The following is a 72089-nucleotide window of genomic DNA, read 5'->3' as shown; positions in this document are numbered from 1 at the left end:
TTGACCTATCAGTATCTGCCAGTGTAGAAAGTTGTTTTCTCTCTTGTATGTAAGTACTGGAAGGCTGAAATGAGGTATCCCTGAAGCATTCTCTTCTCCAGGATGAACAAACCCAGCTCCATCAGCCTGTCTTCTTAGGAGAGGTGCTCCAGCCCTCTTATTATCTTGTGATCTTGTTCTGAATCCAGTCCAACTGCTCAGCATCTTTTTTTGTGTCAGGAGATACTGCACTGTTGCTAGAAACTTTGTTTCCTGACTAATGTGTCTGCTGATAATGTTATGACAGCTTTTGAAATAGGATGGCATTTGCAAATATCCATGTCTCTTAATCCAAAAGCTTTATGGAAGGCTGTATCTCCAGCAAATATTCCCCCCCAGGTAATATGGCTGCAAATGACTGCTGATTTGGGAAACACACCCCTGATAAAAAGCAGCAGGTAGATGGGGCACTTACAAATCTTTCTCGCTGGCAATTTGCAAGGGTTCATTTTGTAGTCCGAATGCTTAGCCAGCTGCTAAGCACCAAATCTGGCACTCCAGCTGCATCCTTCTCACAGTCACAAACATCCTAGTGGCTCCTGGGACAAGGTATTCCAGCCATCCCAACAAGCAATGTGCATCCTGCACCAGCAACTTGTACCATCTGAAAGGTGACACCACCCTTGAGGTGGTGCCCTGGAGAGGGGACAACCTGGCTGCTCCTGTGACAAGGATGTCTCTGAACCAATGCTGTGGTTAACAGAGTGGTGAAACAAAACGTGCAGAGCCTGAAAAACAGTGTGAAAACAGGAAGGGCTGCTCTTCAGCTGTTACAGCAGCTGTCAAGTGTTGTATACAGGATAGAGCTCCATGGACAAGAATCCTGTTGAGATAAGCTGAAGGGGTTTATCTTCTGACTGGTATTCTCTTGCAGGACTTTGAACTCCTTAGCAGGCCCTCATTGGCTTTATAAACACACAGCCATGCACGTATACACAGAATTACACACTAGTAAAATGTTGAGCCATGTATGTTCACATGTGAGGCAGGCTGGAATGGAAACTAGAGTTCTCTGACTGCTTCCATGACACAGCAAAGAGGTGTCTGAAATCACACAGAATCACAGAATTGCACAGTTGTGGTGTTTGGGAGGAACCTACAAGATCATTGAGTTCAACCCTACAGCAGGTCACACGGGTAGGTGCCTAGATGGATTTTGAATACCTCCAGAGGAGACTCCACAACGAGTGCTCTGTCACTCTGAAGAAGATCTTCCTTGTGTTAACATGGAACTTCCTATTTTCTAATTTCTCCCTGTTGGTCCTTGATCTATTGCTGCACACCATCAAAATATTCCAGTGACCTCTTCCGTAACTTCAAGGATTCATGTCATGTAAGTTGCTTGCCTTGATGGGTGGCAGAATGTGGGGCAGGCTTTGTGGAAAGATGGAGCTGAGCTGCAAAGTCCATGCTTGATGATGCATGATACAGAGGGCTGTGAGACACTGGAGCAGGCTGTTCAGAGAGCTGTAGATGCCCCATCCCTGGATGTATTCAAGGCCAGGCTGAATGGGGCCCTGGGCTGATACCCGTGGCAGGGGTTGCAGCATGATGATCTTTAAGGTCCCTTCCAACCCGAACCATTGTATGAATCTATGATTAGTTCTTCATAATGAGTCAAGACAGATGTACATTTTGTGTTTTGCAGATATACACTAATAATTTGCTACTTATTTGCAATGCTGGCTGCAGATACGTTGGCTATTTTCCCAGGGTTTCTTCCAAAACAACAACAAAGAGAAACCTCAGCCAACTAAATACTGGCACATCCTTAAAATGGCCCTTCAGATTCTCTTGTTTCTTTGGTAATGCCTTTGCATATAGGATCATGTGCTGCACCTACAATCCTATATGTAAAGTGGGGCTGAATTTGTTTCTCTTTCCAGGAAATCAGAACTGCCTTAGGAGTGTCAGATCTAATGTTAAGTTAATACTGTTTTCTCCCTGTGATGAAACACCTTGTTGCCACTCATTGTCCAGTCAATGATGAAAAAATTAAGAAAATAAAGGGGAAAGAGAAAAGGCTGAGAAAGGTATGTAATTCCTATGTCAGTTTAGATCACTGCACTGTAAAAAATAACTCTACCTGCTATAGGAATGAACAGTTCTTCATTAAACGAGGAGGTTTGTGTGTGTTTCAGATGGGCCTCAACCGGCTCCAGTTTCCTGGGTTGATTTAAGAGCTTTCTTTTTAGCAGGTTGGTAGCAGGTTAGACATGTTCTATCCACTCAGAATTAGAGCTGTCTGGGGAAGATTGAGTGGAATAACTGATTTTTTATGAGACACAATAGTTGGGGTGTAATGGAAAAGGAGAGTCTGAAAGAAGAAGGGCCTGGGAATTGAGGAAATACAAAAGGGAGGAGTCCCCTGGGGGCAGATTCATATCCACTGAAGTGGAGGAAATATATAGGCTTTTCTGTCCTTCTGGCCTCTCATAATAGCAAGATGAAGAGGAGAGTAAGAAGTATGACGATAAGAATAAAGCTCAGGATGCTCAGGGCCCCATCTAACCTGGCCATGAACCTCCAGGGATGGGGTATTGCAGCTTCTCTGGGCAGTCTGTGCCAGTGCCTCACTGCCCTCTGAGTAATGAATTTCCTCCTAACATCATACCCAGGCATGTTCAACCCATGGCCCATGGGCTGCATGAGGCCCAGCACAGCTCACAGTGCAGCCCGCCACAGGCCATAAAGCTATCATGGCAGTGGTTCTTCTCTGCTGAGTGGCCCAGCCCCTCTATAAGTTAATTATACGATATATTTAATGAAGGTTGCTTGGAAAGTTATGCCTCCTAGATTATGTTGAGTGATGGCATAAGAGGCAGATGTTGGTGGTATGGCGGTAGAGGCTGAACCTTCCCACCAGTATTCCATTACATATTGTTGCTATGTGACAGATAGCAGCAGAAGGGCGATCTGACAAAATGGTGTCTGACATGGAAATGTGTATGAAGCAAAGGTGTGTCATTGAATTCCTCCATGCAGAAAAATGTCACCCACTGACATTCATTGATGCTTGCGGAATGTTTGTGGAAACCAAACAGTGCATGTGAATACAGCGAGGTGGTGGGTGGTTTCTGTCAGTATTGGCAACAGCAACAGTGGGTTACCTCTGCTGGAACAAATTTTTACAAGTGTGGTATGAAAACTTTTGTTCATTGCTGGCAAAAGTGCATAGCTCATGGTGGTGACTATGTGGAGAAATAGTGTTAATAGTGTTTTGTAGTTGAGAATTTGCTTTATCAAACAGTGTTATCATGCCCCAGTCCTGGATGGGACAATACTCCAGATGGGGCCTCATGAGGGCAGAGCAGAGAAGGACAGACCCCTCACTCTCCTTGCTGGCTACCCTTTTTTTGATGCAGTTCAGGATACTGTTGGCCTTCTGGGCTGCGAATGCAACATCTTGAGAGGCACCAAAAAACTAGGGACTGTATGTGCTTTTTGCATTGCACTAACACACATACACTCAGTACAAGGTAGAAATAAGTCCTCCAGCCCCATCCATATGCAATCCATATGGAGAGTGGTCGTTCCCTTCAGCCTTGGGGTGGCATTGTGGTGGTAGCTTAACAAGAGGTGTGGTTGGATGGCATTCCCTGATGCAGATATGTACAATGCGTTTGCTTTGGCACAGAGTAGCGCTGGCCACTGCCAGTCAAACAGAAGCAGCTAATAAACAAGCTGCGTCTTTACACAGGTCCCGCAAACTCACCTAATACCATCATCAGAGCTGGTCTACGGACAATTTACTAGTAATGCCTCAATCCTGACTTACAGCAAGGCTGGCTATTCTAGTCTTTTATGGTGTTGGTCTTGGTGTTTCCAAGATGCTAGGAAGTCTTACAAACTATTCTTTTCAAGCAGGTACACTTATGCTGCCTACAAAATGTCTTTGTTGATTTACGGCACCTTCCAATATCTCACATCACAAAGATCCACTACCTTCCAAAAAGGGGAAACTTGCTACAAAAAGGAACACATTATCACTATCTGGAAGTTTCCTGAGACTTCATAAATTAATTTTTTCTTTTATCCCTAGTTATACTTCTCTTTCTTCTTGTAATATTACTGTCCCTTCTTTATATCTGACTATGTGTCAGCAATTATCCCATTTATTTTTAGTCATTGCTTAGTGAACTGATGCATACTTTGCTCTTTCCACCTTTCCTTGTAATTAGATGTCTCCATTCCAGTAAGCAATGTATATTGCTATGTCAATAGCTTTCGGTTATTGAAGTGCTCAGAACTGAAAATAATAGTTTAGGTGTGGCATCTGTAGAGAAAGAAAAGCAGGGCTTGCTGCTGTATAATGCGTAAGGTGCTTCTGTGCATGAAGAAGAGTGTTTTACTGCCTTGCCAAAGTCATATGCAATTTGCCCTCTATTATGACCCATAGTCATCTTCCAGTGTTACAGCTCTCTCTTTCCCATTAAGCACCTGTGGTTTGGGTTACTTTCCTCCCTCCCTCTCTCCCTGGATCTCATCAGTTACATTTTTTGCCAAGCTGAATGTTTCATTTGGGTTATTTCTTCCCATTGTTTCAATTTCTCCTGTTCTCAGTTTGTAATTTCTCTTCCTTGGCTGCCTGTGAAAGCAGGTCCTCACATCCTCTCTACTCATTCCTCCAAACTGTTCCAAATCTTCAGTGAAGATATTAATGAAACCAGCGTAAAGAATGGAACAATAGCAGCTTCCCTGCAACTCCTCTTCTGATACTTTCCTTACTGGGCACACATCAGTGCCCATGGCCTGTAGTTAGCTTTCACATTCTATCACGTCCACATCTATGCCCTCTTGGATTTGTTTGCCACTGTAAGAATGCACAAGATGCTATACAACATGCCAGCCATATAGGACTGACAGAATGACACCTAGTGCATTTTCATTCTCCATCATCACCATGTTGGCAAGTGTGTTAGGAAAGCAAGCTTGCATGCCCTGGTGGGTTTAATTATTTCCCATCACACCTAACCCACAGTGCTGCTCTGTATTCTTCTCCTGGCAGCTCGCTTTCTTTAGTTGTACTCCTCAGCTTTGCTGCACAGCATTTCTCTCCAAAGCCCTTCACAACATCTCACACACTGATATACACCCTCAACCTATGGTGTACACAGCCCTTTCAGTTTCCCCTCCAAGCTCACTGCAGTTTACAGAACCAGAGTCTCAGCTGCTATAAATTGTCATAGCGCCACAGAAGTCAATTGAGCTGTGTGATTTGTTCACCAGCTGGGCATCTGGCTTGGATTTCATGAAAGGCTATTTGCTTGGACTGCAAATATGGCACTGAACATCCCTAGGGCCAAGTGAGCTTGGGGAAGAAAGGAGAAAATAGAATAAGCAATTGCAGAATAAGCCAGCTCTAGCGGCCAAAGGATCTGGAGGAGGGCCAGGTAAGACAGAAAAAACTGTTAGCAGGGACCTCTCGACTCTGAGCATGACACCACTTTGCTTCTTGTGCTGGTCTCTGCTCCTTATTCTGATAGGCCACCCAGCCCTCCTTTACATGAGCTCTTTTTCTTAGCATTGTGTCACTGCTCGTTTGCTTGTACTACAGCAGTTCATATGCTCAGATAGCAGACTCTTACTGTGCAAGGTACTGCACATGTACTAAAAGACCTAAAGCTTACCCTTGAAATCTGAATATGGCCTGCATCAGGTAGATGCAGACAGGCAACAGACTATTACTGTCAAAAAATAGGAGGATCGCTGTCCCTGGAGATGTTCAGGAACCGTGTATGTGATGTAGCACTGAGGGACATGGGTAGTGGGCATGGTGAGGACGGATCAACTATTGGACATGATCTTAATGTTCTTTTCCAAACTTAATGATTCCCTGATTCTATGAGTAATTCAGGTGCTGTTTGTGAAATCCCACAACTACTATCCTAGAGATCCAGATCTCCCAGAGGGCCCCAGCTGGCCCATGTAACTCCCTGCTTCCCATGACTTAGCACAAGACTAAGTGTCCTTGCTGAGCCCTTGCTTATGGTGGTCAGAACAGAGCTAGGTGCTCTCCTGCTGTCTGCTCTTGACTCTGACCAGAAACTACAGCTCTCTCCCTGGGAAGGAGCTCTTGCTGTTCACCTCTAAGAAATAGTTTATTCTTGAGAAGGAGAAAACCTGAGGCTTCTAGCAATCATTAGGAAAGCGCTGAGGCATATAAGCTGTAGGATTGTTGGTCATTTGGGCAGTCCCCAAGAGGCATTCATGTAGATGGGAGGGTGAGAAATGTGCCTTACACAACATATGTAAATGGCAACCAATTTTTCTTTTTTTTTCTCTCTCCTGAGTGCAAAAGGCCTATAAAACAATTAGAGCTTAAAATTGGACTCCTGGCAGAGAATGAGAGAGGGAGTTTATGCCTTGTTAAGTGTAATCAGTCTGGTGATAAGGGGACAATTTGAGCTGTGTGAGATATAATTACATCATAAACTCCACATTACAAACAGGGCAAGCAGAGGTGAAAAGGTAAAGAGGAAATAAACAATGATGCCCTTTGGGGAACGTGACAGAGGAGACATTTCTGGACTCCATTTCCCTAAGTGAGAAACTTTTCCAGAGGGAATGGGAGCTGCATACATGCAGGAAGGACACACTTCAGGGCTAGCGCCTGTCCTGGTCCTCCCAGCAGCCTGGAAGGGGTGCTTTGCTGTTGCTACACCTGAGGTTTTACATCTACCAGCTGGAGAGGAATTTTACTTTGCGCCAGTTAAATATTAAGCATATTTCAGAAAACAGACAAACGTTTCTTTGTGACCTGAAGCTGCAGGAGAGCATCTGCTACTGTAATGCCAGTTGAACTATGATGACAGCCAACTATGAAGAGAAAGGAGGCACAGAGAGTTCGGATTGTAGTGAAGCTCAGCACCTTGCTGTGGAGGACAAGGCTTCCTGTAGGAATGTGGACATGCTGGTCTGAAATTTATCACACACAGGTCCTAAATCGCAGACATGACCCTCAAGATGTCCCACTGTGGGGAAATCTGGCAGGTGATGATAAAACACCAGCTTGACCATCTTCCAGGCTACCTGCAGTAGTGGTAGGAAGGGGTCTCTTCTATATGTAGCCTGTCAGGCATGGGGGCCTCGGGAGCCATGCACAAAGCTGGCTTACCTTGGAAACCAACTCTGGTCAGACCTATATGGGGATATATCCCAGAAAGATAGTTCTGAACAAGGGTGATTGCTTGGGGTCTCATCAGGAAAAAATAGGAAGGGAAACATGTAAGGTATGTCAACATTTGCCACTTTATGTTAATATTTTTAGATACGATGTTTTGAAATGAAGATGAAGGAATGAGAGAGAAGCAGCACAATGTGGTGGACATCAGTTTATTTGTTTGAAAACAGAATTTGGAAATTCAGGATTTCTCAGTTTAAGGATTTGAATTACTGGCAAATGATGAAAATAATTCTGGGAAGTTCTTGTTTTACTGTTTTATCTCTCAACAAATAGATGGGAATTTTTTAACCGGTTGTGTCAGAAACTTTGGTTCCCATTTCTGTTTTTTGCTGCTAATGACTCGTGTCACAGAAGAGAGAACTGTGCCTAGTTCTGAGATCAGGCACAGTTTTAGTCTTTTCTTGTCATTATGTACTGTGTAGTGACAGATAAATCACTTAACCTTTCCATGACATACTTCCCCATCTGTAAAATGATGATGATAATCGTATTTGCTTACTTTACAAAAGTGTTAGGAGAATGAATTATCACTGTTTTTATAACCATTTATATCTCTCTCTGGGGCAAAGACTGCTTTTTCTTCCTTGCTCATGAAACAGCATAGTCCTGCTCTTTAATGGAAGTCCCTAGGTGTTATTATGATATAGAAAGATAAAAATTAAATATAACTTTTGACAATGTAGCAAACAAAGTGGGTTAGATTAAAAGAGATGGAACATTTCTTTTTTCAGTGCTAAAGAAATGATCAATTAAGTATAGTGATATTCTCCTGAAATATAACCGTATCTGAAAGTGGGTGGTGTAACCCTCCTCTGGCAACCATTCTTTTGCAAAGGACAGAGAAAAAATGATTAATGTTTATACAGTTCCATGAACAGATAATAATTATTACTTAGATTAGAATGCTCGTAGTCTTTGAACAAGAGCAAGTTGCGTTAAGAGCTTTGCAACGCTGAAGCTGGAAATGGTCCTCACCCTAAAGAGCTTGAGGTTAAGAGAGCAGGAACTTGAAGTTAAAAGTAACAGCCTGTGTCAAAGGAAGTTGAGACATGCACATCCAAGGATACACAACAGGTCACTGCCAGAGATGGAGATTCCCAAGCTGATATTATTCAAGTCACTCATGCTGCTATCTCCACTAAGTATTATTCATGCTCTCATACTGCAGGTTACCATCATTCACCTAGACTAGGTATTTTTCTCAGAAAGGGGCACAGAGTGGCTATTCTGGAAACTCACTGAAATGCAGGCCAATGAGAAGGAAGGGAATGAGAGAAGTCTGAAGTGGTTTGCAGAAAGGGGACTGACATGGCAATAGTGGGTAATGCTCAATGCTGTGACTTCCACAAATCTCAGGACCAAGTCAGTCATGAGTGAGATGCTCAGTACTCAATGACATTACATGTAAAAGGATTAATAAACCCCTGTTGCTTGTCACCCCTCCTTACCTTAGAGAGGATAGTTTTTGTCATTTTCTTGAAGCAGTAGCATCACAGTTTCTAAGAGGCACCTTTCTGAATTTGGCTTTCCAGGTTGTTTAAAGAAAATTCACACCCTGGAGGATGAGCCCCTGCCTTTCCTGCCAAAGCCACCAAAAGGAAAACGTTGGAGATGGGCTTATTGGGAGAAACACTAACCAGACAGGACGTCATGGAGTGCTGGACAAACGGTATCTGAATGTGATCAGCTCAGGGCTGTGAAACACAGTGAGACCTGTAAAACAATGCTCTGTATTTACTTGAAAGAAAGCCAGACCCTATCAGACAGCCTCACAGCAATATGCTGTGTCCCATTGATGTCTCACATCTAGAGAAAGAAAAGCAGAGAGCAGTCTCAGAGAGGGATAGCCAGCCCCATTGCAGTTGCCTGCCATGGGATGCAAGGTCTGTGAAGGGGAGCAGGTAGCACTACCTCACAGGTGCTCTCAACACCATTGTCTTATCCTGCTGTGCCTTGTTCCTAGCCTCAAAGTTGGAGCAGGGACAGGATCTTCCCATCACCCAGGACTGTGCATCCTTCTGGGTGATCCATTACCAGTTGAGGATATGGCCTTGACAAGGATGAGAGCATTACAAATCCTGTCTATGTCTTTTTCATTACCAGGAGGGTGTGAGGTTGCAGTGAAGCATGAGGCTGAAAGAGAGAAGTGAAGATAGTGAGCATGATTGCAGAGGCTGCCTGCACAGCTGCTGGGACCCATGCCAGGAGAGGAGAAGTGGGTGCTGAGGATCTCCACATACCCTCCAGTCACACCACCCTTGTGCAAAGTACAACTATCCACAGAAAACTTAGAGAGAAACATTTTTGGTTGTATGCTTTCAGAAGCAAATAAACAAACAAAAAGACAAGCTGAAAACCCAGTGGAGGTCTGCTGTATTTTTGTCACTGCTAGTCCTTGCCCAGCTTGGCAGCCTACACTTCTTGGTTTGGCACCAAATGGTCAGCAGAGCGTGCAGAGCACAGAATGCCAGGAGCACCACACACAGAGCTTTACGTGCAGAGGTGATGCTGCACACCTTTTGTTTCTCACAGTCAGCAGCTGAAGGAGCTTGATAAACCTGAGCACCACAAGGAAGCCAAATGAGATATAGTGAGATCCCCGCTACCTCACATGTATCGGGGCTGGAGACCCCTGCTATGAGTTCTCCCCATGCTGCCCTTTCCAGGGGAAAAGGCAAAGAAATTGTTTAATAAACAAAGAACTCTGACAGCAGCTGGAGAAGAGCCCAAAAAGTTGAAATCCATCATCAGCATGAGAAGGGAACAAAGAGAGAAACAATGGCACACAGTCCTGACACAGCTACTTCTTGGCAGGAGAGAAGTGTCTGCACAATTCAGATAACTTCCAGAGAAAGTAAGTGCTATCGGAGCTCAGCGGAGAGGAGCGAGGGGCTTGGAGACAAAGGCCCCAGTCCTTCTGCTGACCCTCAGGGAAAAACTATGCTTTCAATGCACAGACTTACGTGCCTGACCTGCTTGCCTCCTCACACTCTCCTAACATCACCAACAGTGCATGGAGAGAGCTTTATCTTTCCACCCTGCTACCTTAGATGAAACCAGTTGCTGCAAGAAGCAGTGCCTCTAGGAGCAGAACCGAGGCTGACAGCTATGCTATTGCTTCACTCTCTGAGCTGCTATCCGATGGGTAGAAATCACAAGACCAGCACGATCAATCCTGGTGGGGCATGTAGCCCTATAGTTGACTTTTTCCAAAGTATTTAGCTATGTTATCTGAACACAGCTGGTGCTCACTAGATATGAGTGCCCAAGTATTTTTCACTGTAGTCCAAGCAAAAATTGATGTATTGCTTTGGCTGTGAGTGTTAAAAGGAGTCTGCCTTTGGGCTGAAAAAAAGAACCTTAGGAAATCCTTAAAAAAACTCCCAGCAGTGTCAGAAAAATGACAAGAGACTGAAGCAAGGGCTTTATAATGGAGTGACTCTTCCAATCAATTGGCGTGAGTTAATTAATTAATTGCTGCAGTTGTGATGACATTCCCTCTGGCTGAGTAATCAGGAAATCAGCCACCTGAGGCTCTTAGGGAGTTAATTGCCTTAAACTTTGATAAAGCAGAATGATAATACCATTTTAAAAATGCTATCAGTGCACATTTCTTCTCTTCTGGGATCTTGCAAACCAATTCTTCATTTTGCAGAGCAAATCCTTTTGAGTTTTACTTGGAACAATTGAGTAATGGAGACAGATGAGGTGGAGAAACAGGGAGCAAACTGTGAAGCGTAAGTTCTATACAATCTGAAACAGAAGGTGTGCTTATGAAATTGAAATACTCCAAAGCACTCTGCAAACTTTCAGTGCCCATCCAGACCCCCATGCTTGAAGTACTTTTTGTCTGGCAGAGAGTGGAGTTTCCCTAGTCTGCCTGAACCTCTGAGTAGCTCATCTCTTTGAAGCTACTTATGGAAACTCTTCTACTTTTATTAAACCTGATTTTATCTTGAAGTGGTGACAGAAATGAGAGAACTACTCCGGGAAGAAAAGAAAGCCCATTCTCTCCCCTTTCTCAACTGTTTCTCAGGCTGAAGTTGATGTTCTCTGTGCTTTAGACCTCATCCCACCCCCCAACTGAGTTCTTCACAAAACCTTTGGTGGGAGAGTCAGTGCCATTGGTGGAAATGGGTATTTTTGGATAGAGCTCCTCCTGGCTTCCCTTTAAGGAGGAAAAGCAGAAGCCTTTGAAAGATGTCAAACTGTCCTGAAGCAAAGCTAGTCCTCTCCCAGCAGTGGCAAAATCACTGTCAGATGAGCAAAGACTGAATTTGTTTTGTGTCTGGCTGCCTGCTTCTCAGGCTGTCTGTCTCTGTGCTTTCTGTGCACGTTGTCCTTGTTTTTGTGTGGTTGCAACGCTGCAGTCTTCTCTAGGTGTGCATCTTTACTTCTGCCTGGGGCTCAATCTGTACAAAGCTCAGACTTTCTACCGACTGGTGGAGAGAAAGACAATGCCTACTTGGAAGTCAGCACCCCGAAGACTCCTCAGCCAGAGCTTGGTGGAAATCTTCACCTTTTCTTGATGTTTCTATTTGGCAACAATCCACACACACACATTAAAAAAAAAAAAAAAAAAAAAAAATTGGAAGAAAGAAACCAATTGAATAAAACTCAACTTTATCCTTTTAAAGTTCATCACATGAGAGACAGGGTTCATATAGTAGAAATGGGCATATTGAGGACCAATGATATCCATTCCAATCATTTTTGTCAGCTGTTTTACAATGATTGTTAGTTGGTTGGTTTTTTTTTTTCTGTCAGAGAGAGAAAAGCTTTTAGAGTCTTGCTATTATTCCATAATTCAGGGTTTGTTAAAAATGAAATCTAGCTCTTTAGATAATAGAGAAAAGCTTAAAATCATTAGTCCTGCAGCCTCAGAAAAGAGAACAAAATCAAAAGAGTTTTGTGTTTTAAGTGGCAGTTTTAAATGTTGCAAAATTTTTATAGGGGCAAATTTACAATTTTCGTAGAATTTTTTGAGCTGGAAGGGATCCTTGAAGGCCATTGGATCCAACTCCCCTGCAATGAACAGGGACACCTACAACTCGATCAGGGTGCTCAGAGTCCCTCCGTCCTGACCTTGGATGCCTCCAGGCACCACCACTCTTTGGGCAACCTGTGTCAGTGCCTCACCGTCCTTATTGTAAAAACCATCTTCCTTACATCCAGTCTAAATCTCACTCCTTTCAATTTGAAACAATTTCACCATTTTCTTGTTACTTGAGCCTGGCAAAGCTGTTTTTTCCTTCTTCTACCAACCTAAAGGTTTTCTGGCTTCTGGGGGCCATTTGGCGAGGTGACTACAGGTTTGGTTTGTCGGATCTCCACACTGCAGTCCGAAATGGACTCCCAGTGAGGGACGTCACCGTCCTCAGATACAAATAGCCGTTCATCCCTTCTATCTTATCTCTCAGCCACTTTGTGGGAGCGCATATACATATTATTAAATATAAATACAAACCCCAGGCACACATTTTTATCCTTAAGTAATAAAATCTAATGGAAGAATTTACAGTCATGGGTTATAAAGCAATAATAGTTGTAAAATCATTTAGCAGGGTTCAAATACAGGTGAAAGGAGAAGTTCAGAAGTTCAGCATTTAAATATGTTTCCTGGCAGATTCCTATGACAAACAGAAAATCCCCTACTGACATGGTACCAGTAATGAAAGCCCAGTACTATTCTCAGCTCTCAACTTGTATTTTTGAGACCATGGTTTGTTCAGATCTATTACTTTTAATGTACCCTTTCTAAAGATCACATTATTTAGCAGTATAGTGGTACGACTGTTGAAAAGGTCAGTGCAAAGGAAATGAATCCAAATGTCTGCTTGTTCTGCCTCTGCAGCCCTGTGTGAAGAGAATCTACTTTCTATGTCAAACACGACACTCATGGACAATGCTAATAGACACCACTAAAAGTGTGGTGCAAGTAGGACTGGGCTGTTTTTACTGGCACCTAATGCCCCTCCAAGCTTACGTGTATATTGCTTATGTTGCAGTTTATGTCACTTCTAGCAAGTAGTAATTTCTAGAAACTACAGCTACAGGCCATTCTAAGTTGGGCAATGACTTCACTATATGTCTTCATTGTGCCAAAGCAGAAAATAACCTGCTCTGTCCTTGAGCGTTTGAGCCTGTGTTCCTGTGCCTCTTTTGCTTATGGGTTTAAGGATCAGAAGAATGAAAGCAAACAGAATCTAGGTCTCAGAAACAACACAAAGCATATGTCACAGGACTGGCCCAAAAGTCCAGGTCCTTTCTGCTGAGTGGTGCTGGCCCAAAGCACTGAGACATATACCATATACGAACCCACAGCTGTTGTCTGTTCTGTCTCTGAGCTGCATTACTTATCATCCTGCTTGAACCTTGCCCTAATGATGACAACAGGTGATAAGTTGTAAGGTTGCTCACTGGATAAGAAGATAACTTTGCCCTGTGCTTCATTTCGTAATTATTTTTTAAAGAAGAAATGATTAGAAGGTGTGAGAGGTGCTAATAAACAGAGCGTACTTTCTCTCAATAAAATGGACTCAATTTCTTCAGGGAGCATTTCTAGCATTCTGCTAGCAGAATGGAGATAGCAATGATATGTTCAACTCAAGAACTTCAGCATTGCTTGGTCCTTGACACTTTTTAACTTCATTAACCTTGGCAATCTCAACTACTTACAGAAAATGAAGGCTGTGCTCCCAGACAGGCCCCAGTTAATGGCGTATCTGAAGAAATATTGCCACTGGGAGAAGAGAATTCATCTGCTGATCTCTGCTTTGTCTCCCTGAGACCTTCAGGTAGCCTCATTCCCTTGAGAGGATGATTCTGCTCTCTAAGCACTGCTGCATGAGGCAACTGAGCCAAAAAATTTCCTCCAGCTTTACCAGGAGCTGAGCGGAAGCATCGCGTATAGGATGGCTCATGCACTGGAGGCAAACATTTAGAGAACAAATTTAGTACTATCTCAAGCAATATAGCAATTGGTTGCAGCATTTTATCTGCATCCTTGCTATCCTTCAGAACATCGTGGACAGGTGAATGGTTGATAGCACACAAGATCAGGCCTCACCAGCTCAGCAATAGCTCTTATTGCTATGGATGTTGGGACCTGCAGATGGAGACTGGACAAACTGGTCAGGCTAGCAATGCTCTTGTAATGGCTTGTGGGGCTTTGATTCCCGGTGTAGCAAGTGCTAGCAACAGAAAATAGCACACTGGCAAGCAGAAAACAAGAAGTGTTATGGATGTGAACACAGATATCAAAACCTCTCATTTGCAAGGCTCTTCGTGTTGGATTTCCAAGGAAACAGTTTGCATGGGTCAGTTTAGCCTATGAAAATGATCTCCCTCTGCACTCTCCAGGGAAGGTTTAGAGAGCCTAAAATGGAGTCCATGCCTTTGCAAGGTCTGTTGAGGGGCGTGAAGATTTACCTAGTATGTGCGGTTAAGTGCCAGCCACAGCACCTCTAGGAGTCCCAGTGTCTTGATAAAAAGCAACCAGATAAATGCATACAAGGAGCATCACACGTAAAAAAATAAAATGCTTAGAATGCACTGTACAGTTCTGCTTCCTAGGAAATTAAAAAAAAAAAAATTTCTTTCATCTTTATGCTTTTACACAGACACAGAAATAGAAAGTGAGTCAGCTGACTATTATCTTCACTCTGGAAAGGGGCTGAACGAGTGTTTGAATGGTAGAAGAGTGGTTCTCACTGAGGCACTTCAGGGTTAAACCTTATGGGCCACCTCATTTTTCCATATTTAGCTTCATGCTCCTTTTCAGCTCTGCCAACACCCCTGCCTGGTTTATGACCTCTCTCAAATAGTGTCTTGGGACTCTGGAGCTGTTAGGAGCCATTGTATAATTGTAAATGACTTAAGTTGGTAGGGAGCCTAATTGCTGCTAAATGACTCGATTGTCTTGTACAGATAGCAAGGAGATCTCTTTGCTCCCATCACAAGTGCACAGTACAGGACTGGGGTCATATAGCAGGTGGCTGATAAAGAAAATGCAAAGGCAGCTGGTCTGCCTGGTCGGTTGGACACCTATTTCCAGTCTGGGCTGAGAGAGATCTGGTCCCATGTAGGAAAGCCTGTGCAATGAGCAGTTTGCTGTTGAAGAGTTCTGTTTCCCTCATTTGATCACCTAATTGGCAGGGTGGGCTGGCGCTGTCAGATGCAGGAGCAGTGGGGCAGCAAGTCATCCAGCTCTGGCCTTTGTATCTACTGTTTTCACTTCTGGGAACTAGCAAAAAAAAAAAGAGAAAAAGGGAAAAAAGATTGTAAGTGGTGCTGCCACACACCTGTCTCAGGGAGTCAAAAAGCAAGGGCTTTTAGGATTTACATAATGGAACAGCAGTACTCAGAGTGTGGGGCTGCACCAACCTCCCCCAAACGGCCATCAATCTGCTTTGCCTCACCAGCTGAGATATTTAGGAACAGCATCTTTTAAGAGAGAGGATCAGGATAGGGCCAGGCTGTATTATGAGTTGACACGTGTAATGCATTCTTCTTCCATTCAGAGTCAAATACAAGGCTGAATGGACTGTATATAAACTGGAAATTGAAGATACAGGGCAACACATGGTAAAATATAGAACTCCACCATTCAGTAAACCCTGGATTTATTTTATTTCTCCATGGTATTTTGTGAGCATTGCCACTGTGTTGGGCAGTGCAACCACTGCTTAGAGCATTTCTTTTAAATGTGAATTTTGTTGCAAAGGAGAAAAAAAAAAGTGATGTTAAAAGAAAGATAAAATTTCAGTCTATCTACTGTTAGATATATATAGACTGTACTATCTACAGTCTATTCTAGTAGGATAAATGAGGTAATGCTTAGATTAAACAATATTACCAAAGTAGCATTGATTCTGAGAGATGTTTCTGGGTGTGAGAACTGCATGCTATTGCAGAGCTCAGCAGCAGAAAGGCAGCTGTGATGCCTTCAGTTAATGAACATACTCCTGCCTTTGTCATTCTGGATGCTGGCTTTACATTATCTGACTAATACACAAGGTTGCTTTGAGTTTTAATGAGGTTCCCACCTAATGTATTGCTTCCATCTGAATTTGGCTTTGAGCACCAGGTATTTTTGTAGCCAAAGAACAAAACACTGGGGTTTTGAAATCATTCCTGCTCGGGGGAAAAAAAACCATTAGCGCAGTCTCGTGCAGGAGCCTGTGTTCAGGAAGAGTGGTGGCATTGTGCTCAGTGTGATACTGTGAGATGTGGCAAGATAAATCATTTTAATCACAGAGCCAGCAGAGAATGTTGCGTTCTCCCTTCAGATATCCAGATGACCCAGGTGTAAGAATGAAGGCAATAATCCCTTGAAAGGACTTGTAGCTGCTACAGCAGCAAGATTTAAAGCACCATAGAGTGGAAATATATGGGAAACATCTGTCAATGCATCGGCATTTTAAAACAAGGAGAGGAAAATAATAAAAAACAGCCAACAAAGAAACCCCCAAGTGGACAAAATGGAGTCTGGCTGAGAAAAGGGAAGGACCAGCCAGGAAGAACGTTGCTTTTCTTTTGCTGAGATTTGCCAAGCCATAAACTCGCTTTGTTGTCCTTTAGTTCTGCATTGACACCACAGTACTCCCAGGGGACTCCACCTAAAATGTCATAGTTATATTTACAGCAGGGAAATTGGAGGTTTGCAGGAAGCTTTGTAGAAAGCCCTGAAAGCACTCCAGTGGACTTTGGGTACTTTGATTATTTTCTTTGGTGAGGCAGCTCTCCATGGAGAAAAGCTGAGTTGAGGCAGTGCTGTGTGTAAGAAGGCGCAGAGGGATGAGCGTTGGTGTCGCTCTGCGGAGCCCGGGTGCTTTGGGAATACTGCCATTTTCAGGGATCGTAGAATTATATAATGGCTTGGGTTGGAAGAGAACTTAAAGCCCACTCAGTCCAATTCCCTGCCATAGGCAGGGCTGCCACTCACCAGCTCAGGCAGCCCAGGGCCCCATCCAACCTGGCCTTGAGCACCTCCAGGGATGGAGCACCACGGCTTCTCTGGGCAGCTGTGCCAGTGCCTCACCGCCCTCTGATTAAAGAATTTCTGGTTAACATCTTGTCCTGGTTTCAGCTGGGCTAGAGTTGATTTTTTTCATAGTGTCAGGTATGATGCTTATATTTTGGTTTTAGAGGAAAAACAATGTTGATAACAAACCAATGTTTCTGTTGTTGGTTAGCAGTGCTGTACAGAGCCAAGGATGTTTCAGTTCTCAGCTTCTCATGCTGTCCTGCCAGTGAGGGAGGCTGAGGGGGCACAAGGAGCTGGGAAGGGGCAAAACCAAGACAGCTGACCTAAAATGGCTAAAGAAATACTCAATAACATATGGCATCATTTGAAAAAAATCTGTAAAACTGAGGGGAGTTGGTCATGGGTGGAGGTGGCTGCCATTTCATGTGGACTGGCTGGGTTACTGGTGGTGAGCAACTGTTTTGTGCATCACTAGTTTGTAAATATATGTATGTAAATTCATATGTAATTATTTTTATTTCTCCCTTCTTTTTCTGTCTTTGTAAATTGTCGTTATTTCTATCTATGAGTTGTAATTTTCTTTTCCCAGTTCTTTTCCCCATCCCGCTGAGAGGATATGAGTGAGTAAGGGATTGTGGTGTTTAGCTGTTTACCAGGTTAAACCACTACACATCTAACCTAAATCTCCCCTATTCTAGTTTAAAGTCATTCCCCCTTGCCTTACCACTATTAGACTGTGTAAAAAGTCAATCTCCCTTCCGCATATGAGCTCCCCTAAAGTACTGGAAGGCTAAATGAGGTCTCTGAGCCTTTCCCTCGCCAAGGTAAACAAACCCAACTCCCTCAACCTTTCTTCATAGGAGAGGCGCTCCAGCCCTCTGATCTTCTTTGTGGCACTTCTCTGGACTCACTCGAAGTAGCTCCTCATCTTTATTGAACCAGGGTCCCTAGGCCTGGATGCAGTAGTCCAGATGGGATCTCATGAGTACAGAGAAGAGGGGGACAACCACCTCCCTCTCCCTGCTGCCACCCCTCTTCCAGTGCAGCCCAGAACACAGTTGGCCTTCTGGGCTGCAAACTCACTCTGCTGGCTCATGTCCAGCTTCTTGTCTACCAGGACCCCTAAGTCTTTCTCCACAGGGCTGCTGGATCACCAGGAGTAGAATCCAACATTTAAATAGTTAAAAACACATCTAACTTTGAGTAGCTGGTTGACTTCATTGATGAAATGTGAACTACCAGATTGTAGGAAGGAGCTGGTGGGAGGAAACTCTTGCCAAGCTGCCCATGAAATGCAGTCCTCGACTGAAGTGTGCCTCTGATAAAAGGCTTCCCTTAACAGGAGTATGGCTTCCCTTAAAAGAAGGATGACTTCCCGTGAAAGCGAATGCAAACAAGATAATAGAAAGTTAATAGGTGGGAGTACAGCCAGTTCTCTGTATTGTACATGCAAAGTAGTTTGACATCCCTGAAAAACAAGGTCCTCTGGGGATCAGCCAAGGAAAAAGGCCTTTTGTTTTCTGTTAAGAAGTTACTGTGGTCTGAACACCCCTAGAAAGATTTCTTCTTGAGCTGTATTTAGGCAGCAAAGATCACCATTAACAGCAGAGAAATTGGGAGGCTTTTTTCAAAGTGATTTTTATTGTCACATAGATCTCAAAATAGATAGCATGTGCAAGGGAGAGATTTTATTCACTTCAAGTACATGCAAGAAGTGAGTATGAAAGCATGTATGAATGACACAGGTGTGCCAGCACTGCACTGTCTAGGAAACTACCTGGGGCCATCTGAAAAAAGGAGATGTCTTTGCTTAGATACAGCTTCTAGGAATATAGTTCAATAGTGGCCTCTGTGTTGAAACTGTTTGGTGACTCGCCAGATTATTTCTCTGCATTGGCCCTAACTAGATGTATCTTGACTCTCATCATAGTATCATAGAATCGTTTGAGTTGGAAGGAACCCTTAAAGGCCATCAAATCCAACTCACCTGCAATGAACAGAGACACCTACATCTAGATCAGGGTGCACAGAGACCCTCCAGCCTGACTTGGATGTCTACAATGATGGAACAATCACCATGTGCCATTTTACTGCAAGGCGACATTTAGCATGACTGGTGCCCTGTGATCCACTCTGTATAGAAACATAGGCATGCCAGTGATATTTCTGAGCTGAAGGAATAGGTGCTATCTCTGGGAGAGGTAAGTTATTTGTTGTACTTAGCACCTGCTTTTAAATTTTTTTTGCACTGGGAGCTTGTAATGATCCTAGTGAGTTAAAATCAGATTTTCAGGGGTGGCTCTTCACTGCCAACAAAAGAAAAAAATCATCAAGAGTTTCTTCTTTGCTGCTAAGAAATACTTACCCCTAGGGAATGATGCCAACTGAGGACTGTGAGTGATTCTGGAAGCAGCAGGCAGGCAACTCACTTATTTTATTAGCTATATTTTGCAGCCCAGTATGTTTGTATAGTAGATACATATTTTGCATAAAATCTATGGCTGATGTTGTGCTTTTTATCAGGGAGTGCTATTTTTTACAGCTGCTCTTTTAAGTGTCAGCACTGAGCATTTGTTGATGTCATCAACTGAGCTTTATATTGCTTTTTAAAGCGATATGGCTGTTCCAAAGCTTTGTACTTTGACAGGGATCTCACAGTTACTGGGGAGAGATGCAACCACACTTGAAATAATTTTCACTCTTTGCATGGCCACGTTTATGGCATTTGTAAAACTCTGTGCAATTTTATGGCATTTATAAGGCAGTCCTGTTTTATGGCAGTTGGGAAGAACTTTGTTTTCCATGAAAAAACGGACTACATTTGTTTCAGTGGGAGAGTGTTTCAGTGCCACAGAGGCACGTAAAGCACACCGAAACTTTCTGGGCACAACAGAAAACTCTTTTGAGGACAGCAGCAACTAAATTGTTCTCTGCCTTTGGTGCACAAGTGGTTATTCTTTTTGTGGTAAAAAGTGTTTGCTGCTCTGCATGATATGAATATGAGAAAAATGAGAAATGATATGAGAAAAGAGTGCAGCAAAAGAACCTCTGTAGTTAAGAATTTTAAAGCAGAACCTCAAGAAAAATGTATGTTTATATTCACACATATATATGAAAAGGTGCAATCATATCCAGAGACTGGTAATATTCTTGCATTGACACTGGTAAAACTTACTTCCATGCAAGGAGCCAGAGAAGAGGTTTTGGTACTTTGCTTAGTATCTCCCTCATTAACTTGTCCCTATTTGCAGGATGCTAATGCTCTTTGGTCAGAATTAAACAAGGAGTGCCACTGAATACCTCAGTCATTTTTATTCTTTGCAGCTGTTTAACCTTCAACACCCAAGGACAACTTCCCCCCTCCTCACCTCCCTTCTGAGGGCTTCACCCTTAGCCATAATTGGAGAAAAAATCTGGAGAGGGGCTGAAGGTGAGATTTCTTAGAGCTGCTAATTAGCTGATGCCATCACATTAGAATTACAATCGAGTTCCTTGGAGGACTCCAGAGCCTGTTCTCCCCAACTCTGAGACACATGGGGAATTTATCCTCAGAAAACAGGGACAGATGATTAGCGCCAACACCCTCAGTTCCCTGAACAGTCTGATAGAAAGTGGGTTGGTTTAAGGGCCTTGGCTGGAATTAAAGAGGTTCCTTTCAAGTTTCTTTTTTTTTTTTTCTTTTTTTTTTTTTTTTTATATCCTTCTTTCAAAAATAATAATAATAATAAAAAAGTTCACAAGCCAACTGAATAGAATGTGAAATTCGATGAGGGAAATTTCTTCTCCAGAGCTTCTCAGTTTGGGAGGAAGGGAAAAACAACAGCAGCTCTGCTGACAATAAAATTCAGTTAGGGTTGAACTACCATTGATTGTTTTGATTTCATTTGTGTTTATCTTTTAATTAAGCCTTTTTCATCTTATTATCTTTTTTTCTTACTTTTTTTGGTTCTCTTTCTTTTTGTGTCATTCAGGGGTAGCTGTCTGGTTAGCTGGAATGAAAAGCCATACTTCTTTTTTTGCTTTACTTGCCAGGCTGCATGGTGAAGACAGACTTCTAAGAAGACAACTATCAAGTTGGAAGGAAGTGTTGATCTTCCTGAGGATAGGAAGGCCCTGCAGAGGGATCTGGGCAGGCTGGATCAATGTACTGAGGCCAATTGTGTGAACTTCAACATGACCAAGTCTGGGTCCTGCACTTTGGTCACAGCAACCCCATGCATCACTATAGACATGAGGCAGCTGGAAAGCTATATGGAGGAAAAGGTTCTGGAGGTATTAGTTGACAGCCAGCTGAACGTGAGCCAGCAGTGTGCCCAGGTGGCCAAGAAGACCAATGGCATCCTGGCTTGTATCAGCAGTAGTGCAGCCAGCAGGAGCAGGGAGGTGACCGTATCTCTGTACTCAGCTCTGGTGAGGCTGCACCTTGAGTGCTGTGTTCAGTTCTGGGCCCCTCACTACAAGAAAAAAATTGTGGATCTGGAAGATGGGGCCTGTCTGAATTAGGGATTTAATTTCCCTGTAAATTCTGTGGGAAGAGCTAGGTGCATTTACAGATCCAAATCCTCTGCATAAAGTGGGAAGCCTACTCAAACATATCAACATGGCACATGACCTGTCTCAGAGGCTGAAGCAGGAACTATTGCTGAAGCTATCTGTCAATACCAGTGTTAAAGGTGAGGCAATCGCCACTGCTACAGACCCTAGGCAGAAAGCCATGGCTGCACCTTAGACCTGCTGTTTACAGCTGTTCACCAGGATGTGAGTCCTTCACTTTTGTCTGGAGAAAGATGGGATGCACAGCTCTGATTTGAGGGAGGAATGGTTTTGGGGATGGAAGGGACCTCTATAGAGTAATTGCTTTTCAGTCTGTGTCATGGTGCTGACAGGAGTGCAAAAGTTGTGGAGTCAGGAGGAGAGCAAATGTGAAAGAGCCCAACCAGGACCCAGTGGCCAGGACAGTGCACTGAGAGAAGTGGGACTGGGGCTTGTCTCCTGGTTTGACATCCCTCCTTCTTGGAAAACCAAGGTACAACATTTTTTTTTTCTTCTTGTAAATACTTACACTGAGCAAGAATCGGTTATTGCGTTACAGTATGGTAAAACATTTCCTGGGCTAGTGTTGAGTGCCGCAACAGGTCATACAAGGGCTTAGAAGATGTTGTTTCCCAGAAGAGAAGGAACTAATTTTCATAGCTCTTTCAGTGCTGTTGTTTGCTATAACATAGAGATTTAATTTTATGAAAGCAACATTGCTAAGGTAGCTCAGCTAAGCATACAGAAAATAAAAGATGTGCCACTGTGTACTGTTGTTTTTGTACAGACAGCAGCTTTAGTACTGGAGAGCAGTAAATTGCCTGGAATGATATTAAGTCTTGGAACACTGTGCTAATGCCAGTTTGCACTTGCATAACCCCCAGGGCAACATCAATGGGCCAACGGCTGTGGTTCTGTTCAGTAAGTAGGTATGAGAAATTTTTTTCCATCATGCACCTATATACCAGCCTCTGGTTCTGCCAAAGACAATGGGCATTTTCCTGTTTTCTTGTTGATCTCAACAGGGACTGAGTCAGACTTTCATGGTCACACTTACAAGCTTTCCCAGAGCCATCCCCCTCACGCAGTTACAAAGTGCTGAACAGCAGATATGTTTGGGGTTGGTTCAGTGTGGCTGGTTTTGTGTTCTTTTGCTCCTATTTTCAGTAAAACAAGCAGTTTAACAGTAGAATTTATTCTTTAACCCAGTAAACTTCAAGCAGTTTCAAGAAACATACATGTACATACACACACACATTTACAAACACGCATACACTCACCAGATATACATATTTATATAACATCTTATTACTGCCTTTCAGTAAGTTACTACATAATTGGGTAATAAAATGCCTCCTGCTCTAGTCAGAATCTTTCCATCAGAGTCGATGAGAATTTTCAGCTTTGTTCATAGCGCAAAGAATTCTTATCCGCATTGCTAGCCACTCTCCAGTGATGCTCTGTGCAACACCACAGGCTGAAGCTGAGTAAAGAAAAAAGTAGCTAAATCAAACAGTAAAAGGCGTAGGGAACCCCAAGAGGGTGAAGTGAATACTCTGCTCTGCCCTCTTTTGTGCTTGCATTGTGACAGTCCTTAATTAAGTGATTGCTGGATGTTTTTTCCCTGTGGGATCTGATTTCATTGAATGCATGGGATGGAAGGACTCACTGAATGACAGGTCTTATGCAGGATCTCTTCATTATTAATTGTGAGCTTTCAGGCCTTCTATGCTGCCTGCTCTGGCACTGGAAGGATTTTGAGACCCCTGATCTCTATGCCATGCTCTTCTCAGGGGCATCTGAGCCCCACAACTCAGTTTTCAGGTGAGGAAATGTAGTCTCTCTGATGCAGGAGGGAATCAAGAAAGGCACAGCTGGAAAAGGCTGAGAGCGCTCCTGAGCTTTGCACACTGCCATCAAGTAGCGTCAAATAGAGCTGTAGCATGATCCAGACAAGCAAAGCATGAGGAGGAGCCTTCCACAAGTGATCCCCAAAACTCAACCACCAGCTAAGCATCTCCTGGGAATTCAGTGGCACAAACCTGAACCTCATCACAATTCAGATCAACTCTTTTCCCTGGTTCATTGCTATGCAACTCCCCTATCTTGGCTCCATGAAACTATAGGTGTCCTTGCTGGTGGCACCTCCCTGGCCTCCCATTAGAGCATCCTCAATCAACCAGCATTGCTCTTCTATTTATAGCATTTCTATTTCCCCTCTCCATTTCCCAGTCATCCTTCATCCACAACTTCTTGCCAGCCCCCCTCTCCTGAGGAGTTTTTCCTTATTATTAGGTAGAGAAGGTTTCTCCACCATCTTGCTCCTGTGGTTAAGGTGGTGGGGCACTCAGAAACCAGTGCCAACAATCTCTGCTGGCTGTCATGAGAGTCTGGGCCATGCATTGCCCACAGCAAGCTGAGCTGTCAGAATAAGCGTTGCACAGAGCATCGACTCTGTGCCTTTACGGCATTGAGGGACATGCTTAGTGGGCATAGTTATGAGGGATTGACGGTTGGACCAGATGATGTTAGTGGTTTTTTCCAACCTTAAAGATTTTATGATTCTTCAGGGAATGTAACTGTTATAACCGGAAGGACTGGAAATAAACCTGTGTGAACTGATTCTCTTCAAAGACTGATACTTTGCCCAGTTGACAGTTGTCGGTGGCAATGACAGCAAAAAGAACAGTTGACAGAAAAGACTGCCTCCGTGCCAGATTTCAAGCTCCTGCTCTAAGCATTGTTCCCTTTTGAAAGGGTACCAGAATTTTGTCACAATGAGCAAAACAGCGTGTTTTCCCCAGACTCTTCATCAAGGAAGACTGAATCGCTTGAAGTTAAGACATCGGCCTGAGGCAGACAGGTAACACAGAAAACCGTTAACTTGAAGGTTAAAATTTGGTAGAATTCAAAGCATCTGAGAGTGCGGGAATTGCACGGAGGAGTGCTTGTTAAATGCCATCAATAAAAGATAGCACAAACACCTGCAATGCAGACTGAGACTTAGGACTCCTTGATAGGAACCTACATTTCTTTAAAAAGAGGAGGGGGTAGCCCTGGCAATCATATGGTAGACCCTGAACACTACACACTTATGTACCCATACAGACATAGAATCATTTGAGTTAGAAGGGCCATGTGGTCCAACTCCCCTGCAATGAACAGGGACATTCACAGCTGGATCAGGGTGCTCAGAGCACCTTGACCTTGGAAGATGGGGTATCCACCATTTATGTGGGCAGCCTGTGCACATCCCCCACCATCTGGACTGTAAAAAACTTTTTTCACATATTCAGCGTAAATCTCCCCTCTTTTATTCCTCCTTTTTTTGTGTGTGTGAAAACTGGGGAGAAGCTGGTAACTTCTGGGGAGAAGTAGGGAACTCTGGCAGAGCACAGAGGGTCATTGTTGGTGGTGCAGAGTCCGGTTGGAGGCCTGTAACTAGCGGTGTTCCTCAGGGGTCTGTGCTGGGTCTGGTCTTGTTCAACATCTTCATCAATGACCTTGATGAGGGGATAATGGCCACCCTCAGCAAGTTTGCCGATGATACGAAGTTGGGAGGATTGGCTGACACGCCTGAAGGCTGTGCTGCCATTCAGCAAGACCTGGATAGGCTGGAGAGCTGGGCAGAAAAAAACCAGATGAGGTTTAACAAAAGCAAGTGTAGAGTCTTGCATCTGGGGAGGAATAATTCCATGCACCAGTACAGGTTGGGGGATGAGCTGCTGGAGGGGAGCTCTGCGGAAAGGGACCTGGGTGTCCTGGTGGATGACAGGTTGTCCATGAGCCAGCAGTGTGCCCTTGTGGCCAAAAAGGCCAATGGCTTACTGGGGTGCATTAAAAAGAGCGTGGCCAGCAGGTCAAAGGAGGTGATCCTCCCCCTCTACTCTGCCCTGGTAAGACCTCATCTGGAGTACTGCGTCCAGTTCTGGGCTCCCCAGTACAAAAAAGACAGGGATCTCTTGGAAAGAGTCCAGCGGAGGGCCACGAAGATGGTGAAGGGCCTGGAGCATCTCCCCTATGAGGAAAGGCTGAGCGAACTGGGTCTGTTCAGCCTTGAGAAAAGGAGACTGAGAGGGGACCTGATCTTGGTCTATAAATATCTAAGGTGTGGGGGGCAGAAGGGCGAGGCCGGACTCTTTTCAGTGGTGAGTGGAGACAGGACAAGGGGAAATGGCCAGAAACTGGAGCATAGGAAGTTCCGCACAAACATGCGCAAGAACTTCTTTACAGTGAGGGTGACGGAGCACTGGAACAGGCTGCCCAGGGAGGTGGTGGAGTCTCCTTCTCTGGAGATGTTCAAGACCTGCCTGGATGCCTACCTGTGCTACCTGGTGTAGGGAACCTGCTTTGGCAGGGGGGTTGGACTCGATGATCTCAGGAGGTCCCTTCCAACCCCTACAGTTCTGTGATTCTGTGATTCTGTGAAGGCCTCTCTGAGTAGCTTCCTACACCATCAAGTGTTTCATGGCAGTAAGGAGGTATTTTCCATTGCCTGGTGCGCTTACAAAGACTGTGCACCCACTCCCTCCCCAGGAATCCTGGCAGCATTGCGAAGGACGGCCCTGTGTTCAGGGCAGTAAAAAGAGATTAGCCAAAGGAATAAAGCAAAAGCAGCAGTAGCGTTTGTTCTCTAAATGCATATAGGCAGGAAAAAAAAAAGGAGGGAATAGCAAGGCTTCAGAGAGTGACAAGCAAGGTTGATGTTGCTGCAGGCCCTAAACGATTTCTTAGCTTCAGCAGCTATAAACAAAGCAAAAGGTACCATCCTGGAGTCAAGAGCGTGTTTCCTGCAGAGAAAGAAAGAGAAGTGTTAAATTAGCTCTTTCTATTGTTGAGGAGCAGATGAAATGGCTCTTTCTGCTATTGGAAGTGTTTGAAATGGTTAAAAGCTGACAAGGCCCGTGGGGTTTGTAAATAGCAGCACCTACATTTAATTGAAGATGATGAAGAATTCAGTGAGATTCTGCCCTGTAGACTTGACTTCAGCTGCATGACAAAGATGAGGAATGCAACGGCAAAGAATGTGATTATTAGAGCAATTTGAAGTGCAGGTAAAGGGGCAGCTGCCATGAATTCATGGCACGTGGTTGATGGCTGATACTCTTTAATCCTTTAACAGGCTGCAGATCATTTAGGTGGCCATCATGTATCACATGATGTCACATGATGCTACAAGCTGTCCCATGAAGGCACACACTGTCCCTGAAATGACTGTGAAAACCGCTATTTGGGTAGTTAATTCTTTGCCAGTTTGAGATGCAGATATTTATTTTTTCTAGCTGATAAAAAAAAAAAAAATCTATTTAGGTTTTCTTCTAAAACATTTACTCTAAAACCCCTTAGCTCTGAAGAGATGGAATGAAAGGCTGTTTCCCTTCCTGCCCTTTCCATTCTGACAGGCTTCAGGAGGCCAGGGGTGAGCTTTTATTGCTAGTCCCTTGAAAACAACATTAGTCTGTGTGGGTATTTTGGATAGACGCTGTGAAAGATGGATTTCAACAAAAGTAAGAACGTGTGAAATGGCCTGGAAGTGAGCTAAAAACTGGCCCAGGGACAGAACAGGTTTGCCTGAAGACACAAGCAAAGAGGATGTACCACAAGAAACATTTTGGAAAGAAACAAGATCTCCTGGCTGGAAGAAGGTCCACCTGAATTATTCCACTAACCACTATGATTTGAATTAAGCTCTTATTTGCATCCAGACTTTTTGGTTGACCTGCCTGAGTTGCACATAAGTGTGGTCATTTCGTTCCTGAGTTAAACCGATTTAATTTTTTCAAATATAAAAACACACAAAACTACTGAGAGTCAAAAAGGGAAGAGAAAAATAGGTGAGACCGGAAATCCAAGCTAAGGGGAGGTGTGGGGTGATGGAGGAAGGGCACACTGCAGTTGCTTAGCAAAGTCAGGTCAGAGCACAGAGTAGGAAAAGGATACAGATCTTGCTCAACAAGCATGAAGAACCAGATGTTTAGCTGCTTTAAATCACAGTTTTTTCTGACCCAAGGTCCAGTGCATACCTGTTTGGAATTGCAGAGCAGGCTGCACTCCCTCTGCATGTTCTCTTTCTGACTGTGGTAATCACAGGAAGGAAAAAAGAACAAACTCTCAAAAGTAAACAACTCCTTGCAAACCTTAGCTCTTTTTTCCAGCCACCCCCACAAAACAATAGCAGCAATAGCTTTCTAGAACCCCCTGGGCTCTCTTACTATGGTGTTGGTAAAAGTCTGCCAATTGGGAAACTTCAGCTATGAGGGAAAAGAAAAGAAAAGAAAAGAAAAGAAAAGAAAAGAAAAGAAAAGAAAAGAAAAGAAAAGAAAAGAAAAGAAAAGAAAAGAAAAGAAAAGAAAAGAAAAGAAAAGAAAAGAAAAGAAAAGAAAAGAAAAGAAAAGAAAAGAAAAGAAAAGAAAAGAAAAGAAAAGAAAAGAAAAGAAAAGAAAAGAAAAGAAAAGAAAAGAAAAGAAAAGAAAAGAAAAGAAAAGAAAAAGGCGCAACAAAATCAGCTTTTTATCAAAAGAGCAATCACTGCATGTTTCTCCTTGCTCTGCCCAGTTATGTCAATTTCAGTCTCATATATAGCCAGTTCTCCACATTAAATAGTCTAAATAGGAGTTGGGCAGCCTCATAGTCCAGTTTCTATGTGGTTTTCAAATTTCCTCCTGCACAGCTGTGTCTTCTTCCCCTCCAGAGCCATCTCTCCCTATTAGCTGATATGCGAACAAAGCTGATCCTGATCCCGCCAACTCTCTGCTCTCCCCATTCCCTTCTCCCTGATGCATATTCACCAACTTCTTTGGACTTTGTTCCAGTCTCCACCTTCTTGATTGGTGCTAATTTACGTCGGTTCTCGGACCTTGGTCATCCATCTAATTGTTTTTGATCCAGTTGAGAATCTTGCCCTCAATACCTATGACCCTGAAGGATTTGCATGGAAAGATTAAGGACACAAGATAGCTAGGTGAACTAAGCCAGGGCAGTCTGAAGGCTCAGAGATGTCTACTGTGTGCAAATATCATTGACAGGATTGTCTTCCTTGTGCTGAAGAGGGCTAATTTATCTGATATTGGTGGCTTGGCTCATTGAGACAAGTCAGTGTGAAAATGGAAATCAGGGCCATAAGCATAGGAGAGGAACTGTGAAGGTTATAAGGGGTTTTGTGAGGGATTGCAAAGAGTATATTTGTGAAGTAGGTTGCATAGCCTTGTCATTTGAAGTAAAACCTCTAAATATCTATGGTAAGTAATGATAAGTAATGCTTCATTTTTGTCATGGGCCAGGATTAGATGGGACTCTCCTGTCACTCATTTCTGAGCTGTCCTTAGGTTAACATGACCTGATCCACGAGGTTGAGCAACAGCCTTCCAGGATGCAGGGAGTCTGTAACTCTAATCTGTTACAGAATCATAGAATCTTAAAATGGCTTGGGTTGGAAGGGACCTCAGAGATCATCAAGTTTAAATCCCACTGCCATGGGCAGGGTTACCAGACACTAGATCAAGTGTTAAATCAGGCTGCCCAGAGCCCCATCCAAACTGGCCTTAAACAAGTCATACGTCTGGGAGAGAGACCACATTTTAATGCCTTTGCTCAGCAGTTTCCCCTATTGGTGTACAACGTGTGCTGTGGCTGCAAAACAGAAAATGATGCAACCCTTTAAACAATGCTTCCAATAGTGTTTCCCATGAGTCAGTGGAGACATCAGCAGAAGGAGCACTGGACCCTCGACAAGCAGGAAAAAAGCCATATGTTAGAAAAAGATTACTATTATGCAAATAATAGGGCATATAGACATTTTGTAAATGGGCAGGCCAATCTCATTATTGATCTACAATTAAGCCAAACTGTGGGGTCATAACATCCTATTATGTCTAGTAGATTAAACTCAGTTAGGCCGTCTCTTTGTTATTGTTTCTAATGGAGTTTTAGAGCTTTCTTAATTCAGGTCAAAAATTGAGAGGCTTCTTCATAAGCATTTTAATTAACCAACTGAAGAATTCTCTTGCCCCCAGAGACTCACAGTACCAAATCCAGAGCTCAGCCCTGCTGCCCCTCTCAGACTGTTGTATTTAAGCTCAAATCATGTTCCTGTCCCTTTATTCAAGTCAAAAACACATCCATTAAACCAAACCAACTCCCTTCCCTCCCAAATGATTTAGAAAACAGCAGTATCTTGAAAGTCTGATATTTTGACCTAAACATGTTCTTTGCTCCTCCCCAAGTAAAGACCAGCATGTCCAAGGAAAGCAACTATGGAGGAAAATCCTGTTTGGCCCGACTTTGGGGCTGCATACTCCTCATAGCAGGTATATTTCCTTCTCCAAGGCATCGGTGCAATTGAGTCATGTGGTGTTATCTCAGGGCTGAGTAAAAGTCAAGTTCTTTTGCAGGACCATTCAGTTCAATGCACTGTCCCTCCAGGGAGATGCTCTTGGTTGAACGGCTTGGTTTCTGCAGAACATGCTGCTCCTCTGATCAACACGGATCTCCTTCCCCAGTCCATGGTGGCTCTTGTCAATGTTCACTAGACTGCAGCTTCTTGTGTTGGTACTCATGAAGCTGACTTCATGCCATTTATCATCTCAGCACATTTGCTTGAGGAGAGCACCTGCCTCCTGCAAACTGTCATGGATGATAAAGGCATGCTCCCCAAGTCCCCTGCTCCTCCACATCCTTGTCTATGTAGAGATACTGCTCTGTTCTATCTTGTGGGAGCGTGGTGCACTGTAGGCAGGGAGGACGTTGAAGAACAAGTATGGTTTTGGTAAGGGCAGCAGCTCCAAGTGGTGGGGGATGTAGGAGAGTGTGCTGGGGAGCCAAGTAGTTGTCAGCTGCCCTTGTAGTGGTGAGTAGTATCCTATGGAAGGGATGGTACCTGCAAGCTTCCTCGGCATCAAGCTAGGAGCCTTTCAAGAGTAAAAATGAAGTCTTAGATAAATCAATACTGACTTTTACTTAGATACAATTTTCAGTCAACCTTGTTTCCCTGGTGCTCAGTAATTAAGAAAAAAAAAAATAGAAGAATAGGCTCCCTAAAACCCAGTGAAGTGCTGTCACTCAGGGATCAAGGCAAAATATCCTTTGTTATAGCTATGGAAACACTACTGGAGTCTGTGTGCCAGCCTAGTCTGGTCCTAAAAACGGCAACGGTTGAGGGCAAAAAGCACAGATCAACCTAACAAGGCTGGACATTGTGAAGGGATACCAGCTAAAGAAACACAGCTCTGTGGTTGGAAATGTCCTGTTCCTTCCTGTTCAGGACATTGCCTGCTGTGGTAAAGATGTCTTGACTGAAAGTATGATTTACAAGGAATGTAAATCAATATAAAAAATTTAGTAGTAAAATAGGGTAGGACCACCCTACGAGACAGACCTCACAGCGTATTTATGGAACAGGTTTAGGGATAATACTTATTGCTAAAAAAAATATATTCATTGACCACGCTTGTTGGGATTTATCTGGATCATATCACCATTTTTTGTACTTTCTGATTCTCTCTCTCTCAGATAGCCCCATGTGACAAGATGACCTGATGAAGGATACCTGTCTCCCCTCTCTGGCTTTATATATAGCCACCAGTACTCACTGTAATATCTGACTTGGGAGCTGGAATGAAATCAACTTCTGTCAGATGCTGAAGGCCACCAAAGTTGCCAAATTTTTCATGTTTCCTCCACTTGGCTCGCTGGTTCTGGAACCAGATCTGGATACAGGCAACAAAGGACATAGAAATGAGTAGCTGTTATAGAAGAAATTGCTCACATTCAACTAATTTTCTTATTCATTCAGTGAGGTTCAGAGAACCTTGACCTCTAGCTCAGCATCAACAGAGGCTGAACCTAAAGAAAAACACTGGGTTTGACACAGCACCTCTTGCACTTTGCATAGCATATGGAATCTCTGCATAATTGGAACAGCCACTTTTCTCTCACAGAATCACATCTTCTAAAAATAAATATTATAATATATAAATATATAAAGCAATAAAGACTCTGTTATCAGTAGAGATATAGTAGCAGGGTATTTACTTGTATAATGATACTTGTATGTAATTTACTTGTATAATAATACTAGCCTGTATTTGGCTTGTAATATTTTGGAATTCATGTAAGGATCCCAAGCAAATGATTCAAGAAGATGCCACCTTTTGTATCACTCAGCACTCTCAATATGTTATCTGCCATATCTTTCGCCCATGATGATGAGCAACCAGTTTTCTCAAGGCAGTTTCTTTTATCTGTCATCTGCTTTGAACTGTCTGGCTTCTAGCTGAGGCACAGAAGTATTAGTTGTGTGGCCACAGTAGTAGAAGATCTTGTTGCAATGCTGTGTAAGTCAAATTCCCTTTCCATTGTGGGACCAGCTGGCTTAGTAACTTATTGTTTGAATGTAAGCATTTCTTACTTGTCAAGTGCTTCAAGTGAACACAAGGTGTTAGGGATCAAAACCAGATGCTGTTGGTTGTAAATATATATGCATTTTAAATCCAATAATGAACAGCTCAATTATTCCAGCATCTCTTGCCCAGGAAGTAATGCGAATGCCAGAAGACCTGTGCTATATTGCTGATAGTTAACACTATCTGAGGTTACTGAAAGGACAGCCTTGTTTATCTGGGTTTGCATGTGTTTGAAACTGCTTAGTCTGTATGAACTGCTCCATTCCCTTTTGACCAGGCAGGAGTTATATGGTGATACAGTACCATGAAATGAATTCCTCTTTATCACCGATAAATGATTGAGGGTACGGGGTGTACTGAAGCCAAAAATTCAACCTTTTAAGTGTTCTTTCCAAAGTCTGCACATTGGATAAAGCACTCACTTGAGGGATTTTTTATTATTATTTAATATTGGCACAGCTGTGTTTAGAACACAAACCAACACCATTATGCCCAACTGGCTCTCTAACACCCCTACCCCTAAAATTATTTCTCAGTGTGCACCCTGACTTTCCTTCATTGGGATTTAAACCTATTCCTCCAAGTTTCATCCACCACAGACATCAACCTACTGATACTACTCTTTCTCTGCTTACTATTAACCCTCAATTTTCCAGTGCTTCTGAACTGGCACAGAGACAAAGCACAGCATTCTCATGTGTGCTTGTGAAAATTGCACTGGTGCTAAAGCCAGGGTCTGCTGCTTCCTTAATCTTGCCTGAGACTTCACAGAGGACTCATTTGTCCTCTCAGCAGTAGCATTAACTAGGAGCAGGATGAGGGAGGTTGATCAGAGGGATATTTGAGGAAACAAGGGCTAAAACAGAGTGAGGAGAGAGGGTGGTGTGCCCCATGCTGCAGGAATGACTTCCATCTGTTACTCTGTGCTCGTCCCCATATTATTCTCTTGCAGATCCATGACTAATGAGACAGAACACGTTGTACTAAAGAATCAACTTTTTCCTTATTTACCAGTCCCCTATCTTCTTACTATTTCATAACTCGATTATTAAAGATTTTACAGATTAGGCAGTACAAATTGACCTTTGTGTCAGTAAATGGTTTCTATGAGAGACCTCCTTTGAAATGTCCTCGTTTGCAATTGGATGCCTGCTGCACATTCAGCTTCTTGTGTACTAGCACATGGCATCTTGATCTTAATCCAAGAGCATCGTAAGACCAAGGCAAGGTCCTTGCAGTCACATGCCCTCAATGTTATTAACTCTATCAATCAAATATATAATTTAATAAAAAAGAGATAAGTTTGATGACATCGTTTTCCATAAGCCAATGATGAAAAGCGTTAGATATATCACTCTTATTTTAATTCATCATTAACAGAGGCTGATATCAGCTTTAACATTGTTTTTCCAAAGTCAATGTTTGTCTCACAGGCCAATCATTATCTGGTCATTCTGTCTACACTTTTAAGCACTGACACAATATTAACTCTTTTCCAGGTCCCTGAAATATCTCCTGGGCTCCTGGACTGACTGCATATCAAACTGATGACCCAAGATATTTCTCAAGCAGCTTTTTAAGAGCTACTAGAAGCAAGTCACACAGATTCTGGATTTAAAAATGTCAGACTGCAGCCGCTGTTCAACATTGCCCTGATGGGAAGTGTTCATAACCATCATGTGACACCACCACCTTATCTGACATATTTCCAAGGACAGAGATCTGCCAGTTCTGCATTATCCTTGACAGTCTACTGAGTACAAGATCAATATAATTGTTCACTTCCTTTTTAAAAAAAATTTTTTTTTGCTCTAAATGTATTTTTATTGAGTTTCTGATGATCCTTTACTTTTTTGACTACAGATTTGGCCTGTATCATTTTGCACTGCTTATTCATTTTTATGACTTCCTGTTTCTAATGTTTACCCATCTAGTCTCTTTCATAGAATCACAGAATCACAAGGTTGGAAAGGACCTACAAGATCATCTAGTCCAACCATCCTCGCATTACCACTGCTACCACAAGCCACTAACCAATTTCTCGTAGCTCCTCATCCTCTTGAACACTGCCAGGGACGGCGACTCCACCACCTCTCTGGACAGCCATTCCAGTGCCTGACACTCTCTGAGAGAAAAAGTTTTTTCCTTTTTAGAGGTCTAATCTAAACCTCCTCTGGTACAACTTGCAGCCATTTCCTCAGGTCCTGTTTTTTGCCTGGGAGAAGAGGTCAAATCCGTCGTCATCACAACCTCCCTTCAGGAAGTTGTAGAGTGCAATGAGGTCTCCTCTGAGCCTCCTCTTCTCCAGACTAAATAATCCCAGTTCCCTAAATTGCTCCTCATAAGACCTGCACTCCAGACCCCTCACCAGTTTCGTTGCCCTTCTCTGGACATGTTCCAGGGCCTCAATGTCTTTCTTGTAGTGAGGGGCCCAAAACTGAACACAATAGTTGAGGTGCAGCCTCACCAGAGCTGAGCGGGGGGATGATTACCTCCCTGCTCCTGCTGGCTGCACTATTTCTAATGCAGGCCAGGATGCCGTTGGCCCTCTTGGCCACCTTTTGTTTGTGTTGCAAATAGGCACAAGTACGAGGTTGTTTTTCCATTTGTCCACTTAAATTGTTCTGCAAGAATCACAGATTTGTTTCTCGATTGGCTTCTCACATGGTTATGAAATGTTTCATATGGTTACTGCAGTGATTTCTCACTTTTTTTTTTTTTTGTGAAATTCTCCAAGGTGATTTGATTTATAGCTTATTTTAGCCTTGTCAAAGCTATCATTTCAAAGCACAAAAAACATACGTGAATTTTATGCACTTTTTTGTTTATATATAACAAATACTATCAAAATTAAAATAATCTTGTACTTAAGTCACCGCTAGTTTTTAGTCCCATGGCAAATTTTTATCAGTCAAGAAAGGGATAAATGCAGAACTTCCATGTCAGATCCCCTGTCTGCACAGGGAATTTGCTGGAATTCAGATGGGCTTTTTCTTCTTTCTTCTACATCTCGGGTTGATGTTTGCCATGATAATTCAGTTTATTTCCTTCTTTCTTTTTCTCTACTGACTATAAATTACTTTTCTTTTACATGGAAGATGGTTCTGTTCTCTCATGTGATTTGATTTTCAGGAACACTGACTAGTAGCCCAGCTCATGCTTCATGCCGCTGGAAACATGCCATGTGTGCACAGGCATTTCTAGTGGGCACACTGCAGCTGTGCTGTTCCAATGTTCCCTGTCACCTAACTCTGAAGCAGCATCATCACAGTTAGTCCATAGTCCCAGGCATGTCACAGTCAATAAATTGTACTATGGTGAACTTTGATTGTTAGAGTGGGATATGTACATAGAAATACACTGATGACTTCAGAATTATGACAAGTAAAGAAACTGTAAAAATCATCGCAATCATTCTAAACAGAACACCGATTTCCAAAATCCAGTGATATGTATATTTCAGTGCAGCATGTTTCACATACAGCAGACATATGGGGTCAGTGTTGAGCTCTGTCATCAGGATGACATTACATCTGGGGGAAGCTAGATCAGTTTCCCTGCACTGAAATTATATCCAGGGCACTTATAGTCTGTAATATCAAATTACAAAACACTAAGCAAGCACTTCCATTTGGGCAGTTATTTTTGAAAACCTGTAGAAGAGGGACAATGTGAATTACAATGAATTACATTGCTTATAAAAGGTTGATAAATAATCAATATATTTTTTTTCGTAAATGGTAGTTCTGTTGCTACAGAGTCCAACAGGTTGCTTATAGCCATCTGTAACTCCTATTTGCTATGCATTTAATATACTCAGAGCACCTATTGACCCTTTGATTAATCCCATTTGGTTAATCCCAACTGGGTGACAAATGCTTTTTACCCTATTTGTAAAAGGATAATAATGATACTGGCCTCTCATGTAAAGCGACAGAGAGATCACATATTTCATTAGTGCTGTCACTCAGGCATGAAGTATTTAGAACATATCCTGAGTAAAGAATTGGTGCAATGAGTTTAGCCCTTTGGAGACAGAATGTACCTGAACTCTGGCTTCTGGTAGGTTAATCTTTGCTGCCAACTGATTGCGAATATGGACATCTGGGTAGTGAGTCACTTGGAAAATCTTCTCAAGTTCCTGAAGCTGCTCAGCTGTGAATGTTGTCCGGATTCTCCGTTTCCCTTTCCTCTCAACTGTGCAAAGAAGGAAAGGTATATTGAATTTCATAGGAAATGGCCACAGAACCACAATAAGATTCAGAGATACAGAAATTTCTGCAAATTGCTGTGCATCTGGGATGGCATCTCCAACACCTTCTAGAGATGTACATACGTTAGATGTTTGTCTCCTAACTCAACACTGAATGTGGACTCTAGCTTTCAAGAAGAAAATCAACAGTGTCCACATGCAGTGCTAATTCCTGGTTCACTGCCTGTCAACAGCTACAGAAATGCATATATTTTAAACATAAAACCTTATGCATTTTAACCACATTATCTCTGCAATGAACCTTTGATCTTTGTTGCTCATCTGTCACATGCATGCAGCATTTGTTGCTAATTTGTAATCCTTTATTAACTATTTGTGAGCAAATCCTTACCGTAAAGACAGTGAATAAGTAGATCCTTCATTTTGTCTTGGTGTTGTTCTCACCATTTTTCTTTCAGCTTTTAAGTTTTCCATGCCCATCTTATTCTGGTGTTACTATGATTTCCCCAAGCTCTGAGGTGTAGCACCCTCAGAAGAGAGAATATTCAAGGTCATCTGCAGCTATTTGTTAAATAAAATAGAAGTCTCTATTTTCCTTGGACTTAAAATGAATTTCTCCCCACTTGGGAGGCCATAAATCTTGTTAGGCAGTGAGGGAATAATGAATGAATATGGAAATCTTTGACCATAGATAAACTGTGTCAGGCCTGGCCTGCTTCCTCTCCCTGCACGAAGGCCCTTGTTGTTCTCAGACTATTTCTTTAGGATATTTGTCTAAGTCTTTGCAAAGTTCTACTGCAAATTCTGCAGCTATTTCTTGTTTCCTTATGCTCTTTCGCTCTGCTTGCATGAAGATGTTCATTCTTGCCTTAAAAGTTGTCTCTGAGTTACTGTGGATAGGGACCGACTCTGTGAGACTGAGTCAATCGGTTTTTAGATTACTGTAACCTTTGTAAGCAGAAAAGAACTGTTGGACCTAATGACAGTTACCTTACAACCAACATCTCCATCTTCCCTTCACCCCAGAGCACTAGTAACTTCTTTCCCATGTCACCTTGTCACCGGACATCCCCAGCAATTTCTTGCCCCATAACATTCTTTGCCGATGCCACACCAGTTCAAGCCACTTTACACTACAGCCAGTGTTGGAGTGATGCATGGTTGAAGAACATTAGAATAGCCAGCTTCAGAAACCTGTCACATACTAGATCAAATTGAGAAATTACATATTTAAATGAGTTTTTAAACTGCTCCAGTGTGACCTCACAAATAGGCTTTCCTCTCAGCACTTCTACAGTATTTTAAAAACGCCCTCCCACACGAGGGTATTTTATTTAGATCATGAACTATGTATGCCACTTGGTGTAAGTTAGAATAAAGACTGGATTGGTCTTAAATGATGCTGAAGGATTGATGTCTTGCATGGAGAACGAAAGTAAGCTGTAAAACAACTGACATGCAGAACATGAAGTTCAGCCTCATCCTACATCTGGAATCCTCTCTGATGCACAAATGGAGAATGTTCCAGCTGACATTGAATGAGCAGTGCAAAAAGTGATGCCCCAAGTGTTGAGAGTCACAGTTATTTTCTTCTTCTGACCTTGTAAAACTGCAGCTTGATAGAAGGATAAAAATTGAAATCTGATAGTGCCTATAATGAACTTGCTGCTCAACAACCTGAAGTAATTGGCAATGACAGGATGTTGCTGAAGGGAACCCCCTTTTTGAATAATTGCTTTTGGCTATCCATGGTCTGATGACAACTACCAATGCATACAATGTAACTAGATGCTTGCATTTCTTACTGGAAACAGTTACTCACAGACAGTTAGCTAGCTCCCTCAATAAGAAACACAGTCTTTTCCTCTTCAGCATTAGCGTAAACTATTCCTCGTTGGGGCTAAATCAGTGAAAAAGGTAACCAAACACCTCAGACAATATAAACCAAACACTACCCCAACCAGAATATGACATTTTCCATTCTGTCATGGAAATTTCGTTGTGACTCTGTTGACACAGAATATAAAGAATACAAAATTTTGCCCATTGATTTGGTAGGAAGATGCCTAGGATGCAATATTTGGGAACTCATAAGTAAATACGATCCATTGTGAGTATTTCCTCTTTTTAAAATGTTTCAGATACTTGGATAAGGAGAGCATTCATACAAGAATAACTAAGGAGAGTCATTTATCATAAACACTGTCAACACTCCCATATCTCAGAAACAACCTAATAGTGCTCATGTCCAACAGAGTTAAATCCATATCATTAGATTTTTCACTGGCCTATCAAAGTACTGCTCATTAGACAGCAGACCTAGCCTCAGCCCCAAGGGAAAAACGTCATTCAAATTGAATCTTGCTGACACCACCAGGGAAAAGATTTGAAAGGAGAAGTATTTTTTTGTGTATATGCTGAAGATTGCAGTGGGCATCCTCTTCTAGAAGCTCTGATTACAAAGTTGCATTAACTTGAACCTTCCCAAAAGGTGGCTGTGAGAAAAGGAGGATTTAGTGCCGTATGAATTAAAGAGGGCAATATAAACTATCAGTACTGAGAATATGAATTTCAAGACATTATGTCCTTGGGGATAAGATAATACTAAATTAATCCACAGTGTCTCTTGTGTGAAAGATTTTCACCTCACACCTCTCTGTGGGGATCATCTTCCATATATTGCTGGGAGATACAGCAGACAGGTAAGATTGAGTACCAAGGTGATATTTTGTCAAGTACATTATGTTCTGTCATACAGTAATGAATCTCTCTGCTACATTTTTCTCTTTACAATATACAGTACTTATATTTCTATAGCACAGGGCAATTCACATAGTGGGTCTAGAAAACAAGAGATTTTTGCCCTGACTTTGTAATGGTCTCAGAAATTTAAGGCCTTCCTGCAATGTCCTCCATGTCTCACTGAAAACTGATCTGAGCTCCTGCCTTTTGCTAGAGTGAGGGATTGTTCTCCATACCTGGGCGAAGCTGCAGTCTACCTCCTACATGGGGGAGCAAGTGATCCAAGCTGAAATGTAACCACCTCTTTTTTCGTATGGTTCCAACTGCACATAAGCTTATGGAATACTAGCAGAGTTCATGTCCTGCCAGGCTTTGTATACCATGTCAGTCTATGTAACTTGTAGCAAACAGAAAGCCTTCAGGAGAATCAAACAAATGCAACTACTTCTCAGACAGAACTAGCAAAGAAAAAGACCCATGTGTTTTTAGTCCTTTTTTTTTTTTTAAAGTCTTCTTTCACTGAACTACAATATAATTTGATAACTATACAGAGAAACTTTCTACATTTCAAAATCTAAGATCTCAAATGAGAAAAAATTTCTTTTTTTAATTTTCTTTTCTTTTCTTTTCTTTTAAGTATTCCATTAGAATACAGCAAACAATTATTTAAACCCTTCTGTCTCATATGTTGACCAGATTCTATGGAATCAGAATGGCTGAAGTGGCCCATGATAAGAATTAAGTGATTGTCAAAGGCCATCTGGATCTGATCCCATCACAGTGGGCACCATATAAACAGCAATCAGTAGTCCTTATCTGTAAACAGGTGAAATAAAAAATGAAGGCAAGATTTTAGTCTCCAGACCAGAGAGTATTACTTGAGATAGAAAAGAATGTTTTACATTATCAGACCTTGTCAGCTGTAGGATTCTCCATAGACAATATGTTTGTAACATTGTAGACAAAGATGATGATGTGGATATCTGTCCTGGGCTATCAGCTTAAGAATTTCTGGGTGCTGGCAGTCCAGCTGGTGCAGAGTTTATTGGATTAATCAACCTAGGCTGATGCAAAAAATCATCTGTAACAAGCAAAACAATACTATTTCTACAGGGATGGGATATGGAAGACTCAGTGGTAAAGATCATGGATCTAGAAGGAGCTGCAAAGTCTACCCTACAGAGAATATGAGAATAAGAAGACAAAGGATGTGCATAGGTGATGTGTATGTGAGAAGAAACTTTGTGCGAATTGAACATCTTACATTACCTGAAAGCCTGACAGATTGCCTTGAACCATTCAATATTTTAAATTGTGCTACAGAGGGGACAGGGAATGGATCTGCCAGGTTGTCCATCCTACTGACAGCTAAGATGTGTTCAGGTCTAGTCAGTACAGTTTAAAAGAGAATAGATTCATGAGTTTGGAGTGTCTCCAATCAGCTTTTTTTTTTTTTTTTTTTTTTTTTTTTGCATGAAAATGACCTAGTAGCTTGGTGATAGGCAAAAGAAACACCCTGTCTCTCATCTTTTCCACATTTTTCCTTCTTGAAAAGGCATGTTGAACTGTTTTTCAGACAAGACTGTTATGTAAAGGAAAGATCTACACAGTGCTCAGAAGTGCCACTTCTACTGAAACCTGATTTTTCAAAGTTTGCTCTCATCAGATTAAACAAAATAAAATAACAGGAGGTCAAGTATTAGGACAGTAGAGACTGAAGGACAGGCTTTGATTTCAAGTGGAAATGAAATTAAATTGCTAACAATAGAGACTCCTGTGAACTAATCAGGGCTTTTGCCAATAGACAGCGCATATTTTTTTATAAGTAATCAGTCATTCTATTTCTGATTAAAAAACAAAAAAAAAAAAAACAAAAAAAGAACAAAAAAAGAACAAAAAAAAATCCATGAAAAATATATAAAAAATCTGGGCTTGTATGTTAACATTTTCCCTTGCAAGATGAAACTTTCTATGACTGTAGCTTTGATACTTCTCTTTGCCTTGGGACCTTGGCTTAGAGATCCCATAGCAAACAACAGCATTCAGAATTACTATCTAATAAAGAATGTGGGTGGAAGATATAAGACTAGAAAGTGTTGGAAGTCTAACATTGGCTTTGCAAACATGGCTTTAGAGTCTCTGGGGAAATAAGACTTTGTCTGAGTTTCCTGAGCTATTTTCTATGTAAAATCTGGGATATTCAAGTGTGCTTTTATGCTCTGTGAAAGTCATTTACAGGTTAGCTGACTGCTGAAACCAAGCCTGAAAAAACCAGGCAGCTAGATATGTCAGCATTTGCAGATGCTTACAAATACAGCTGTCTATACATTGCCTTACTGTTGACATTGGAAGGGCCAGATGCTCCACGCTGATAAAACACTATAGCTTCTTTAAATTCAGTAACATGCACGTTTGTCCTCTGCAGATCTGGCTTTATTACTAGGTCAGACTTAGAGAAAGTTGAAACACTGAGCTTTGTTGAAATACTGATTTTTCTTAAAGGCATGCTGTTAAAGGATAAGATCAATTGGTAGAAACTGCAGCAAGGAAAATTTTGATTAGGTAACTGAAAAAATATTTTCACCATGAGGTAGTGTGATCTGGGGACATAGTCCTGGAGGGGGTCTGAAGTTTCTATCCTTAGAGATATTCCAAACCTGACTTGACAAAAGCCTGTGCAATCTGACCTAAGCTGGTCCTGCTTAAAGTTGGGGTTGAACAACGTGGTTTCCACGGGTCATTGTGAAATTTGGTCATCAAATTTCCATCAAATATCCACCCCTATCACTCCTTTCCTAAAAAGCAAGGCAATTTAAGGCTTTATACTGCTCATAGCTGAAGGAGTTTAATTTTCAATTGCCTGTTTACATCACTGTAGCTTAGCTTAGTATATAATGGCTTATTTTCACCACCAACTGTAACACAGCTGCAAGGTATTAAGGGTATGAGCAATAAATACCAAAGATTAGCGCTTGTACCTAAGTTTGCTAAGTAAAAGCTGTGCATCTGTACCAACACTATACTTTGACAAATCCATTCTGGACTGTGGTTTATAGCAGACAAATAGGCTACAGTTTATGTTGCTGTGCCTCACCTGCATACCTGAACCAGCTAAACAAATGCTACCTGGGAAAACCTCTGCAATGGTGCAGTTGCAACTCCCTTTTGCACTTAGCCTGTTAGCAGGCTAAGACTGTATCAAGCCTACTTGATCTCATTACTCGGGGCATTTGCTGGAGAGATAAGGAACAAAAATCTCAAAGAAGGGCTACCAGTCAGTGCCAACACATCTGTGTTTTGAAGTATGTAATCTAGGTAGGTGAAAACTGGTGGGATCAGTTTATCTCGCTGCAATCCTCTGTCATTTCCGGACAGACCTTCCATCACAGTATGTGATAACCAGCTTCAAAGATTTTGTTGCTGCTTTACAAGACGAGAGAAAGCAGTTACATATGCAAGCGGTGACTTCAGCTTCATATCCTCAGAAATATGTTTTTCTCTGTGTAACAAAAATGTCTGTATCCCTTGTTTCTCAGAAAGAAACTCAGGAGCCTTGACAAAGAGCTTCATTATATCTTGTTGAGTTCTGTTTTTCCCCTTCAACTTCTTTGAAAGAAGAATGCTCTCTCTTCTTTTTAGTTTAATCAATTACAGATATTTGAGCCTCCCAGCTTGTTCCTTCCAGTAACTTTTTTGAGCACCGTCCTCCTGTGGTGACATTCCATTCATGGTGGTCAAGCCAACAGCAAAGCAATTGTAACTCTAAAAAAGAGTAACTACAGCATGCTGATGGCATCAGGACAAAACATGCTTGTCTGAGTACTGAGACGTGCCCATGGCAGTCCTTCTCCTAGCTGAAGAGGTGTTTCAAGGCTTTAAAAAAAGCTTGTGCTATATTACATAGGTGGGAACATGGCACTTTGGCTAATCTTTATTAAAGTGGCTTTGTAGCCACTTTAAAGATGGACTGGCACAGCCAGTGAGACTGATCCTAATTGTATGTATACACTATGCTCTGGATAGAGCCTCCTGTCAGTGACATGTAGCATTTAGCACCCCGCTGCTGGCCACTGAGGCGTGGCAGAATTCAAGGTATAGCAGCAGGACTGGAGCATTTAAAGGCTTGACTTCCTCCTGTTCGGTCTGCAATTCCCTGACAAAGAGCTGTGCTCACTCTACTGCACGATGCAGTGCTTAATCACCTGACAGCAAGGCTGAAATGCAGAGAGGTGCAGGCTGTGGGCAGTGCAAACAGGAATGCTAAGAATGCTAGGCCAGCAGTGGCTGCAGGATTTTCTCAGTCTGATTTTCAGAGGAGTTGGCAAGGAGATAGAACAACAGACTCGTTAAGGCTGGAAAAGGCCTCTAAGATCATCTAGTCCAACTGTCCACCTACCACCAATCCACCAATACTGCTCTCAAATGACACACATCAAATCAAGCACATCACATGCTACTCACCATCAGCCTGAGTCCCTTCCAACTTTAACCCATCCCATCCACCAGCAAAGAGATAATGGTTAAGTTTGGCACAGTAATAAAGCAACGGTTCTCACTGTTGCACACAGGTTTCCCACTATTCTCCCCCTATTCTCTGGTCATGGACCTTTGTCAGAGCCCAGCTGTCCCTTGGAGAAAAACAAGCTTATGGCAGCTTGCTCCGACAGCCTGTTTTCTGCTTTATTTCTGCTCTTTGTGATTACTTGTATCTATGCAAACCTCGAGACATCAATCAGGCACACTTGTTTACAACCCTACCTCAGCGTCTGTGCTCCCTCCAAGAAAGAATATTTCCATCATTATTTTAGTACAGTGTTTGCTGTTTCTAATTTCAGCATCAAGCATTTGCTCATACAGTAGGTAAAAGGCTTGCCATCAATATTAAAGAACAGTAATTAAAAGCATCAGATCCTACGGGTGTAAAGAAAAGCTCTCAGACAATTTGGGAGAAGCCAATAAGTACTTGTAAGACCTTTGAAGTAAATTTATCAAGATGTGCCATCAACTTTACAAGTGGTCATGTTACATAGATTTGACTTGCAGGAACAAATTAACCTCTACCTCCTGTGTAATGTGCCCTTTGGATCTGAAATTCCCAGAAAAGAAGGAGCTGCTGGAAGAAAGCATTGAATGCAAATGTTTGCCTTAACTGAAAAAACAAAGCAAAACAAAACCCCCAAAAAACAATGCAAGTAGAGATTATGATTGTCTTCAATGTTTCTCAATGCATATAAGAATTCCATCCCTTAGAGACACAGGACAGCAGGGACTATTCACACTGACAAACAGAAGCCTGGTAAGACTGCCAGTGGCAGCAAAATTATATATAGAGGCATTTATTTTTTTCTTCTGCTTTTCCTTTTCATTTCAAATTGCTTTCTTTAGTTGTTCAGGACAATGGGATGCTTCTGCCCTTTTTCTCAGTCCTGTTGGCATATTCTGGGCAGCAGATATTTATCTGGAATTGTGATTATACAGTGCTTCAGTGTCTTTGGGGAGTTTTATAAATGCATTAAGATAAGTCAGCATGTTGGGGAAAGGACTGTTCTGTGAGTGATAAACCATGCCATTTCACAGAAGTACATGGATTTGACCATATCATCTGCAAATGAACAGAAAAAATGAATTTATGGTTTCAGAGAAAACATAAACACCAAGCTAAAGATGCCTGCCACTGGCATAAATGCAGAAGGGACGTGGCTCATGCTGGAATTTTTTCCCAGTAAGGTCAGGGATAATCCCCATATTTTCCGTTGTCTTTATGATAATTGCCTCCAGAACTTGTCAATATGCTTTGGGATCAAATACATTATCATTAAAATTAATCTGTAAAAGTAATAAAAAGATCTTTGAGTTCTCAATCATCAATGAGCAGAGGGTTTCTGCTATAGAAATACTTGAATGACTTTTACTCACTGTGGCAGGATCCTCTACAGTGAAAAACAGTGATGTAAGCTGCATGAAATAACACAGTCTAGTTGTTCCATGCCCTGAATTCCCCAGTTCCTGCTGAAATTAGGAACCAGCTCCATTTGTGGAAGCCTAATCTACCTTTGCTTGAACTATTGCCCAGAGAAGAAGTCCCAGAAGACTGGGCACTTGCCAGCGTATTAAGGTGATGCAATTATCTGTCTCTGAGGCACTGACTGTTCCCTGGCTGGAGCAGAGCATTGGAATCATTACCCATGCTTAACAACTTATGAAATAATTGCATTTCTGGGAACACTCACCCACCGCATTTGGTTGTGAAAAGTTACAGGAGACACACAAACACAAATATATATAGCCAGACTCAGCCTGAGTGAAATGCACTGCAGAACAATTGCTCGCAAGAACCTGAACCAAGATGGGACCCTGCAGCAGGAGCTATCATAGGTGAAATGTTAAGTCATAAGTGTCTCACACAGGGCAGAGAGGAGGAACTAAAAAGAAAATGGGTGCTCAGTATTTAACTTGGGCGTTGACATGGTTTTGGTGCTATGATGCTGACTGATGGCTGCAAGAATTTGCTCTGCTTGTTCCTAAGTTCACCAGCAGTGATGGTGGCTGCAGATGGCAAAATGACAGCCATCTATAACCACAGCTCCAAAGCAAAGCTTCTCTCAGTCTGGTCTTTTTCTAAATTGGGTTGTGCCAGTGCTGCTTCTGAGATCTGGGTTTTCTGAAAAGGTTCTGCTGAGTTTTTCATGTAGTTTTCCACAGGTGAAAGCATTCAAGTGCTGAATGAAATCTTCCAAATTCAAATAGGGGCTCAGCAAAATTAAATGGCACTGCATGTATATCTCTAACATATGAGGGCTCTTCTTCTTTTTTTTTTTTTTTGCTTAAACAGCCTCTGAGTTCAAAGTGCGAGAAGTACTTTGTGATAAGAGCATAAATCTATTGAGTTTAAATGACACTGCATTTCTAACCCATTTAGTTGCAGAAGCCATCTTGTGGGAAAAGTAAGTTTTTAGGAACACTGCAGTGTTACAGACTTGCTTGGAAATATACTCCAAATCCAAACTCAAGGGTCACTGTTGGAGTGCTCCTGCTATCTCTAAGCATCTGCTCATGAATTGTATATTGTCATAGTCTCCTCCTCATCTTTTCCTCCTACCTGCAGAAGCACCAAACAAAACCCATCTCTCCCTCCTCTGAAGTGATTTTATTGCACGCTTGATTCTGCTCCCTGACATCTGCACAAATGTGTCTGCTCAGTCAAGAGCCATGTGTATTTTCTCACAAATTGTGTAGATATTTTATATAGATAGAGGGGTGAGAGACTTGTCCTCCATCTCAGCAGCCTCTCCTGCTGGTGAGGTTGATGTCGTTCTTCGACACCACCAAGATGTCTTAATGGGCTCTGTACTTGGCACTCATGAGGCCACACTTCAAGTGCAGTGTTCAGTTTTGGGCCCCTCACTGCAAGAAAGACATGGAGGCGCTGGAGTGTGTCCAGAGAATAGCAATGGAGCTGTGAGGGGTCTGGAGCACAAGTCTGACGGGGAATGGCTGAGGGAACTGGGGTTGTTCAGTATGGAGGAGGCTCAGGGGAGACCTCATCGTTCACTACAAAGGCCTGAAAAGAGGTTGGGGTGAGGTGGGAGTTGGTCTCTTCTCCCAGGTAACAGTGATAGAACAAGAGGAAATGGCTTCAGGCTGCTCCAGGTGAAGCTCTGGTTGGGTATTACAAAAAATTTCTTCTGCAAAAGAGTGGTGCTGCAGTGGCACAGGCTGCCCAGGGAGAAGGTGGAGTCATAATCCCTAGAGGTATTCCAGAGCTGTGTGGATGTGGCACTGAAGGACGTGGATGGTAGGCATGGTGGGGATGGGTTGATAGTTGGACTAGGTGATATTGAAGATCTTTTCCACCCTTAATGATTCTATGATTCTATGAGTGCTTTCAGATTCTATGTAACCAGCCTATAGCTACTGTGCCAAAAGCACACCTGGAACACATAGTCAATAGACATGGTAAGAGAAGTTTGTGTGCTATTAGCTGTAGCTGTAAGGACTGCTGCTGCGGATGATGCAAGCCTACCTCTCCTGGAGGCACTGCTGCTGACCACATCTAGAAAAGGAGACTCCAGCTGTAGCAGAGGCTGGAGAAAAGGAGCTGCCAGCTCTTTTCCATCAGCAGAGAGTGGAGGATGGAGAGTGGAACTTATGATGCTGCAAAGGATTTTAAACCCAGGCCTCCAACTCTCTGTTAAGAATGACACAGTGTGTGAACAGGATCCGAAACATCACTGTTTGTGCACTGTGGGGAAAATGCCAATCCGGTGCTTTTGGTTCCTCCCTCTCCTTCAGCCAGTTTCTATCAAAGACTCAGCAACTGCGGGAACCAGTAGCCTAGAAAATGGCACATCATTAAAGCTCTGCTTGGTTTCAAAACCCCACAGCCTCTACGGAACAGAGGGATTTTGTTTAAAATGCCTTTAAAATACAAGTTGTCATTGAAAGGGTCAGCTCAACCCAGCTCGGTTTTATACAGGTAATTACATGCTTTATTCCCACTTTGCTTATCAGGTGGGTACCGACCACTGTGCCAGTCAGTGAAGCTAAATGCTGATCTGGGACACTGCCTACCTTCTCTGCCACCCTGGGAAAGTGCCTTCCCCATGGCTGGGGACTCCCTCCTGCTCAAAGTACTTTCCTTTTCAACACTCATAGGCAGCTCTGTATGCCCGAGACGCGCTTCCCTGACCCCTCCTTGAGGATGCAACACGGGATTTTGCCTTCGTGCCATTGACTGTCTGCAACTTACAAGAAGAAAGTCAGCTAAAATATTCACCTATCTTACAGCGCTTCTCTCTGCATTAAGACAGACTGTCTTGTAGAGAAAGAGGAGGTGACAGCAGTTTCTCACAAGACAAACCAAGTGGGAAAGAAAGATCTTGCTACTGCTACTAAGAGGCTGTTTTCTGAAGTGTAGTATTATTGTCCACATTAACCTTTCCAGAAACTCAACAAACTTAAAGTAGCACTTGTCACATCCTACATGCCCGAGCTATTGCACATGGCTTGTTTGCCTGTGTGTGTGCTGCTGACCTGTTCACCACCTGTGCTATGGGCCCAGGGTGTGTGCAGTGCATCAGGCTGATTCGGCATGTTCGGCAGCCTTGCTCGTCATGTTGTGCAATATCCATTTCCTGCTAGCTCTTGTAGATTGCCACTCAAAGTAGGAGAGCAATAAACCCCCAAAGGAGTTCCTATCATTAAAACTGATAGGATTGACAAACCTGAGCTACAGCTTAGCTCAGAGGGTAAGCCTCTGAGTTTTTGTTAGTTAGACTGAAGAGTCACACACAGAATCACAGAGAATCATAGGGGCTGAAAGGAACCTCTAGAGATCAAGTCCAACTCCCTGCTAAAGCAGGTTTCCTACAGTAGGTCACATAGGAAAATGTCCAGTCGGGTCTTGAATATCCCCAGAGAAGAAGACTCTACAAAATGCCTGGGCAGCCTGTTCCAGTGCTCTGTCACCCTCAAAGTAAGTATGTTCTTGCCTGTATGGAACTTGTTGTGTTCCAGTGCACTCATTGGCACTTGTTCCATCACTGCATACCACTGATATGAGTCTGGCCCCATCAACTTGACTCCCACACATTAGATATTTATAAACAGTGATTATATCCCTCCTCAGTCTTCTCTTCCAAGACCAAACAGTCCCAGAGCTTTCCTCATAAGGGAAGTGCTCCAGACCTCCATCATCTTGATGACCCTCCACTGGGATCTCTCTAGATGTTCCCTGTCTTTCTTGAACTAAGGAGCCCAGGACTGGACACAGCACTCCAGATGTGGCCTCAGCAGGGCAGAGTAGAAGGGGAGGATCACCTCCCTTGAACACTGGCCATGCTCTTTGTAATGCACCTTAATATACCACTGGCCTTCTAGGACACAAGGATACAACGCTGGCTTGTGGCCTATCTGTTACCCACCAACAAACCCAGGTCCTTCTCCTTGGATGTTTTTTCTATCAGGTCATCCCCTAAATTGTACTGATGAATCACACCTGTGACTCAGGCAGGAGCTTAGAGTAGAAATATTTGTGATGTCTGTTGTTATGTATTGACACGTGAGATAACAGCTATCATTCTGAGTACTTTAGGAAAAAGTTTTGGTCTGGAGACACTCACCATGAAGAGGATGGTCCACTGGGAAATCACACAGTTGGTCTTCCTCTTCCTCATGTTTTCTTTTGCCTTCCAGGTTTTCATGTCCTGTGTCCTCACCCAGGAAGGAAGCTGGGCTCTCAGTAGCTCTCCTGCAGTGAGCTGCCTGCACTTTCTTTGCTCTGGCCATGGGGGTAGCACACACGGCAGGGAGAAGCATTTTATCTGAAGGGAAGTCATTCTCTAATTGACTCCTGCTGCTGAAATCTGTGAAGGACACAGTACAACAAAGCTTTGAGAAAGCAAACATAATTAGGTGCACTTCGCTGTATGGGTGAAAGAAAGAAACATGGGTCTGGTCTAAATACCTTACCATTCCAACTAGATCATACCTAAAATGAACTTACTCTATGTTTTACATCATTGTTAGGATCGGGTTGACAGGGGCGTGATTCTGGTAAATTCATCCCCTAGAATCTAATCTTTTCCCTGATTTCTTCCACCTTAACACTTTGGATGATCCCTGCGAAAGATCTTCAAAATATGAGTGTAACAATAAGGAGACACAGCCAAATGATCAAGACAGATCATTCTCTATGCCAAGAACCAAGTCACCAGCTGCCTTATCTGAAGAACCCAGGAATGCAGTAAATGTGGAGCTGCTCTAGAAATCTGTCAGCAAGGTTGCCGCAGAATTTTCTGGATGCCAAATGCTCTTACAGCTCGGATTGTTTCTTTAATACCTGTAGGTATATCTATTGTATAGGAAGATGGGCCATATAGCAGGCTACAGGCCAGTGTCTTTCATGGTTTAGGACCTTTTGTCCTTTTCTGTACCTCTAACCAGCTTGCTGCTCAGATTTAGGTATCACCTCATTCTAATGGTAGCCTTTGCCCAGGCTGAGTCAACATTTCCCATCTACATTCGTGACATGACACTGGTGCATAGTGCATTACAAACATTCAGTAGAAGTTAAAGCTAATCTCAAGGCTCAGGCTTGACTCTCTGGAGACAAGATAATTGAGTTTCTGTATTTTAATGGGCAAACCTAGATTTTGATCTTATTTTCCCCCTTGTCTGGACTTCTTTGTTTGTAAGGGCAGAGTAAGAGGCTATGCATAAAATCAGTAAACTTTGTGAAATTTAGATTCCATGGTTAACTCTGGACCAAAGGTAACGTTCTGCACAGATCTGTCAGTTATTAACACCAAAGAACATTAAAATATTAGCGTAATAGTGGATTGAGCAGTCACTCACATCTAGGCTCTGGGAGTTGTAGCACACTGAGTTATTCCAGTTTCCCCTCTCATATTCAAACAGCAGTAGGTGCGGGCCCAAATAGGCTGTTCTGGCAGAAATTCAGCTTTTTATACCTATTTCATTTCTGGTTCAGGATATAGCTCTGGCAAATCATCTAACTTGTAGAGTTGTCAAAGCTTTATTTTCTGAACAAATAGCAAGTTCTTTTTCTAACCAGCCTTGAAGCAATGATAATTATGACATCTGGAGATGAAGTGACCAATTCTGCCCTCAGTAAAAACCCACACAAGAGGAATTGTACAGAGGGATGGCACTGACATGAAGAAAATACAGTCACAGGAGCTCTGGAAATTAGCCAAGACTTATTTTCAGTGATGAATGATTATTTAGATGTTATCTTTTCGAACTATCTCAGATCTCCAGGGAAATTCCGGGGAAGCACAACTGCGTACATCCAGCCATGCTGACCTTAAAAATGTGGTATGAGGTCCATGTCTGTTTTTGAGGCATATCGTGCAAAATGCGACTCCTTTAAGTCATTTAGGATCAAATCATTTTGAGTTTTCTGGGTAGAAATCAGATGGAGTTTTGAGCGACATTCATGTGATAAGGGAGAAGAATAGATCTGGAAATGGACACTGGTATAGGTCTGGGATTAGGTAATTTGCTCAAAAAACTTTGATGATGTCAGTGTTAGTGTATATTCTTAGATTTCTATTTCAATCCTCCATCACTAAATTAAGGACTAGTTGCACTCTGTTGCCAGATGGGATGCTGTGAACATGAAAATGTTACAAAACTGACAGCACTTTCATCCTACAGTAATGAAGAATCCAAGGTCCCTGAGCAAGGTGCTTTCAGAGACAGCCATTAAGCCTTCCTAAGAATGACACTGGTATTTTCCAAATAACAATTCTTTTTTTTTCCAAGTCTTCCATACACAACTTTTCCTGCTCAGAGTATTCCCCAGTGATAGTCACATATCCTAGTGATGGACATAACTTACATATGAAGACATACAGAACAATTATAGATTGATAAGGAGAAACCAAGGAGGGAATGGGAGACTGTCCTAAGCAGATGTATCTGCATGAAATGGTAGAAAGGAGTGGGAATATCTGGTTTTTTTTTGAGATCAGAAAAGCAAATTATAGTGGTATAAACCTCATGGAGAGGCTGGAAAAATGAAGGGAACTTTCTGGAGCAGAAGACTGAAAGTGGATGACAACGAGTTTAAGGCACAGATCTGAGAGTTAAGAGTCCCAGAATCTAGTCCCACTCTTCCTATTGCAACTTTCTGTGGTACTTCCTCAACTGAACAAGTAAGGGCTCTAGCAAGTGGTAGCTCTTAAGGTCAGCCAGTATTTTTCAATGCGTATTTATTGGCTTTGACTCATGGCCCAAAACAACCTTTTTGGTTTGACTTTCAACTGTGTAGGAAAGGATGGAAAATTTCAGGCAAGCACATAAGATTTGTTTTTGGAAGCAGGAGGTTATTTCCAATGCTATAAGTCCTATCTAAGCCTCTTTCTGTAATCGCTAGACAGAAACTGATCTGTTGAAGATCTCAAGCATTTTAGGGTCCTACTAAGATGGTGAATAGGGACCAATCGTCACTGAGAACTGCGAGCAGCTTTTTTTGTGTGCTGCTTTTCTCTTGCTTCTGTATCTTTTTTTAGGTAGATGAGCTTTTCTTGTGAAAGGTGGGGTGAATTGTTGATATTGGCCAGATGGTATCTATTCAGTTATATGCCTTCATCTTCTGTTTACTCTTTCGCAACAAACCTGGGTGGAGTGTTGCTATGGGTGAAGTAAATATTCACCATATTGACACTTCTGTGTGAAGCGGCAGTTGAATTCATATTAATTTGCATATCCTTAACACAACAGGGCATAATGCTGACAAAATAACATAATTACTGTATCTATTACTGCTTTTACTATTAATTTCCCAGGTGTAGCGTACTTATCCCAAGCTCTCCTTGCCTTGACAAAAGACCTCCTGTAGGTGGAACGTCACTGACAGAAAGACAGTAAGGGGGAGTAATGAACAATTATTTCAGATGTACTTTCAAGCACATTAAAATCAAGTTCCCAGGGATTTCAGAAGAGGGCCAATTCATTTAACAGATGAGTGACTCGTTTAGCAGACCGGCCCTTTTTCTAAAACACACCTGCTAGTCCACCATGATTAAAATGAAAGATTTGACATTAGGAAGGAGACCGGTGCTTGCTGTTTATTTGTGTCCCTTGCAAAGGCCATGGTTACTCTTCCCAGGCAGTGTGAAAAAAATTAGAGGGGAGAAACAGGCTGAATACTAAAACGTCTTCTTGTTCACCATTCCTTTTTTAATTTTTCATGAGTCTCTCAAAAATTCAAAACCTTCAGTAGACTTCAGGTCAACAACGGCAGTTCCGAGATATCTTGTAGTCATGTCTGTGTAGTAATCACACAAATGCCTAATACTGCAAACAGGCTTGTTGGAAGACTACACCCCTTTTTCCAAATCACACTGAAGATACCTTTACATAAATCCATGAACTTTAGGAATCAATCCCAGAAATCTTCTTAGATGTGATCAGCTGAATTGCTGTCACTGTACATTGCATTCTTTTTATCATATAACAACTTAAGTTAGAACTAACTTCTTACGTCTAGTCCTGTGCCCTGAGTTGCCTTGGAAAAGGAATCCAGGGTAAGCTATGGCTATGTCCCTCACTTCTGACATTCTGACATCCTGGTTCCACCATCTTCTCAATGCTTGAAGCCTAGATTTAGGATTTAGGACCAATGTGACCTTGGTCTCCAGACTGCCTGGATCAGCAGACTGGCTGGACAATTGTTTCTAGCCTGGGTATCTACTTCATGGGAGATATGGGTATGTGTCTGAGCCATTTCTGACTCTTATAAATTATAGCTTGGCTCAGATACATAACATATGGGAGGTGGGAAATCTACAGTAAGATATGACTCAGCCCTGACCTTAGTACTTCCTTCTTTGCTGCTGAGCTGTTCTGAGAGAGCAACAGGATTTGTATCCTATCCTGGAATTTCCAACAAGTTCCCTGCCTCATGTCATTTCCCTGATCTTGGCCAAATTATATATGGCTAAATATTTACATAATTTGTTTAGTGCCAATGGCATGAAGTTGGATGGCTTTGATGAAGCACAGCAATTACCCCAAGATGTACAGCATACGGTGTCACAGTTTTGAAATAAATCCTAACTGCAAAAATTGGCAATTCTTCTGGGAAAGTAAAGAGTAATAAGCTTAGGTATCTCTTTGGTGTTAGTAAGAAATCAACAGTGAAAATCTTCATTTTCATTCTATTTTTTAAGTTCTTTGATCAATTGTAAAAACAGTGTAGAACAAAATTTTGGAATTTCTGTACAGCTTTCCTATGTTTTCTCAGTTTTAGAGACAGGCAGGTGAATATTCATGCATACATGCCTCTTTCATTAGTTAATATTTTACATTGCCTTGAGTAAATTAATTCAGCCTTACTTTCTAGCAGAAAATAGAAGGGTCACTGTATTCTCTTGATAAGCTAGTCCCTGGCTGGATGATGATGTGAAGTCAAAGGCAAAGCCATGCTGTTATGCCTGCATCACTTTCAAAGTGGAAAAGTGACTGTACTCTCAGGTGGAGCAGTTTGGGATAAGACTCTACTGCTGGTACAGTAATGCAATTCCCAGAACCTGCCATGTTCTGCATACAGTTTTGTCAGTTCTCAAGCTTGGAGTGGCTCACTTAGCTGAGATGCACTGCAAAACACGGCTGGTCATCTTCAGCTCACTGATCATGAAACAGACTTAGTATAATAGATCCTGTCTACAATATTCTTTTTTTGTTTCCAGAGAGGAGTCTCTTGTTGTTTAAATGCAGTTTTATCATCCACGCTATGAACAGCACGCCCGTTTTCCGTGATGTTGTTTGTCTCACTTTGAATTCAACAACACAAAGTGATGGCCATGGGCCTTTTGGAAAGGGCTTTCAACTCACAAAATCCCACTCCCACAATGCTCACAGCAGCATTTTCCCCAGCTAGGCAACCTGGCTCCTGCTCTCCTTTGTCATGTTGGTCCTGTTATGCTTGCACCAACATAGCTATGCCCTTGTCCACTCCTGCGAATTAGAAATCTCTGTGTTTCAGGACCATATTTAAAATACAGACTGGATCTGGTGCTCACTTTTCTGTAGCTCCCTTCCTGATTTAGATCTTGTTTTCTTTCCCATCCAGATCAGAATTCCACTTGGACATAAAAAAGCTGAAACTATGTGAATAAGCAATGGTTACTTGAACCATCAGGTCTTTAGAAAAAGACTTTCTTACTACTAGTTCACCCAGTGTTCAGGGAAATGGGGCAGTGATCCATGAGGAATTTCTTTGTGTTACAAAAAAAAAGCTGTATCATTAAGCTTTGTTGAAAGCAGTTAAGCAAAAAGTGAATGAAAATCCTCCATCGAAACTCCTGATAATTTTTTCAGTTAAGTGAAGATGCCTGCACATTAAAAAACACCCCTGTCTCATGGAAAGTGTAGATTAAAAAAGAATAATAAATACTAAATCCAGAAAGTGCTGGTCATTGATCTTTGTTAAGGAAAAAAAGAAGACAGTTTCAGAAGAGGTAAAAGTTCACTCATGGCCGAATTAACTTAACTGAGGAAACTGAAGTCAAAAAGGCAAATGCACTGCTGCTTTGCTATGGTCGAAGTCATGCTAGTTATCTACTGGTTGGTTTTATTTAATACATGAAAAGGCCTAGCATCTTGACAATAAGCAAAAATGATTAAACGCAGATGACTTTTCTTTTCTTGTTCCAGTGATTGAGTTCTAAAACTCCTTAGCTACCAATACCCTTACCCATTTCTCCTGCCTGAGGATGAGTGATCAGATTTATCAAAAAATGATACCAATATGAGATCTGACTATCACTTCAGACCACAGTCAGCTTTTCGTATAAATGAAGCTCAATCATCTTCATTCAGTTGCAGCAGTTTTAGGGCAGCTTCCTGAGTCTCAATCTGCCTTTCCTTGTGACAAAAAAAAAAGCAATTTTTAAAAAAAATTAACATTAGAAACACTGCTTTTTAAAGGGAAATGTACAGGATGTTCTATTTGTTTTCAATAAGGACACCTCACTGTTACTGAAAAGAGCTACCTGCAATGACTGTTCAAGCTGCATACCCATTTCTCCACTGATACTGGGTTGTACAAAATCCCTTCAAAGACTGACAGCAGAGCCCAATCTGCTGTGAGGTTAGAAGGAAATTAATTTTTAAAGATAATTCCTGTAATGTAATGAATGATTTGTGCCTGACTATGGAAATCCCAAATTCCTGAAGAATTTAAGAGTAAAAATTCTATCTAATCCAAATCAGGTAGTTTTAGGGGTTAAACAAAACAAAACAAAAGATTATTTTTCATTATGTGAACTTGTACTTACCAAAGGCCCATGGTGATTCTGCTTTTAGAGCTGGAGATCTCCCAGCGTAGTTATTCCTGCTCCTGGTTTCATTGCAGGTGGTGCTGGCAGAAGGTTTCTTTAAGATCTCCTCAATGGAAAAGGACAGGCTGGGCTTCCTCTGGCTGGCACATTCACAGGGGTCCATCATCTTCCTACCAGAGCAGCCCCAGAGTAGAGAGTCTTCGCCTGCTTGCCCTGCTCTCGATGAACCCCAAGAAACATGCAGCTGGGAAGGTGTGCACCTCTCCGTTCTCGTGCCTAGCCAACCTGCAGGAGCATAGGAAGGAGAAACAGAGGCAACCCCGAAGTGAGCACGCGTGCCTGCTCCTCTCTGCTGGCCAGCTTGGGATCTAAAGCTGTGCTAGCATGCCTGGGGAAGCCAGCATCAGAAGCTGGAGGTGAAAAGTCTCACCAACCCCACCCACTTCCAAACAGCCCCATGTCGGAGCAGATTTACAGAGCTCTGAGCAATTGCACTGCCATCCCTGGAGGAGGTATACTTCTCACAGACCCAGCTGAAAAAAGCCCTTGAAGAATTTCTTCATGTTGGTAAATTCTGTTCCTGGGGCAGTTATCTTCCTTTTCCAGTTTCAGACTGCAATCTTTGACAATTTGTTTGATTTTCTGCTATTACGATCAGAAGAAAATAGTTGGCAGGACAAATACTTGTCCTTCATGCTGTTTACTAGCAAAGGAGACATTTGGTAACCTTCTCTCACATACAAGGAGGTGTCACACATGGAAACCTCCCTTACCAGCAGTTCCCAGGTTATCCTTCAGCTCTCCCCCATAGCCACCAGCTTTGGTTCAAATTCTTTTCTCTCACTCTGGAAACCCTTTGAACTTTCCAAACAGGTGCTTTTCAACAACGTTCCACCTTATCAGTCACAAGAGAAAAAGAGAGGCCCCTTGCAACACTCTTAGGAACAGGAATTAGTGCCCTCTACCCCCCACCTTTAGTCCTAGAGATAAAACATTATTTTCTTTCCCGAGCAATGGGATGGATAATCATCCCACTGGCTGGCTATGCCTCCCAGTCAGGCGTCCATCATGCCGGGAGATTGTTGATAAATGCCAATGATTCCACTCCTGAGGCCCTTCTATCTTCTTGTTAATTTTTATTTTGGGAAGAATGTGTGGTTAGACACACTCCCATTCCTTCCCTCTCCCTGTCCCCCGTGGTATTTTGTGTGTTCTTCTGGGATTGCCCCTCACCTTTTAGATTGTTACGGTTGTGTCTCCCTCTCCTGCTGGTTCTCTTCTGTGCCTTCGTTATCAGGTCTTATTACTGTATCGGCAGGCCCTGCCTTATTTGTCCAATGAACTGACAATTCTTGAGCTGATATCCCATCATATGACCTCTTCATTGAGCAGAGACCAAAATTACTGTGTAACCAGGGCGCAATAAACCACATCTGATAAGATGAAAGGCTTTCGGCTTTTTCCAGATTCCAAATACTGGAAAAGGGGTGGGGGTGGGTGGGTAAGTGGAAAAAGAACAATGAAAGGCAAAAAAAAAAGTGATGCAGGCAGTTATAACAAAGACTATTTAATTATCTGATTTTATTAATCAAGCTTCTCCCCAGGCAATAGGTTAGACAAGAGCGTGTCTTTTGCTTTGATGAAAGGAAAGAAGTAGAGAAGAGCTGTTCTTTGTTCCCAGGGCATCCTTCTGCCCAGTGCCTCACTGGGGACATCTGTGTGAAGGAGGATCTCACCCTTCTCAGTGCCTGATGAGGAAGCAGCTACTGCACAGATGCAAGAGGTCTTGTGGTATTGCAGGAAAGACACCTTGCCTATAAATTCTAAATGCATAGAGAGGTGCTGCTCTGGCCACAGGCAGCATCACCATCTTCTCTTTCTTTTGGGTTCTGTCAGTGCCTATAGTTCTGGCTAGAATCACAGGGAATGATTTCTTCCTATTTTCTGCTTAGTCAGAATGAGAGAGAGGGTAATTTGTGGGCTGAGAGGAAATGAGCATACTATTGAGGGAGAGAGGAAAAAAAAAAGATGCTGTGAATGTACACCTTGGATGGAAACAGCCTATTTAACAAAAAGGCTTGCCTTTCTGTTCATGATTCCTGATTTGAAAATCAGTTGGAGATTGAATGCCATGAAAGAGCACAAAGAGGAACTCAGCTCATCCTCCTACAAATGCCTTATTTTCCCTACTCAGCTTGCCGGGGGCACTAAAACAGGGACTGGTCTTCTTGTGGTGGCTTAAAATCTTACTCATTTCTCAGATATCATGAGTCAAATGAAATGTCCTTGACCCAGGCTATGATGTATTAGTTCAGCATATATATGACAGTGTCCGGACTCTCTGCTAATTACTGCTCTATCTATTACCTGAAAGATTTCAGGCACACAGCAAACAACATCTCCAGAGACTGGGAGCCTCTGTTTTTTTAAGCTCCCTCTTCTACCCACCTTTCCAAAGGCTGTACATAGGTGCAGGAGTGAAACCTGTAGATTTGTCTACTTCATCTGACAAATGAACCCCAAGAAAGGACATGCTTTCCTTAACTGTGAAAAGCTCTCTTCGGTTTGTTATTAGAGCCTATTGGTGTTCAAGGGGCTCATTTCTTGCTGCAGAAGGATGATTCCAGGAGAAAGTCTAATGGGTTCCAGCACTCCTAATGAGAGGACTCGTATCTTTGGAGGTCCCAGGCTTAGGGCAAAAAATCTACTTCCTATGCCTCCTCTGTGCTCCACTGGTATGCTCCACACACCATTTTGAAAAGAAGAGACACAGCCTTCCGTCACCAGCTTCTAAAGAAATACAGGTGTCTCTGTGTTAAAAAAATATTGCAAAGGACTAAGAGGGGAGACAGGCACACTGTGAGTTTTCATACCTTTATGCAGTGATCACACTGACAACACGTAACAAGTGAAACTGGAATCTCTCATATTCACAAAATATACACTGCCTGTCTCCACTGCTGAGTCTCTCTGGATAGGCCCCTGCTGAGACAATGCTGTAGTCCCATGTTTCAAAATCAAACTCTGCATGTTTGTGTAACAATTCTGTCTTAGCTTGTGACTCTGAACCTCCCTGCTGCTCGCAGGGGCAAGATGATTTTCTGGCTATGTTTGGGTTTAAATGGGATGCACACACGCAAATTTATAACTTGAAAGCTTCCTCGTGAAGGCTTTATTTTTGTTCTGTCTTATTGTATTGTTCTTTTTATTAAACCTGACGGCAGTGCCAACTGAGAAATATATTTTTGTTCTTCTATATAGAAAAACACAAGCTCTAAAGTAGGAAAGAGTGAATAAATGACAGCTCTTGAAAGGAGATTACAAAGCATCAGTGTAATGATGCATAAATCCTATGTTTTGCATACAAAATTCCTTCAGAAAAAATAAGTAGATTTGATGTCAAAATGTTTAAGTAATACTGGAAGACTGTAGCATTTTCATATTTCTTTAAATAACAAAATGGAAAAAAGTATTATATGTACTGTTTTATTAACAAAAAAATTTGAACTCTTTCTTTGTAATGACTGCTATGTTGGATTTTCTTTTCTTTGTATTGTATTAGAATAAAGAAAAGGGGAAAAAATAGAAGCTTGAAATGCAAATGAACATTTTACAAATTAAAATATTTCTGTTGACCCCTTTTTCAAACGATGGAGTTGCTGAAATGTAACAAATTATTTATTTTCAAAACAAGGAATGATTTACTTTTAAATTACCGAAGAATGAAAAAGTTATTTTTCTGCCAAATTCTAATATGATAGCTTTTGTAGGGAAGTTTGGGGATATTTTTATGTTTCTGCTTGACCTGGAAATGTAGATGACTCTCATTTGTTACAATTACTCTGCTACCTGTCTAATTTAGCCTATAAACTCCTGCAGGTAGGACACACATCTTTCCTTGGAGCTGCTGGGCTCTGAAGGCAACTCCTCACACCAACAGGCAGCTTGTCTACAAGAAAATCATGCCATGCTTTTCTCAACTCTTCTTTTCCATGTCAAGCAAATCTAGAAATCCACAAAGTGAGAGAAACTTTTAAAATACAATGTGCTTTCTGAAAGTGAAGGCTCCTAAATGTGCTGACTCAAAATCATTTTGAGATCAAACGTCGGGGGCTCTTTGTGCTATATCACCTATCTCAGAGAGGAAAACAAACTGCATTTACGCTGTTGCTTAGGAAGTGTGCCTTTTCATACAATTGTAGAATCATAGACTGGCTTAGGTTAGAGACAATCTTAAAGACTATTGAGTCCTGAGCTGCTGCTATAGGCAGGGCTGCCATCCCCCAATTCAAGCTGCCAAGGACCCCATCCAACCTGGCCTTGACCCTTCCAGGGATGAGGCACCACAGCTTCTCTGGACAGCTGTGCCAGCGCCTCTGAGTAAAGAATTGCTGTCTAACATCTACCCCAAATCTCGCCTCTTTTAGTTTAAAGGCATTCCTCCTTGCCCTATCATGTAAAACGTCGCTCCTCTTGCTGCTTACAAGCTCCCTCCAAGTTTGTGCCCCAGTGGTCTCTTCCGTGCATAGAGGTGATAACGGGGCAGGGTTTCACCTGGTGCATGAAAGTGTCTCCTTCAGCTCCCACTTCCACATGTGATACAGAACCAGAGCAGTCTGGTGCTTATGTTCAGCACAGAGGCCACAGCTCACAAGATCTCCCCATCGAGGGCTTGTGCTCAGCCAGCTAATACAGAGCAAGGATAGGCTGTAGTAAGAGGCCCGAGTGCTAAGGTTCACCAGAAATTTCTAGCTATGGCACAGCTGCATATTTCCCATGTCCCCTTTGGAGCTTCATGTCCTTGTAGGCTGTCTTCCATGCTTTATGCCTTACTGGACTTAACAACCTCCCCAGTGACAGCTGCTCCGATCTTCTCAAAGTTCAACAGCTGGCAATGATCTAGCAGAAAACCCACACAGACTGCCTTCTGCAGTCCTTTTAACCTCAGATTTATTAGCTTTGTTTTGTCTCTGCAGATTTCTCAACAAGCCCATAAATTAGAAATATTAATAAAAGAGACACTGTGGGTTTAAACTGATAACATTTATAATGGTTCTTTTTTTTTAATTATTATTATTTATTTTTATGGCACAATTATTATCAATTGACATTTAAAATGGCATCATAATCCATCAAGGTGAAATGGACTCAGAAAGCCATTTCTCCCAGGCCAAAAATAATAACAGCAGCAGCAGAAGGAGTGCAAGACAAAAGAGCACACGAACAGCTTGAGCCCAGGTCACTGATTACATATTTTGAAGGTGTTTGTTAAGCAGTTTCATCCTCCATTTAACCCATTCTCATACTTCATAGCACAGCCTCTCCCCTGTCAGTTCCCTCAGATCCCTTATAGAGGTTTTTTTCTGCCCAAAATATTTACCTAATCCATGACTGGGAGCCTGGCTCTTTGCTTTGAATGAACAGGAGCTGTTATATGTGGGAAGGGCTGAAGAGATCAAAGGTTGGCCTTTTCATAGCAATCCAGGCCTCTGAACAGCAATTGCCATGGAGAACTGTCCGGCATGGCCATAAAACTGGCTTTGATCTGTTGTTTGGATGGTGGATAGTTAAAAATAAAAAGAGAATTTGCTTAATTTAGCCCATTCTTGCAAAGAACAGTTGTCTCCCTACCTACTTGAGGAGGCTGCAGAAAGTGCTTGTTGAAAATAAAAGCAATTCTTCAGAAAGAAAAAAAAAAAAAAAAGATGAAAATGCTGCAGGAATCAATAACAGAGTAAAACAGAAAGTTCATGACCTCTAACTCATTATTTCAAATCAACTGTTGTTGCACAGTGAATAAATGTCATTAGTGATGCATGAAAATGAACTTCCTGTGTCCTAGAACAGTTCTTCATCATCCACATGTGGAGAAGATACTGAGACTTTCCATGAATCACTAGCACCGTACAGGTTGTTTTAAAGCTGTATCTACAATTAAAGAAGAAGGCCTTCACACATTTTCTAGTACGTAGATGCCCAGCAGAAGTTAATCTTCTGAACAGTGCCACAGTGAGTTGTGTGGTTTTCTAACAGGAAGGAGAGTGGCAGTTCCAAATGGGCAAAATGCCTGAAGAAGTTGTACCTAAGTTCCTTCTGGAGACACTTATCTTCATTGTTACAGAATCATAGAGCCACAGAATCATTAAGGTTAGAAAAGACCTTTAAGATCACCTAGTCAAGCTACCATGCCCACTGACCACGTCCCTCAGTGCCACATCCACATGGCTCTGGAACACCTCCAGGGATGGTGACTGCACCACCTCCCTGGGCAGCCTGTGCCGCTGCAGCACCACCTTTTCAGGGAAGAAGTTCTTCTTAGTATCCAACCTGAACCTCCCATGGAGCAAATTAAGACCATTACCTCTCATTGTTGTCAAGAGGGAAAACCTTGACAACTAGTTTAGATAAATTATCAGAAAGTCAGGTGCCATCCTCCCCATCACCTTCAAATTCACCATACAATATACTGATCACATTTGCTTCAAAGCATAAGACTAACTTTTTTGTCCCATATACTTAACCACATATGCATTGTATTATTTGTTTTCGCAAATGTCTTTAACCTAGCAGTAGGCAGATGTCAGTGAGGTTTAGCTGCCCATCAGTGTCATTGCTATATGGGAAACATTTAAGCCTTGCTGTTGGGGTGGAGCTGTCATCTATTGTCATCATCCCTGAGAAGATTGGTCCAGTCATTCATATCCTGCATACAGTTACATGCAAAGTAGCTTTCCTGTCCTGGGAGTATTTCAAGATCTTAAGCAGTGCTCCTAAACCAAATAAGGATGAAAAATTAAACTGTCAAGGACTTAAAAAAATCATCAGAAAGTAAGCCTTATTTTCAGTTCTTTAGTAGTAGTGCAATAAAATTGGTTCATTTTGATCGCAATGAAATGCTTTTTATCTTTCAGTTATAATCTCACTATAATTATTGCATTTTTAATGAAGATGTGGTCTCAAACAAACTTTTAAAAAAACTACAAGAACTATGTGTTTCAACAATATGAAGGGTTTTCAAAATATTTACAAGAAATTAATGACGAATTCGGCCTGATGGTGCAGTGCTCCGTATGCGCATTGTAAATGCATGTGTTTGCTGCTGACCCAGTTTCTTGGTCACTTAGATGCAACTGAAATATCAACTGTTTGCTAAATGCATTCAGGAAAAGTTAACATTATGTATGCCTTACACAAAGCTGCTGTTTGTCCTGATTAACAGGTGGCATAGTTAACCACCCAGTCACGTTACACCATTTTTCAAAGCCCTTTCCTCTATCTCGTTAGTTATTTCTATAATCCAGCAGTCCAGCCTGGGAGGCATCCTGGAAAGGAGTAATTGCATATATACAGATAATTTATGTGGGAATAAAGAAATTCTGCATCCATAATAGGACTTTAATCTATCTGAGATGGTCACAGATAAACAAACTTGACAATCCTACCTTTCTCCAAAATCACTTTGATTTCTACAGAAAAAAAAATAACATCGTGCTGTGTCATAAAGTTCCCAGACAGCTCTGACACCCTTTAAGAACTTTAATTAGTCAATACCTTTCACACAACAGGTTTTGCAAATGGTGTTGTGAAATAGTGCTTTTGTTACCAGCAATTAATTCAGTGTTAAGAGACAGAGCTGATATTACACGGTCACTACTTGAACTGTTTCTTCGTCTCAAAGCCAAGGAGAGGGCACTGTGCCCTGTGGGACAGCATCTCTGGGCTGCTACAAGCCAGGCTGGGAAATGAAAAATCATCTTACATGTTTGTCCTCCATTCTAAGTCAAGTCATCCCTGTGGTGAACAGATGTTACTGGGTAAGAAGTGAGACTTTTATCCACCTGATTTCTATGCAAAGATTCTCCTGCACTTACTTAACATAGTAAATCCCATGATTTACAAGCCAAGAACAACCTTGAAATTTTACAAATAAGGGCTTCTGCAACTTTGCAAGTTTTTATCAACTTTCACAGAAAACAAAACAAAACAAAACAGAAAAAAAAAAAACATTCATTCTAGAAAGCTGAGAGTTGTCCTCACTTCTCTAAATGTCTCACTTTCTGGGGTCTAGATATAGAGTTTAGAAGATATTAATAATGGGAAAAGTGACAATAATTCATTATTATTTATGTAGAATACCTCAACAGTTACTTTTTCTAACAAGGTATAGGAAGCAAAGTGATTGCAATCCATTGCGTTCTGGGCCTCTTGCCTGATGATATCTTAAGTGTAATTTCAGGATAGGAAAGGAGTTAGGATGATTTATATTGTCCAATTTCTCTGTAGGTCCTGAATAGCAATGGTAAGAAGACATGAAGATTTGTCCTCTGAGTCGTACAAATGGGGTCCCAAAAGAAGAATAAACTGTGTTGACAGAGGAATAAGATTAGTAGACAAAAAAGACTTGGAGAAGATATTGGGCAGGAACAAGATAGATTGGTGGAGTATACAGGGAGATATTATCCTTGCAGCCTGTCTTGTCAACACATCATCTTTGTCATTTGTAAAATTCAGGTCAAACTCCATGAAGAGGGAGCAAAAGAGATTGCACTGTAGTGATTCATTAGTTCTGCTTACAAAACCTGGAGAAAACGTCACTTCTAAATTTAGACAATACATCAAAATTTCAATCTCTGCCAGGGATAGTTGTGTCAGACTGACCAGATGGCAGGATGGCAGAGCAAGCAGATCATCCACTGAGCCCTGCAAAATCTTGCGAGAGCACAAGACACCTGAATACAGACCTGAGAAGGAAAAATGTCACCTGTACACACATCAACAGAGATGTTCATTCACACAGTGAGGAGATATGACTCACTCTTGCCTGGCAGTGCTGTCCCCTCTTTGAGCCAGCCCTCTCTCAGGCTCCTCCACTTCACCTAGGCAACATTGCAACTTTCTCCCTCCTTTCCCTGGGGATCCTGAGAAAATGATGAAGTGCACAATATTCCTAGGCTTTCAGCATTTTGCTTTGTTTAATGGGCTCCAGTGGGAGCTCCTATTAATCCACTCTGGAAAGAAGAGAGTTTCTGTTGTTGTTGTTGCTATTGTTTGCCCCCTTCTGCCTCAGGCAGGTCATGAATTATGTGCCTGATATTCCTCCTTAGCTCCTGGACTTCCCTCTGTTGTCCCATGGGGGCCCATTAAGAGCTTCCTTGCTGCATCCCTCCAGAGAAAGGCCAAGTGCTGAAGTGGCAGATGTAGGGGAAGAGAGGAACTCTTGTGGCTCAGAGAATTACAGGATCTTTGGAAGGGAGCAGCAAGCCATGGTTAAGATTTGGATTAAACCAGGGCATCTCCAGAGCTACAAGGGCTTGTGTGGCTCTGATGGAGGACTGAGTTGCATACCAAAATAAATTTTCCCATTACAGAGCAAAAAGTGTGGCTTGGGTGTTTTTCCTTCTCAAATTGCCCTCTGAATCATGCTATTTCCACTCATTTGTTTGCACAAGAACTCAAACTTCAGGGAAATGGATACTGTTTGCAGGTCCTTTGGTAGATCTGGCCCCAAAACTACACGCATCTAACCTGAAGTATAGCTCCAACTGCCAAACCTGCTTAAAACTTTGAGGCAGAAATGCTCTAGCCCAGTATTCCTCAGTAACACCTAACAAAGCTGTTTTCATGCATTTCTGATCTTCCACTAGGAGACAACCCATTTCTTTTTGTAACCACAGAATTTTTAAATGTACTTCTGTAATTTCTGATGTGACATTGCCATATGCTACAAAAACGGTTTGTGGTATATATGTGGTGTATGTGTGTTTGTCTTTTTTTTTTTTCTCCTTTCTTCCCCCCCTCCCCCTCTTTTTTCTTACAGTCTGTAGTCAGAAAGCAACCATTCTGTAATTGTGTGCCGGCCTGTCCCTCTCTTCAAGTGCACTATCTGCTTTTTATCCATAAAATCACACACTGGAAAGTCCCTCTCAAGATCATTATTAGCTGAGGCTGCAGAGTCAAGTACTGGAAAGCTAAGGCAATGCCAGACTTAAGATTGCTTCTGCTCATACATTAAGTAACAGGTGCATTAGGACATAATACAAGCTTTTGGAGATGGTCAGACTTTTGCAGAAGGCAGGAGGATCTGTCTCACAGCTAGCATTATCAGTTATGAGTTATTTAGCTGCATGAACTGTCCCTCACCTGTGGTACCCCAACCCCCTTCTCTGTATGAATTTGCCCCATTGTTTGTGTCCTTTACAACATCCAGGATGTACTAAAACCACAGTATCTGTGGCACACACAACAGTCTGCAGCAGACAAGGGGAAGAGGAAAAAGAGGAAGAAGCAGTTGGGTTTTATTTCCCTGCTTCCAGCAATCTCTGAGAGGGATGAAAGAATGTTCTTTCAGCCCAGAAGGCAGCAGAGGGGTTTTGAGCCCAACATTCCTGTTTGAGAACTAGGTAGATCACAGCTGCCTGTGGTTTGATTTGTTCATGGCTTATTCATTCTCCTTTGGTGATGGGATGTCAGTCAGTGCAGGCAAGGCATTGAAAAAGAGCTGTAAATGTAGTGCTATTTTCTGGCCCACCCTTAAGAGAAAAGGTAAATTTTCCCATCCTGTTCAATGGAGTGCAGAGCAGCTGCACTTTGCATGGACAGAATAAGGCAGTGCAAAACCCCCTTGACTACCCAAAGGGAAATCAGGCTGAGGATGGGTAACAACATTTATGAAAACAGCATTAAAAAACAAACAACAACAACAACAAAACAAACCAAAACCAAAACCTTTTTCCATCTTGTGTACTTATTTAGGAAAAACAAAGGTCCCTGTAATTTCCCTTTAGCTTTGAGTACATCCCTTCCCTCTGCTGGACGCTGACAGCAGACTCAAGCAGATGTTGCTATATCCATGACACACAGGTTGCCATTTTCAGCTTTCCCTCATGGCCAGGAGGGCTAAAAGCATTTCTCAGTAATGAAAAGAGAGATGTTGTCATCAAAGCAGAGCTGAAGCCCTAGGCACATGCCTGTGCATTAATCTATCCTGGGCATCACATAGATTTGTTCCTCTTGACTCTGCAAAGGCAGGTACAGCTTTGGATGTGCTTTATCCATAGGAACTTGCCTGCAGACACCAAATACTGATTGTCGCCCCCATGTTGTTGACATGACTGGCTGAATATACAAGACAATCACTGTCAGCTTTTTTTTTTACAAGTGCTTTTCTAAATTTGATTTACATGTTAGTACATCAGTGGTGGGGTGAGGATGAGATTCAGTTCATAATTACTCATCAATTCCCATTTTTATTAATAAATTTCTTTTACTCCCTTGAGGAGCCATGATGAACATGGAGAACTCATATTACTTTACATCTCCAAATCTGTCACTTTTCAGTCAGTGCTGATCAATAACACATGTAAGTTCTCACCTAACAATAGTGGCACAGCAAATGCATCTAGCTTTTACTAGAAATATCACATAAAAACAAAAATACACCACAGACACAACAAGTTAGATGGCAAAATATTCACCTAGCTCCACCTTAATACATCAAGGCTATGCAGCAGTAAGAAGATTGCATGGACACGCAAAAACACAGGGTCTTACATTGCCAAGAATCATTTTCTCCTGGTAATACAAAGTAATAGCGATACAGATGGCATTACACAATTCACAAAAAATGATAAGACAGCTGGCACTGAATGCGTTTGAATTTGGGCAGAGAGCATACAGAAAGGGTGTAACAGAAGAGACCATGTCAGTGCAGACTAGCCTAACCAGCAGAGCCAATGTGCCACATGGGATTGTGCAGTGGCACGCAGATGAACCTGTCTGGGTGTGCAAATAGCACAGCTGTTCATGTGGAGCATCCACAGGTGACTCTGCACAGCTAATAGCTAGCCTGAATAATAGGCATACAGAGTATGAAGGAGAGCTGCAGTATAATCTCTTCATTTCCTGCTTCACTCTCAGAAAAGATGCTCTCAGACTTCCACAAAAATCCTTCCATTAAGAAATTTTCACTATGTGTCACTGAACTATTCACATCCAGAACAGTTCAAAGAAATGCATGAGTCTTCAGTTTGTGGACCTGCGAGATCTACTTATTTTTATAATAAAGATGAATGAAAGATGAACGCAGTTTGTGCACCTCTTCTACTTGCATACAGAGTGGAAAGAAAGATGGGCAAATAATGCCTTAAACATCATGCCCAAGCTGGTTGCTTAACCTGACTTGTGCCTGCATGGTTCACAGTTGCTTTTCAGTGCTAATGCCCAGCGTCTCCTCCCTCTTTGGTCTCTGTATTAAATTGTTGACAGATCTTTCCTGTGACCTTTTAAAAGATTAAATACATATTAAGTGTTTTTAAAAGTCAGAAAGAAAGAGACAGTGAGAGAGTCTATATGGGCTTGTGTCTGTGATGAGGAAGCTGTGATGAATTCAGCTTCAGAGTATTTTTTCTTACTGAGAGAGAGAAAAAAAAAAGAGGGAGGGACAGAGGATGACAATAAGCACGTACTTAGTCACCTTTTTCATGATAAACATGGCATGTAAATGATCTCTCTATTTTCAATGTCCATGCAGCCAAGACTCCTGCCCAGGATGCTGACTTACTTTGTCCAGTGCTTACAGCTCAAGTATTGGACTTCAAGTGCACTGGAGACATTCACATGTGGAAGAAATTGGGCTAATGCACTTTCTGGCTCTGCTTTTGTAGGCTTATTTTATGGCTGAGAAAATCAGTGGTGTTTGGCTCACACTAACACAGTGGGAACATTTGAGAGTACACATTCAAAGGGAGCTGAACCATTTGCAATTTGTGCAATGTACCTGATTCTTGTGCTGACTGGCCTGAAATATTAATCAGGTAAATTTTTGCTTTTTGGCTTACAGTAGCAGCTTTTACAAATCTTTCATACAAAGATGATTTATTGCCTCATTTAGCACCTGAAGTTTCACTCACACTAAATGGTGCATGTACTTAGTCAGAGGGAAGGGGAATGGCTCAGTGTCTGCCCAGCCTCTCCTTCACATCATGGCTGCATTCAACCTTGGAATAGGTCTTCTCCACACAGGGTTCAAACATGTAATCTTCAGACCAATGATGTGCAATTGCAAACAGAGATTGGAAGCTGTGGGTTGGGAAATGTGCTCCAAAGCATGTCATGCAATTTTCTACTATTGTGCATACTGTAGACATTATTCACTGGACTTGCAGTCTATGTTTGTTTAAGTCTCCTAAATGTAGCATAATTATGGACTCCTCAAAGCACTAGACTGAGATTACAGAGCACCTCTCCTCTAGCATTTAAGAGCTACCTTCTGCTAGGTGCCGTACAAATATAGAACAAGGAGACACTTCTGAAAGATGAGAGATGTCCATATGAAAATAAAAATAATAGAGAAATCTTTCTGTCTTCATGCTTCCTCTGTTGGGCTGCCCTGAGATGAGCTAAAGCATGGCTGTAGTTTGACCATTTGTATCTAAGCTTCCTTCTAGTTTCATCAGAGCATGTCAGCACCATGCAGTGCAGAGATGTATAAGGTAGCTTCAAACCTGGTTCATTCATGTGGGATTTTGCTGAACTTTGCTGTGCTGAGATTCTGCTTCCAAGAGCCATGAAAATACCTGGGTTAGCACAATATCCTAAACAGGCTATTTAGTCCTGCTCTAAGGAGTGTGCCTAGTGAGTGAGTTACCTCTTCAGCATTGGCTTTTGTATGGATACACAGTGCTGTCCAGAGTGAGGGAAGTGAACCCACAGTTTTCTGTGCCCACTCTCAGAGCAAGTAAAGAATAAATCATATAATCATATCATAGAATCATAGAATGGCCTGGGTTAAAAAGGACCTCAATGATCACCGAGTTTCAACCCCCCTACTATGTGCAGGGTCACCAACAAGCAGACCAGGCTGCCCAGTGTCACATCCAGCCTGGCCTTGAATGCCTCCAGGGATGGGGCATCCACAGCCTCCTTGGGCAACCTGTTCCAGTGCGTCACCACCCTCTGGGTGAAAAACTTCCTCCTAACATCTAACCTAAACCTCCCAAGCGTCTGTTTAAAACCCTTGTCCTCAGGGTAATAATCCTTGTCCTATCACTACCCATCCTCGTGAACAGTTGTACACCTTCCTGTTTGTACGCTTCCTTCAAGCACTGGAAGGCCACAATGAGTTCTCCCTGCAGCCCCTCTTCTCCAAGCTAAACAAGCCCAGTTCCCTCAACCTTTCTTCATAGGAGAGGTGCTCCAGTCTTCTGATCATCTTAGTGGCCCTTCTCTGGACCCATTCCAAGAGCTCTGCATCTTTCTCGTGCTGGGGGCCCTGGACACAGTACTCCAGATGGGGCCTCACAAGAGCTGAGTAGAGGGGGACAATCTCCTGCCAGCAGTTAGCAACAAGCTGACAAAAGCACTGAGGTCTGAGTTATAGCAGACAAGTTCCCAAACAAATGGAACTGTTGGGACAGAGTTCTGGACTCCCCGTTCATCATTCCTTTTCAAGAGCTTGAGTTTCATTTTCTTCTCCTATATCCCTTTGGGAAGAGCAAACAAGTGTTTTTGTGTTTTTTTTTTAAATTGTTGTTGTTTGTTTCTTCTTTTTGTGTGTGTATTTTTTTTTGTTGTTGCTGTTTGGTTTTGTTTGTTTGTTTTCTTTTCCATAAATGTGTTAAATTCCTGCTGCTTCTGGACCCCACATTAATTCTAAGAGTACTGCTATGGTGTCATAGTTCGGCTAGGGAATTGATCAGTGAGTGCAACACAAGTTGCTGGCACTGCTAGCAGGAGTTGAAATGGGGAACTGTATCACTGACAAACTCCCCTTCAAAAGCTTCAAACCTTAAGCTCTGGAAGTCCTTCCTACCCTCCACTTGCAATCTGAGAGCAGCCATTTCTCAGCCTGGCAACCTTCCTGCCTCCCTCTCTCCTTTTTGACAGTGGTTCGTTTCTTGATCCTGCCATGAGCAAGCAACCCAGAGGCATGACCGTGTCAATCCACCTGCGTCTCCCTCCGGATGGCTATGCCCACCGGTAGCCGCTAGAGGGAGCCGTGCGCACGGCCTGGCCGCGGATCTGCCGCTGGGCTGAGCCGCGCCGTGCCCCGCCGGCACAGAGTACCGGGACCTGGGGCACACGAGGGGTGACGGCGCCGGCATGGGCGAGAGGAACTTTTCTACAGAGGCTGGACAAGGTGCGAAGAATTTCTGCCTCTGCAAGCATCCCTTGCTCCCTCTAGGATCTCTAGATCCTCCCTAGGATCTGGAAGCATGGCTTTTGGGATGGACAAAGGGGGCTTTAAGACAGGAAGAAGGTGTGGATGAGCTTGGGTCTTTATAAGCAGAGTGAGAAATCTATATGGCCTTGGTACGCCAGAGATATGGGGCAGCAAAGGCACTGTCAGCATGTCCCAGTGCTTTTTAATTAGAAGTAAGAAGCAATTTCACAGCAAACAGGGGTTGTTGGTGTGGCTCCCCCAGCACTGCTCAGCCTAAATACTTACTTTGGAAAAGAGGAGAATAGTGAGTTGGCATAGCCAGCTGCTGACACAACATTATTTACAGCAGTCAAAACTAAAACTGTTTGTGAAGGCTTGCAGAAGGAGCTCGAAATACTGAGTGATTGGGTAATAAAATGGCAGATGAAATTCACTGTCAATAAATGCAGGCTAATGCATATGGAGGAGAACAACCTTAACTATATGTGCACAGTGATGGACTCTAAATGAGCTATTACCATTCAGAAGACAGATTTTGGAATCATTACATATAATTCTTCCTAAACATCAGCTCAAAGATAGAAATGGTCAAAAAGACAGATGGAATATTGGAAATTATTAGGAAATAAATAGAGAATATGATTAAAAAAAAAAAAAAAGGATTCTTTTTGTTAACATGTGGTGTTCGCATCTTGAATACTGCGTGCTGTTCAGGTCTGCTGTAAAAAACAAAACAAAACAAAAAAAAAAAACAGCATCAAAAAAACCTTGTGGTAGATGTGGATAATATAGAACTAGAAACTTAGCAAACAGAGTGACAAGGCTGACAGCAGGGAGGGAACAATTTATTAGACAGCAGGTTCAGTAGAAGCCCAGTATTCAAGTAGAAGTTCAGTATTCAAGAGACAACAGAATTTTGGAACTCATTGCCACTGGAAGTTATGAAAGACTCAAATGTAATCAACTTAAAAGAACAACAGTTAAATAAAGCTGAAGACACTAGGCCAAAGAATGGCT

The 72089-nt window shown here is 42.2% G+C and overlaps 1 protein-coding gene across 1 annotated transcript; it reads right to left on the bottom strand.

Moving 5' to 3' along the window:
* Positions 1 to 30424: 30424 nt before the first annotated feature.
* On the bottom strand, positions 30425 to 56078 carry ISX (intestine specific homeobox; the record flags this gene model as incomplete). The annotated part of the gene is made up of 5 exons (XM_079532666.1): positions 30425 to 30652; positions 31334 to 31450; positions 36192 to 36343; positions 49223 to 49465; positions 55910 to 56078. 5 exons carry the CDS (start codon positions 56076 to 56078, stop codon positions 30425 to 30427), a joined length of 909 nt encoding a protein of 302 aa, XP_079388792.1.
* Positions 56079 to 72089: the final 16011 nt, after the last annotated feature.

This window comes from Tetrao urogallus (genome assembly GCF_951394365.1).
Source record: "Tetrao urogallus genome assembly, chromosome: 1".
NCBI classification, from domain to species: domain Eukaryota; kingdom Metazoa; phylum Chordata; class Aves; order Galliformes; family Phasianidae; genus Tetrao; species Tetrao urogallus.
This window is presented reverse-complemented; position numbering and strand designations above follow the sequence as displayed.